Genomic DNA, 54,914 nt, shown 5'->3' on the forward strand with positions numbered 1-54,914 from the left:
AGGCCAAGAGTCAGGGATGGGATAGCAGTCTTTGCCACTTCAGAGTCTAGAGGTGGGGATTGTTCTAGAGCAGGTATAGTATTATTATTAATATTTTTTTGTTTCTGGTCATGGGGCCTGAGCTCTGGGCCTGGTACTGTCCCTCAGCTCTTCAGCTCAAGGTTAGTGCTCTACCACTTGAACTACAGCGCAACTTCCAGCTTCTTTTTTCTGCTTATGTGGTGCTGAGGAATCCAACCCAGGACCTCATTGGTGCTAGGCAAGTGCTCTACCAATGAGCCACCTTCCCAGCCCTTCTAGACCCGGTTTTAGAAATGTTTACAGGAAGCTTAACAAAAGGTGGCAATATAAGCAATTAGTAAAAGAACAATTAGAGCTGGTAACATTAAAATAATTAGTTCCTGTAGAAATATTAAGTAGTCCATTCCTAATGACAGAGGGTCTTGATCAAAATGAAGGTCAGGCCACCAGGTCGAAGGGACAGCTTCTCTTGTGGTGCTATTGATGGTTTCTGCATTGCCAGTCCTGATCCCTGCCCAGGTCACCAGTTAAGGTTGATGTGAATTCCATAGCCATTGCCAGGACTGGGAAGGTCAGGACAGCCATTAGCTGGAGTATCAGCATCTGCAATTGTTAGAGAACACAAGAGCTTCTCAAGGGCTGGTTGCCCTTGGGGATGGTTAGTTTATCCTTGGACATCCTCCTATATGGAGGAAATGGGTAAAAACTTAAGGTTCCTGGCAGGGATCCAAATGGGGGCTGTCTCCCCTGTGGGGAAAAAGCATCCAAATCCCCTGCCCATGGTAACTATGGGGTCAGGTCCTCTGCATTGTTGTGTCAGGGGGTCCTTCCACCTGACTTTTACTTAGGGCTTAGAGTTGAGTTGTCCCCAGTGCTTCTGAAATCTGGATTCAGTTGCCCCTTTTGAATAATTGAAAAGGTTAATAGTAAACAAAGATATCTGCAACTGTATATGGGGGCTAACTCCCCCTTTTTGTTGTAATAATCACTCCTTAAGACATTGGTGATTTCTTTCTATAATTGCTAGGCCTTGGGGATAATAAGGAATTCCTGTAGTATGATTAATGTGCCATTTGTCAAAAAACTCTCTTCTGCCTCTTTTGCACTGCCAGTGACCTCCTCTCTTCGGGCAGTACTCCTGGCTTCTGGCTTGGTCAGTTCAGCCTCCTGAGTAGCAGAATTGCAGGTATCAACAATCGATGCCTGATTTACTTGAAATTTTTTTTTTTTTGTCGGTCGTGGGGCTTGAACTCTGGGCCTGGGCGCTGTCCCTCAGCTCTTCAGCTCAAGGCGAGCGCTCTACCACTTGAGCTACAGCGCCACTTCCGGTTTTCTGGTGGTTTATTGGAGATAGGGGTCTCATGGTCTTTCTTGCCAGGGCTGGCTTTGAACCGTGATCCTCAGATCTCAGCGTCCTGAGTAGCTAGGATTACAGGCGTGAGCCACCAGCGCCCGGCTTACTTGAGATTTTTAACCACATACTTTCATAGACATTACCACCAAAGAAATGTTTCCCCTTGAAAAGGGAAGAGGGGATGATTGGAGAAGAGTGCTGAAGATCAGTGTCTGATCTCTGCTACAGGGTTGGTTACAGGCTCATTAGTTCATCCAAGGATGCTGGGTAAAATCTAAATTCAAATGATTGTGCTTGGAAAATCCACCAGGTGTTTCTGGGACACCACCTGAATTGACTCAGGGCCTCTTTGCCCCTTTACTTCTTGTGTTTCTCTCTCTCTTTTTAATTGTCAAGGTCATGCAGAGAAGGGTTAGTTTACTCAAGTAATTTATTAAGGGTATTTTGTCAAACTCGTTACACCTTCCCTCATCTTTCTCCTATTTTCTCTACCCTGAAAACCCCGCTGCCCCTTTCCTAAATGACTTGTTGTACCAGCTATCCTTTTGGATGTCCTGGATGGTAATTCTTGCTGTTGGATTCTCCACTAGGATTTTCTGAATCAGAGCCAGAGGAGCTGAATCAATTTTTTTCCAGGGCATGAGGTACGTTTTATTTTCTTTCCAATCACAATATTCCCGACAACTGTCACTGGGCTGTTCCCATGGTAAATCTCCAGCCAACATTGCAGTAAGAACTATGCCACAGGACCAAACATCAGCTGGTTCTGCATGACATTCTTCTCGCTTCAGAAGTTCTGGCGCCACATAAAGTAAGGTACCACACATGTTTGTCAATAAACGCTCACAATTCTTATGGCGAAATACTGTGGCCAAGCCAAAGTCACAGATTTTGAGGTTATCCCTTTCATCCAAGAGGAGATTTTCTGGCTTAATATCTCTATGAGCTATCCCAATACCATGCAGATAAAACACCCCTGCCATGAGTTGATGGAAGAACCTCTGAGCATCTTCTTCAGGCATGCCTATGTCTGGCTGTATTCTATCAAAAAGATCTCCACCACTACAGTATTCCAAGAACAGATATCGCATATTGCCTTCTCTCCTGTGACCATAGAATTTCAAAACATTCTCATGGTTTAACATTTGATTAATGCAGATTTCTTTCTTAATTTTTTCTGGAGAGTTCCTAGCCCACTTCATGTCTAACATCTTCACTGCAACTGCCTGTTCAGTTGCTCTATTCACAACAAGCTGAACTTCTCCGTAGGTACCTTTTCCCAGGGTTTTCACCACGTCCCAGTCTCCGCAAAAGGGTACTCTCATGACTTTACCTATCAGTCTGGCTGACTTGTCCTGGGCCAGCCACCTTGATGCACCTTTGTTTTCCGTGAAGAAACCTGCAAATGAAGCTGCCATGATTACAGATAAAGGTAATGTCTCCCGAAGGGAGTAAGAAAGTAACCTGGGTTAGATGGAGGCTTGCAGTATTGCTTACACCCGCCACTGAGAAGAGGCTGAATCCACCGGCCTGAGCCTTTATCACTGCCTGTGTTCCTGGGAGGTTTTCCTCTCTTGCTGGCTATGAGGTTTGCCCTAGGAGTCTTGATCACCTCAGCCTCTTCTGGAGCCTCTGTTTGTCGTCCTGTTTCTGCTCACTCTTCACCTCCTTCCTCCAGCAGCCTGGACCAAGCAAATGAAGTCCAGGCCATGCTGGTCTCCTTTATATGCAGGACATGATGAGCCCACCCTTCCCTTTCTGGGAGGGTTTGCCCTTGCAGCAGACTTCAGCAGCAGGGTGTGTCTCGTCTGGCCCCTGCCTTTAATCCTGGCTACTCCAGAGGCTGAAATCTGAGTATGTAAGTTCCAAGTCAGCTAGAGAAGGAAAGTCTGAGAGAACTTTTTCTTTAATTTATTACCAAAAACAAACAGGCAAAAAACCAGAAGTGAAGCTGAGATTCAAGTAGTAGAGAAGAAGCCTTGAGCACAAAAGCTTAGGACCCAGGACCAGAGTTGTAGCCCTAACGCTTGCACAAATTCTTCATGATTTTTTGTGCTTTCTTCAAGTTCTCAGCTTCGTCAATGTAGGTACATCTTGGTATGTTAGCATTGTAGCCTTTCTAGTCTTGGTAATTTTCTCAATATGAATGGCCTTCTCTGGGAGTTGATAAAATGAAATCATTACTTTTTTTTATTAATCAGTCGTGGATCTTGAACTCTAGGCCTGGGCATTGTCCTTCAGCTCTTTAGCTGAAGTCAAGTTGCCTACCACTGGAGTCACAGTGCCACTTCCGGTTTTCTGAGTGGTTTCTTGGAGGTAAGATCCTCACAGGCTTTCCTGCCTTGGTGGCTTGGAATCTCAATCTGCATATCTCAGCCTGTTGAGTAGATAGGATTACAGACCTGGGGCACTGGCGGGGGCAGAGTGTTCATCTTAAGCAGTTTTATGGAACACAGACAATGAAAATTTCACTTTAAGTCAGTATGGAGGAATAGCAAATCCTTATCAACAAATATGGAGCAGTTCCAGTAATCAAAGGTTGTGAAAGGTAGGCAAAGCACAGGTGAGTACACAACGGGATTCTATAGGCAATGTCCTATGGGGCTTACAGGGTGGGCATGAATGGCACTTCCTGAAAAGCTTCACCTGAGTCTGGCAGCTGGGCATCGGACTTTTGCCCTGACTTGGAAGAAGGGGCGCTTCCCTTGCTCACCCACAGGGAATGCATGATGGCTTAATGCACCCTCATGGCACACAAGACCTCAGATGGGGTTCATGTGAGTGGATGCCCCCAACACTCCATGGAGAAAGTATGAATTTTCTCATAGGAAACACATCTATAAGCATCTCAACACTCCACTTAAATTAGCACTCATTGATAGTAGCCTAGGTACTGAAGTAGACTAAGTTACCCCTCTTGATGAAGGGACTTTCCTGCATCCAGTTGCTGGAATGTTGTTTGGATGCAAACTAGGTGATACCATGTGAATTGCTAACAGGAGACCCACAAGGCACTATTTTAAATGATGCAGAAGGGGCAGTAAATGTATGTCTTGATTTCTGAACAACTACAAAGGTATTGCCCACCTCGCCAGATTTTGATGTCATCCAGTCTTGGATAAAACCCAAGGGTTCCTCTCTCTTAGGATCCCAGCTTTTTTCTGGCACTAGCCTGGTTCTTGGTTTTTGCTGGTCTATACTGCCACAACAGTATATCCTGTGTTTAAGCAGGTACCACAAAGCATCTGTTTTAAGTAAAGAATTAGTGCATGTGGTAGCCTCCTCCCAGCCTCAAAAAGTACAAAATCAACTTTTATGACTCAAGAGCTCAATTAGCTGAAAGTGTTTGTATATGTTGGAGCCTGTTTGGCTGAAAAACCAAAGGTTAGTAAGATTATCTGCTCAGAGATTTGTTCAAAAACAAAATATTCCTTGTCCACTAAGCTTAAAAACTATTTTTAAAAGGATCCCATAATTCCCCTTCCACCAGGATTACATTTCTTTACAATAATTTTTTTTGGGGGTCCCGTTGTAGGGCCTGAACTCTGGGCCTGGGCGCTGTCCCTCAGCTCTTTAGCTCAAGGGTAGCGCTCTACCACTTGAGCCACAGCACCACTTCCAGCTTTTTTCTTTTTGCTTATGTGGTGCTGAGGAATCGAACCCAGGGCCTGAGGCATGCAAAGCAAGCGCTCTACCACTGAGCCACCTTCCCAGCCCTCTTTACAATAATTTTTTGAAAGTTTAATTGTTATAAAGGTGATGGGCCAAGGGATTACCCTTACATAAATAAAGATTTCATTGTTTTGTGACAATATCTCTCCTTCCCTCACTCTCTCCCAGATTTTTTTTCTCCCTGTTGGCAGCAGTTCTCCAAGTACCATCTAAGGCCACAATTCTTCTGATATGTTGAAATCAGTAATAATTTCTAAAAACAAAACTGGCACTTGTTTTGTGCAAGAGAACTAATAAACAAATCTATGTCAGTGTTCTTAGCCTGATCAGCAATAAAGGAAAGGATTAAGGCAATACAAATTTTTACAGCATTTTTGAAGTCAATCACAAGTCTTTCAAGTAAGGAAATGGGTGCCAATTGAAGGAGTTCTTTCTTAGTTTGCTATCTGGCAGACACTGCTTCCCCTTACACATGGCCATCCTCTTCTCTCCTGTCTCAATCAGAAGTATACGATGATCCAGGGACTAAGATATTGTCTCTGCTACTGAAACCAACCCTAAGCACAGCCTTCTCCTTGATTTCATAGTATCTCAGTGTCTAAATGCACAAGTCATTCAAGACCCTTCCATTTCTTGACCTAAGGTCAATGATGTAGGGCTTCACCCTACAGCCAACTGTGCCATCAGCTGAGGTGAACTCCACAAACTGATATTGGAAGAAAGCATGTTGCTTTGATGCTTGGGATGATTGATGGGAATATTTGTGGTGCCCCAGTGTCCATTCCAAAATTAGGCACTCTGTTGATGGCTTACAGGACTGGAAGTACCTCATCGTTTTTAAAGGGGATCCATGTTTCTGGGGGCTCACTGTATTTAATGATTACACCCCAGAAGGTGTTAGTATGCTCAAGAAGCGCCTCAGAAATTGGAAGGTTGGTTTCTTTTACCAGGCACTTCTTTGTTGGCATTATTGTCCCATGGAGAAGGCACCATCTCTTTTGCCTCTTTGGCACTGCCAGTGACCTCCTCTCTTCTGGCAGTAGACGTGGCTTCTGGCTTGGTCACCTTAGGCTCTTGAGTAGCAGGATGGCAGGCATGAACAATTGATGCCTGATTTACTTGAGATTCTTACCCACATACTTTAATGGACATTACCATCAAAGAAAGGCTTCCCCTTGAAAAGGGAGGAAGGGAATGATTGGAGAAAAGTGCTGAAGATCAGTGTATGATCTCTGCTGCAGGGCTGGTTAGAGGCTTATGAGTTCACCCAAGGATGCTGGTGAAAGTCCAAATTAGAGTGAATGTGCTTAAAACATCTACTAGGTGTTTCTGGCAGACCACCTGAAGTGACTCAGGGCCTCTTTGCCCCTTTTCTTCTTGTTTTTTTTTCTCTCTTTTTAATTGTCCAGGTCATGTAGAGAGGAGTTAGTTTACTCAAGTAATTTAATAAGCACATTTTTTCAAACTTGTTACCTCTTCCCTCATCTTTCTCCTATTTTTCCTATCCTGACAATGCTCCTGTGCCTTTCTTAAGTGACTCGTTATACCATCTATCCTTTTGGATGTCTCGGATGGTAATTCTTGCTCTTGGATTCTCCACTAGGATTTTCTGAATCAGAGCCAGAGGAGCAGAATCGATTTTTTTTCCAGAGCTTGAGGTATGTTTTTTTTTTCTTTCCAATGACAATATTCTGGACAACTGTCAGTGGGCTGTTCCCATGGTAAATCTCCAGCCAACATTGCAGTAAGAACTATACCACACAAAACCTCCCATGCTCCTGGGTTGGAAAAATCAACATCGTGAAAATGGCAATACTTCCCAAGGTTATCTACAAATTCAATGTAACACCCATCAATATTCCAACCTCATTCTTCAAGGAAACAGACGAGTCAATCCAAAAATTCATATGGAACAATAAAAGACCCTGACTAGCATAAATGATCCTCAACAGAAAGAACACTACTATAAAGCCAGAGTAATCAAAACAGCTTGGTACTGGCACAAGAACAGACCTCAGGACCAATGGAATAGAATTGAAACCCAGAAATGAACTTATAGACCTATAGCCATCTAATCTTCAGTAAGGGAGCTGAAAAAATAGAATGGAAGAAAGACAACCTCTCCAGTAAATGGTGCTGGCAAAATTGGTTAACTACTTGTACAAAACTAAAGCTAGATACTTATATATCACCCTGCACCAGAATCAACTCCAAATGGATCAAAGACCTCAGAGTCAAAGCAGACACTCTGAAAACATTACAGGATGGAATAGGAGAAACCCTAGGTCTTGTTGGCACAGACCAAAATTTTCTTAATAGAGACCCAGAAACACAACAAATCAAAGAAATGTTGGACAAGTGGGATTGCATGAAATTGCAGAGCTTCTGCATGGCAAAGGACATAGCTAGCAAGATCAAAAGAAAGCGCACAAATTGGGAGAAGATCTTTACTAGCCATATAATGGACAAGGGTCTCATATCTAAAATATACCTGGAACTCAAAAAATTAAATCCCCCAACAACAAATCTTCAAAGAAACAACTGCCCAATAAATAAGTGGGCTAAAGACTTACAGAGAAACTTCTCTGAAGAGGAAAGAAGGATGGCCAATAGACACATGAAGAAAAGCTCAACCTCCCTAGCTATAAAAGAAATGCAAATCAAAACAACATTGAGATTCCACCTCACCCTAGTTAAAATGGCTAAAATCAAGAACTCTAATAATAACAGATGCTGGAGGGGATGTGGACAGAAGGGAACCTTACTGCATTGTTGATGGGAGTGTAAACTTGTTCAACCACTTTGGAAAGCAGTATGGAGGTTCCTCAAAAGACTCCACATAGAGCTCCCCTATGACCCAGCAATCCCACTTTTGGGCATTTACCCAAATGTTCATAAACAAGACCACACTAAAGCTACCAGCATGACTATGTTTATTGCAGCATTATTTACTATAGCTAAGATATGGAACCAACCCAGATACCCCTCAGTAGATGAATGGATCAAGAAAATGTGGTATATATACACAATGGAATTCTATGCCTCCATCAGAAAGAATGACATTGCCCCATTTGTTAGGAAATGGAAAGACTTGGAAAAAATTATATGAAGTGAAGTAAGCCAGGCCCAAAGAAACATAGGTCCCATGGTTTCCCTTATTTGCAATAACTAATATATGTCTGAGTCAAGCAGAAAAGGTCAGATAAGGTGATGTTAGGAAAATGAACCCTAAGATATGTATTCAAATGTTTTTTTTCTTTCATGCTATTGTTTCTAACACATTTATAAGATTATTTCTTTGTTGCTTTGTATGTCCCTCCACCGCTGTATAACCCCTGCTTTCACTGTATTTGATGTTGGTATAATTTGTGGAGGGGATGGGGAAAAACAAATCGTTTAAATAGGGATACAGGTGGACCCATTGCAACAATAAGATGTACAAGTTGTTATGTCGAAAACAAACTTTACAACTTTGGTGGGGGGGGAGAGTGGGGAGGATTGGGTGGGAGGGCGGGAGCAGGAGGAGGATGGGAAGGGATGGGAAGGGATGGGAAGGGGAAACAAAGAAGAGGCAACAATGCTTGATAAGAAATGTACTCATTATCTTGCCCATGTAATTGTAACCCCTCTGTACAGTATTTTCACAATAAAAATAATAATAAAAAAAGTTGGCCTGTGTCTTGAAAGTTTGGCATTTTTCTGTTCTCTATAGGCAGAAAGTTTTGCCCTTCCTGGTGAGGGCTGTAGGAGGAATTGAACTTACACACCAAACATAGTGAATATTTGGGGAAATTGAGTCTGTAGCCTCATCGAAATGAAGCCTCAGAAAGACCAGGAGCCTTCAACATGGGAAGACTTCTTCCATTTCCCACTACAAATAGCCCTCAACCCACAATGCAGGTGCTAGGCTTCGACTCTGTCAACGGAAGAGGACATTGGGAGGTGGAAAGATGCCCATGGGTTAGTAAATTGATCTTGAGTGAATAGCTAGGGTAGGAGAATGCCCATTTTTCCATGGGTGGCTTCATTTTTTAAATTTCTTTATTTTTTAAGCACTTGAGGAAAGACAGTGCATTTTGATCCACATTCTGCCCTGTACCTCCCCTACCCGCCCCTTCCCTCCCTCTTCTTCATTTCATAGGTTACACACTGAGTTCACACACTTCTCCTCTTCATTCCTCTACCTCCACTTCATTTGACCCCACCACACCTGTTTCAAGTCCCCACTTCCATTTGTTTACTTGGTTGAATTTTCATTCTTTCTAAGGAATTATACTCTTTGAGATGTCCCTTGAATCTACAGTACTTCCATAATATATGTGTGTGTTCACTTGCATGCCGCCCAGCATATCAAATAATTCATGCATACTCTGTATTATATGGTGCATACTATACCAGAACACCAATGTATTCCCTGTATGGCTCGAAAAAAAAATCCCTTTCTCAAAACAAACAAGAAGATCTGTATTTTCCCAGAGGACAATCTCAAATGCAAATGAGCATACTTCCAGAGATCTTCTCTTCAGTCCTTTCTAAACCCGGGAAAGTCTGATCAGCAACAGCATTGACATACATAATGAAGTCAATAAATAATGTAATATTTGCTTATGTGATACAGTAGTAATATAACATTTGTAATAAAAGATGCTGAGATCTGGCTGTTTATTTGTATTTTGGTCACAAATACACTGAGTGGTTGACAGGTGAGTGTTATGTGACATCCTTCAGAAATCAATAGGAAACAAGAACCAAGAGAGACAGACTTGGTCATTTGTTCTGGTGTTCACTTAACAAGGTCTTCCTAAGATCAGATAACAATTAGACTCATCTTAAGAAGATTTTTCTGGAAGGACTCCATTGGAGAGAGTTTGGGATGAAATTCACACAGAGGAAAGCCAGGGAAAGAAGTATTAAACTGAAACTCCTTCCATGTGAGATTCTAATCCTGTTGCTGGATAGATATCAAAAGTTGGACTGGGTGGATAGAGGAGGGAGGGATGAGAATGTTGGAAGGGTGACATTGATCAAAATGTATTCTATTCAAAAACTGTTTTTGGGCTGGGAAAGTGGCTCAGTGGTAGAGTGCTTGCCTTGCATGCATGAGGCCCTGGGTTCGATTCCTCAGCACCACATAAGCAAAAAGAAAAAAGCCAGAAGTGGCGCTGTGGCTCAAGTGGTAGAGTGCTAGCCTTGAGCTGAAGACCTGAGGGACAGCGCCCAGACCCAGAGTTCAGGCCCCACGACCGGACCCAAAAAAGAAAAAAACCCCAAAAAACAAAACTCCTTTTTTTTAAAAAAAAAATGCATCCTTCGTGAAACTACTTTATGATCATAAATATGTAGAAATACATGAAAAATAAAGCAATATGAAATAAGGAACTCCTCTGTGAGTCTTGATGCCTTTACTACAATTCTAGGGTGAGAGAGTTGGTAGGATTTGTGTTCCATCCTTACAGGCTTTGAAACTAGGGTGCTCTCTACTTGCATTAATTGCGTTGGTGAATAAAAAATACCGAACAATATGTTAGATGACCACATGCTGTTGGGGAAATGCAATAATTAATGTAGACACATATATATTTTTATTTATTTATTTATTTATATAGCTTTATATGTAGATATATGTAAAGGTTTTATATATATATTATCTTTATTCCAACAAGAACACAGGGAATTTTCATGGAAGGGTCAATCAGAAAATAGGATTAAGCCAGAAGGAAAAGGAAGTAGTTCAAGGCTGATGCTGACCTTATCTTGACTTCCAAGGATGCTGCCCTTTACCAAGGGTAACAAACATGTCCCAAAGACACCAGGAGTCTTTAGTGTGTCTGGCACACTTTAGGCATCCATCCAAAAAAATGGGAAAATGACTTATTCGGTGAGAATATCATAGCTAGATTGGCACTGAGTGAAAGATGACTTATTTTTGTGTTCAGAACCAAAGCATCTGAAAAACAAGCATAGGACTAACCTCAGAACAAAGTCATCATCTCATGAACATTTCAAAAAAAATGTCCATGCTTCTGTTTCTGAGAAGCTTATGGAGATCGAATATGCTTTATCTCCTGGCTACCAGTCCTCCAATGGGAATGATAGATATTTACAAATATCTATAAATGATAAATGGAGGGGCTGGGAAACTGGCTCAGTGGTAGAGTGCTGGCCTAGCATGCATGAAGCCCTGGGTTTGATTCCTCAGTACCACATACACAGAAAAAGCCAGAAGTGGTGCTGTGACTCAAGTGGTAAAGCCTTGAGCAAAAGAAGCTCAAGGACAGTGCCTAGGCCCTGAGTTCAAGCCCCAGGACTGGCAAAAAAAGATAAATATACTTGGCAATGGGTAGTACAACTATTTTCTTTAGTTTAGATATCAGAGATGTGAGAAGATAAGAAATACTGAGATAAATGGACCTTAGGCCACCAGATGTGTTCCACTCATCTATTGCATGAAGAAATTTGATGCAAAAAACCAAAAAACTTCTGATCAGTCAAGATGGAGAAATCAGACCACTGAATTCATACAGAAATCACTCCAGATCCGTTGTATAGCCATGACAGGCAACTTTCTGTCTTTTCTGAGAATGTTTTCTCCTGGTTTCCTTCCTCTCCACACGAACAACCATATTGGATGGATGAATAGCATGGGAAGAACACATCAATAGGACCATATTCCTGAATCAGGTTAAGAATTGCCATTTGTGCCTTTTTCCTGTGCTTTTTTTTTCTTCAGCAAGAAATGTAATCTGAGAAGAAGCATGGTAGACCTCCAATTTATGTTGGTGTTTATAGATGATTTGTTGATGATTGGATGTCATCCCATGGTTGGATTGAGGGGGGAGGCCGCTATCTTGGATTGCAGAGCAAGGTTCTATGGGTTCCACCAAGGTCATAGAGACAAGCTCCCCTGCCCCGCCCTTGCAAGGTGGAGATGGAGACCTGTGGATGTGGACGCCCAATCTCCCGACCTAACCAGGACAGAAGGACCAGGAAGAGCCATGCCTGACCTTGGAACCCCTGCCTCCCATTGTGCTCCTAAAACCACCATGAAGGTCACTGGGCTCCACTTTATTTTTCCTCCAAGCTAATCCAATTAGTCTGAGGATGCCAGACACTGCCCATCCACCACCTCCCCTCCCCCAACAAGGGACAGTCAGAGGACAATTTCAGGGGAACGAAGGGTCATTATGGATCAGGTCTGTGGAGCAATGGTATAAAAGGAGGGAATCTGTTCATATCCTCTCCACCACACCTGTCCTGCTTCGAGCTTCTGCAGGACAAGGACAACCAGCAGTACCTACATGATGAAGGCTCTGCTCTTTACCCTGCTGTTCGGTGTGGCCTGTGCTGGCCAAAGATCTCAGGTCCAGCCATCAGAGGTACCCCTGAATGGGCATGTTCATCTTGCATGGCCCGTGTGTGTGTGTGTGTGTGTCTGTGTGTGTGTGTGTGTATGTGTATGTGTGTGTGTATGAGCCAGTTGTGTGTGTATGTGCATTTGTGTGTGAGATAGAGAGTCTGTTTGATAGCACATGGATTCAATGTGTCTGCATAATCAGGGAAATGCCTTTGCACCTTTCAACTCCCTGTCGTGTGACAAAGGTGTCCTCTTCAATCCAAAAGCTAAGGCAACAGTATCGTAACTTACACTGGGTCACATGTGCCTATATGGAATCCCTAACTCACTCTCCACATGCAATGGTCCCCAAGCATGTCTCTCTGGGTCCTGGTGTCACCGTGTGGAACTCTACACAAATTGGCAAGGCCTGGCCTCCTCTTCTTCTCTTGCCCAGTCAGGAATGGCTTCTTTGGTGCTGGGATAGAGGGCGATGTGGTGAGGATGAGACGTGGGGAATCAGGAGAGTGCTGGCCTTTTGCCTTTGGGACCTGGGTCATTTAGGTGACTAGCAAGTGGCTATCTTGGCGGACAAGCCAGAGAAGATCCAGGAGGGCAGACCCTTGAGAGGCCTGCTCCGACACATTGAGGCTCCTGAAGGCGGTAAATCCATGACCGTTGACTTTTATAACAAGTAAGCAAAACCTTCTCTCTCATTACCCCCCTCCATACCTCTCCAGGATTGATTGACAGAGCCTGTGGCTTCTCACATGTCTGGGACATTTGATCCTTCATACAGACAGGGACATGTTTAGAAAAGGACATCATTGCTGGTTTCCATCCATGAATGGATGGTGTGAGCTCTGTGGAGACCACACTGTCTGGAAGAGTGTTCTAGAAGAATCCTCTTCCCTTGACACTAACAACTATGCAACTAACAGCCAAAGCCCTGGTGGCTCATGCCTGTAATCCCAGCTGCTCAGGAGGTGGAATCTGAGAGAGCGAGGTCTGAAACCAGCCCAGGCAGGAATATCCATTAGGAACTTAACTATCAAAAAGCAGAAAGTAGAGCTGTGGTTTGAGTGCTACACCACCAGCCTTGGGCAAAACACAAGCCCTGAGGATGAGCCTTCTTGTTTGGAGTTCAAGGCCCAAGACATGCACAAAAATGACAAAGAATGATGATGAAAAGAATCAGAACGAGCACCATGGGTTATTCAAAGCATTTCCCCAGGTTGATGTCCTCCTTGGCTACTCGAAAGGTCTGGAAGAAGTTCCTGGGATTTATGGATAAGAAATAAGGACTTGGTTGTTGTTCTGTTGTTGTTTTATTGTTATCTTACAGGCAAACTGGGGAGTGCCAAAAATACACTGTTGTGGGTGAGCTGAGGGAGGATGGGGTCTATGTAGGAGAGTGTGAATACAACACAGTATAGACAGAAAACTGGACTCAAAGCAGGGGTGTGCACATGGTTGGGAGATTCATGGAGGTCACTTCAGGTGTTCCATCAATAGCTTTGAATTCTAGAAACATCCAAGAGTAGGAGATGTTCTGAGATTAAGAAAATACGCTCAGCCCGGCACTGGTGGCTCACACCTATAATCCTAGCTACTCAGGAGGCTGAGATCTGAGGATCGCGGTTCAAAAGCCAGCCCAGGCAGGAGAGACAGAGAGACTCCTATCTCCAATAAACCACCAGAAAACCGGAAGTGGCGCTATAGCTCAAGTGATAGAGCGCTAGCCTTGAGCTGAAGAGCTGAGCGACAGCGCCCAGGCCCAGAGTTCAAGCCCCACGGCTGACCAAAAAAAAAAAAAAAAAAAAATATGCTTGACTTCCAATGTGCTCGGTTCTTCCTAGAAAATTTTATTATTTTTGTATTTTCATTTTATTTATTTTTAAAATATTTTTATCCATTCTATTTTATTATTTATTATTTTATTATTCCTTTTGGAAAATGACCTCTGAGTGGTTACACATGGGAGTCACTATTTATGAGAGCAGCAAATACATCGGATCTTGATAGGTGTCTCCACATTTGGGGGGGTATGGGGCCCGGGGATGTGGATAGCTTTGGCGGTGGGATACAATTCCCCATCATCTGGTTTTTTATCTTGTTTAATTTATTTACTTATTTTTTAAGTCATGCTGCATGTGTATTTTTTTTAAATTATCAGAAAACTGTATAAACAGGAGATACAGATGTGATCAGCCCCAGCTGCTGACTCTTAAGTTATCAGCACATGTATTGATTCATTGTAATAAGTTTTTCTTCTCTTTGTGTGGTGGTGAAAATCAATTCCCTTTCAACAGAGTGAGAGGGGGAGGAGGTTGATGAATTAGCATTGTAAGGAAATGTCTATGAATTAAATTTGGGGCGGGGGGAATGTGTCCAACAAATGCTTTAACCTAGTTGGTCAGGTGTGATTACATCTCATTGGAAAAAAAGTGATTTGATGTCCATATGTTCAACATTGATCAAGACTCACTGTGTTCATAAAACTGCTTTGTTGACCCCTCAGTACAGTCATTTAAGGATAATTAAAATATACTTCATAAGAAAGTCTATTAGAGGGGCTTGGAAAGTGGCTCAGTGGTAGAGCGCTTGCTTTGCAAGCCTGAGGCCCTGGGTTCGATTCCTCAGCACCATATAAGCAAAAAGAAAAAAAAGCCAGAAGTGGCGCTGTGGCTCAAGTGGCAGAGCGCTAGCCTTGAGCTGAAGAGCTGAGGGACAGTGCCCAGGCCCAGAGTTTAGGCCCACGACTGGACCCCCCCCCCAAAAAAAGAAAGTCTATTAGAGGTCTGATAGACCAATGATCGAAGGAAAAGTGCTCTAATTTACTGAAATCTCTGATATAAAAGTCAGAATGTTAATAGAAGGAGAGCATATGTGCACCTACTGAATTTTTATCAGTTTGACCTGTGACCCGTGGAAGCACAGATTCAGGGAGATTCAGCCTAGGATGGTGTTTTGGGGAGCATGGAGAATTCAGAAATTCATCTATGGGGCCTCTCTCCCCCCCAAAAAATCAAAGTATTTGAATTTCAAGGCAGTGCATGAGATGGATCAATTAGGTGCAAAGTTTTTGGTTATTGACCTCCAGCCTAATCCAGGAGGAGAGGAGAAAACAGCTATTCCACACAGGACCAGGGGGACATGAACTGTGGTGAAGGAACTCAAGTGGACTCACCCTGGGTTCTTTCTCTTCCATCGTAGACTCTGGTATGAACATCTTTGAGGCTGGGAAGCAAAGCAAAGACATCATCATCTTCTACAACGTGAATGTGGACAAGGAAGCGCAGATCGCACGCATGATCCTGGTGGCAGGTGGGTACAAGGGTGGGGGAAGATGTCTACCCACCTCAGGACCAGGAGGGGCTGGACTGGACTGGGATGGGGCAGAGTAGCCCATGGCTGATCACCTTAGCCCTGTGCTATTGAGTGGAGGAGGCAGAATGGTTTTCTCTACATCAGAAACGTATCTTTGGAAAGACCTGTCTCTGTCACATTTAGTCCATCCCATTCCCACAGCTCCCTGTGAAATAGCCTGGGCCACTCATGCAGGGATAATTGGGCTGTCAGCTAGGGACCTACATGGAATATTCTCATTTAATTTGACTGAAGCAGATTTGGTCCTTTCCTGGGGGAGGTGGGCTCATTTTCGTGTGGAACTTGCCTACCATGTTCTCAACAGAGTGAACCGGAATGTGAATTTCCTGGCAGGTGCACTCCAATGGAGCCCCTTAAATACGTTGTCAATCCCCACAATATCTTGAGTTCTGACCAAGCATTTGAGTTTTATACTGAGGTGTCCATTATACTCAGGGAGGGCATCATATTGAGCATCTGGCTGGTTGAATTATAAAGATGTGATTTCCAGTTTTGATTGATTTATTTTTTCAGCTGCAACAGGGCTAACATGGTTAAGTTCAAATCGTTTGGTTCACTCCTTTTGGGAGGCCAGGGCAAGAACACAGAAAACGTCGATGGTTATGCAGATGGGGATAAAAGGAAATTCTAGAGTATGGAGACCAGATAGAAATCTCAGCTGGACCTGGGTTACCGAGGGGCTCATGCCTGTCACCATAGTGACTCAGGATGTTGAGATCTCAGGATCATGGTTCAAAGCCAGCCTGGGGCAGGAGAGACCATGAGACTTTTTATCCCAATGAGCCACCAAAAAAAAAAGAGCCAAAACTGGAGCTGTGGCTCAAGTGATAGAAGACTAGCCTTGAACAACAACAATAACAAAAGCTCAGACCCCTAGATTAAACCCTAGGACTAGAACCAGAACATAAATAAAAATCACATATAAAATAATAAATAAGCATTAATTAAATTAATAATATAAATAAAAATAATTAAATTAAAAATAAAATAAAGGAAAACAACTCAGTTCCATTCTCACTTGATCACTGAGGCAGTGTTGAGAACACAGATGATTAGCTGTCCAGGTCCTTGTTCGAAGACTCGTTGCAAAAACCTGAGCAGTGGAGGGCTGGCTAAATGATTAACTTCCATCTACCTTGCCAATGTCACTGCTACAGGTGTGGGGGGACCAATTTGCTCTTCCTGGTGCTGCTGGGGACAGGGAGGAATATTGGAGGCCAATGAATGGAGACAGCCCAGTGGGAAGCATCATCATCTAGGATGCATTTTTTTTTTGTCTGTCGTGGGACTTGAACTCTGGGCCTGGGCACTGTCCCTCAGCTCTTCAGCTCAAGGCTAGTGCTCTACCACAGAACCACTTTTGACTTTTTCTGCTTATGTGGTGTGCTGAGGAATCAAACCCAGGGCCTCATGCATGTAAGGCAAGCCTCTCTACCACCGAGCCACCTTCCCAGCCCGTGTAGGCTGTGTTTTGACGCAAGCCCTTCCCTGACCTCCTTCCTATTGCTACCGCAGGGAAAGGGCAGAGCTTGACGAAGCAGCAGGAGAAGAAGCTGGCCAAGTTGGCCAAGAAGAGGAACATCCCGATTTCTAGTATCCAACATGTCCTGGAAACTGGTAAGACCCAGATACTGGTTTTCCCATGGCCTAACTGCGCCGTCCCCCTCCCAAAAAAAGAAATCATGGCATGAGATCACTCTAGAAGCTTCTAGCTTAGCATCATCTGGATGCACAATTGCATGTTACTTGAGAGTTAGTGATAAACTTGGTGATGTCTGACATCCATCCCTGATCCTGTGTTTTTTCTTTTCTTCCTTGCTCTTTGTCACAGATGATTGTCCTAAGTTGATTGTCCTGGGTAAGTTGACACTGACACCTGTGGCCCTCCACCCTCCCAACTGGGAGGCACTTTTTCTTTGGATGGTTTGGTTTGATATGGAAGAGATATGGTTCAGTTCAAAGGGAAGGCTTTAGACTCTGAGACCCTTGGGCAATGGTCTCCTTCTAGGACTGCTTGTGTTTTCCATGTGCAGTCTGCACTATGAAGCCATTCACAGGGTCTCAGGTGCATTTGATTACCATCTGCTCCCTCCCAACAGGTGGTAGCATCTTCAGGAACACATGCACATCCATCTTCCTCGTTCAAATGGAATCAGCTCTAGGATGAAAAGCCATCCTGAACTTTTAACCAACTTTCCCCTTTCCTGCAAAGCCATCATGCTGATGCACAGTTTTGTGTCTTCTTCTCCCCTTTCTCCTGAAATTTGTGCTATCATGACTTAAGTGATTCAATAAACCAATTCCCAAGCATCCAATTCTGACTGTAAAGACTCAAATCAATGTCTCCTGGCCCAGAATTGGCCACCCCAATTGAGAGATGGAAGACTAAGTCTATAAGAGAACAGAAGATTCTTTGTCTTAAAAAAAATTTCAGAATAAGCCAGGTGCTGGTGGCTCATGCCTGTCATCCCAGCTAACTCAAAAGGCTGAGCTCTGAAGGATCCTGGTTCAAAGCCAGCCTGGGCAGGAAAAGTCTGTGATACTCTTATCTCCAATGAACTACTAGAAAACCAGAAGTGGCAACATATGGGTGTGTGTGTGTGTGTGTATGTATCGTGTATGTATGTATGTATATATATACATACGTACATACATACACGATTCCAAGTGGTAGAGGGCTAGCCTATACATACATACACGATTCCAAGTGGTAGAGGGCTAGCCTTGAGCTGAAGAGCTCAGGGATAGCACCCATGCCTAGAGTTCAAGCCCCATGACTGACAAAAACATTTCAGAATATAACCAGACTCCTGCCGCGAATTCTAGCTACTCAGTATAGAAGGGTTTGAACTCAACCCCAGTCACCCAAAACCCAGAAGTAGTGCTGTGGTTTACATGGTAAGTGGTTCTAGCCTTCAACACAGAGCCTTAGGGAGAATTCCCAGGCCCTGAGTACAAGCTCAGGACTGGAAAAATCCACCGAAACAACAACAACAACAAAAAAAAAAAAAAAAAAAAAAAAAAAAACAAATCAAGGACAGAGTCCTTGAGTGTTTTAGCATTAGGACAAAAACAGGTAACCTTCAAAACTATAAGGATACCTTCATTTCTGTAGATTCCACATGAAATGTGAGGTCAGGTGGCTCTTTTTAAATTTTATTTTTAAATTTTCCTGTAACCACCATAAGATTTCCAGACCCATCGGATCTTACAGAAGTGGAGTATTGGGTGTATGACTTACTTGGTTTAACAGTTTTGGTGAAGTCATTCTCCAGCCCAGGGTGGGACTGGAATAGGAATTATTTCATATTAAAACACTCACACTCCTTATGCATATATACTGAGCTATGTCCTGTTAATTGTGGGTTGGGGGACGCTTAGAGGTAAACAGATGAAGACTCCCCACTGTGGAGTTGTATGTTCAAGGCTCCTGGTGTTCCTAAGGCCTTTTGTATGTCATTCAAGAGGCTCCAGCCTCTATATCCCTGGACTTACCCATGTCCATCCCTCCTATAGCCACCACCAGTATGGGAGAATATTTTTGCTTTTTGTCAGTCATGGGGGTCGAACTCTGGGCCTGGGCACTATGCCTGAGCTCTTCAGCTCAAGGCTAGAGCTCTAGTCACATATATGTCACCATTTCTGGTTTTCTGGTGGTTTCACTGGAGATCAGAGCCTCATGGACTTTCCTATCTGGGTTGGCTTTGAACCTGTGATCCTCCAGATCTCAGCCTCCTGAGTAGCTAGGATGACAGGCGTGAACCACTGGTGCCTGGCTGGCATTCTTTATCCTTGACACAGCTCAGTTCTGCTGAAAGGAAACCACCACATGGTTCAGGCAGAAGAGAGTTTATGGGGGCGGGGCAATCCAACCACTAGCCTGCACCAGATGTAAGCCATGCAGACAGGTGGAGCTAATGGAGGAGACAGACTCTCTGGGAAAGAGGAAGAGGAGGTGTGGCCACAACCAAATGTGGAAGTGATATGAGAAAGGAAGTAATCTCAGAGGAAGTGGAAGTAAGCCTAGAACCTGGAAATCCTTTGCTGGTTCATAGTCAGGTGACTGGTAGCTACTGATGATTACTGGGCAGGTGATTTCTGGTGAGCCTCCATTCTGTACGAAAACAAGTAGGGGAATAGGGAGGTTCTGTGGGCAGAACCAACAGCACCTTTATTTTGCCTTCCCATATCACAACCTGTGACTAAAGCTACATTCTTGGGAAATGTGGGGTACGCCATCAGTCATGATCTTCAAGATTATTTTCTTTCCTAATGTTGAAACACTCAAGGACTCTGTAGTTGTCTCTGTGTGTTTTCAGGTCCTGAGCTGGTACCCAGGGCCTGCACATCATCCCTCAGCTTCTGGGTTCAAGGCTAGCAATCTACTACTTCTGGGTTTGGGGATGATTCACTGGAGATGAGAATCTCATGGACTTTCCTGCCCCCTGGCTGACTTCAAACCATGATATTTAGATCTTAGCATTCTGGGTAGCTAGGACCAGAAGCATGAGTGAGCCTGGAGTTATTCTTAATAATAACAACAACAACAATAATAATAATAATAACTATAGTTCTCTTATTGACTTAGTTTTTCATGATTCAATTGGAGTGGTTAATTCTGAGCCAGGGGACATTGATTTGAGTCTTCACAGTCAGAGTTGGATTCTGGGGAACTGGTTTATTGGATCACTGAGTTAAGTCACAATAGCACAAATATCAGAAGAAAAGGAAGAAGACAATGAAAAACCTTGAATCCAGATGACAACTTCCCAGGAAAGAGGAAAAGATGTGTGAAAGTTCAGGATGGATTGTTGTCTTAGAGCTGATTCCATTTGAACGAGGAAGATGGATGCATCCATTCTTGAAGATGCTACCACCTCTTGGAAGGAAGCAGAGGACAATCAAATGCACCTGAGACCCTGTGAATGGCTTCATAGTGCAGATTGCACATGAAAAACACAAGCACCTACAGAAGGAGAATGTGAGGCCTGGATGGCTAAAGGGCAAATTTATTTCTTACAGGACCAAATCTGTGCCTGGGGCCTGGTCTTCCTAGGACAAAGAGATGGTTTCCTCAAACCTCTATCCAAGATGCATTTTTGGGTGGTAATGGCTGATGTCTAGTTTGTACTGGAAATTCTGTGTGTATCTTCCATGCCCAAATGATTTCTGATGATCTGCCCTATGGCTAAGAGAGTGTGTCAATATGACATCAACCACTCACTCTGAGAGTCCCCCAAAGTTCATCATCTTCCATGCTTTGGATCACACACCTCTGACTGTCTTTCTCCTCACAAGTTATGTGGAGGCCGAAGTCATCAGGGAAGATTTCCATGATTTAAAAAAAACATAAACTAAGTCAGGCACCAGGTGGCTCAGGCCTGTCATCCTAGCTACTCTGGAGGCGGAGATCTGAGGATCACATGTTCAAAGCCAGCTTAGGCAGGAAAGTCTATGAGACTCTTATTTCCAGTGAACCCCCAGAAAACCAAAAGTGGTGCCATGGCTCAAGTGGTAGACCACCAACCTTGAGTTGAGAGTGCCCAGGCCCAGAGTTCAAACCCCACGACCACCACCACCACCAACAACAACAAAAATCAGAACAAAAAAACAGAGACTACAACATTCTCCTTCAAGAGAGACTCTGTAGACCATGGAACTCCACTTATCCAAAGAAAAATATAGTAGAATTAGAGTACCAAATGGGTTGAGGGCCAGGTTTGTGTCTACTCACTCCAGGGAAGCTCAGTACTCCATGGGATAACCATCTGTGAAAAAGTGCAAGGAAGAAAAAAACACAAGATCAAGGGAGATGTTCAGTATGACAAAGTTTATACACTCATACTTAAGTACAGTGCAACTGTAGGTGAAGAACATACTGAGTCAGGATCTTAGTGATTTCATTTCATGCTTTTTTTTGGTATTCTATAGGAAATAGCCCTGGGCCTCACCTGGAAATGGGATAATTTGGATGCTGGAAAATAGGATGTTCTTCTCCTTGGCGAGCTCCTTCACCTTCTCTAACTACCCTGGTCTTAGGGCCTCTAATCTCCCTGCATGCAATCGAGAGGAAATCAGGAAGGGTGTGCACTGGAACATGGCCTAGATTTCCATGTGTCCCCTGAGCCACATTGGGCTCACCCACGGCCTGTCCCCAGCCAGCCCCCCGAGGACCAAGCTGGGTTCTCTATGGAGTGAAGGTGTGGTGACATTGATGGAAGTGAGCATTTTGGGGTACACAGACTTTTAGGGTCCTGACGATCACTCCTCCAGTTATGAGCTGACCATCTGATCATTTGCATTTTCAGTACTGCACCAATGACCAAGCTATGATGGAAGTGAGGGGTGTGTGTGTGTGTGTGTGTGTGTGTGTGTGTGTGTGTGTGTGTGGTGCCATTGCTGAACTGGGTACCCTCTGACCTTTTTCCTTTTTGTTCAAGGTGAGCATACTATCCACTTGATCTGCACAGCTCCATTTTTGGCTTTTTGGTGATTCACTGGAGATCAGAGGCTCATGCACTTTCCTGCCCTGGGCTGGCTTTGAACCATAATCCTCATATCTCAGCCTCCTGAGTAGCTGGGATGACAGGCATGAGCCACCGGTGTCCACCTGAAAGTTCTTATTTCCTCCATGCTCTGGAGTCCCTTTTACCCCATGTGCATTTCTGTGTTTTTGAGCCTCTCTCAAATGAAAGGATGAAATGATGTGAACTTTTCCTTAACCACATTATCCCCGGTTACTTATGAGAAAAACCCACATCAAAAATCTAAATCCCATCTTTGCAAATCGTCCAACCAAGGCTCAATATTCTACCAGCCCCCTGTGTATGACAGACACTCCATTATAAAACCCAGGAGCTTCGTGCTAGGTGTTCAGTCAGAGCTCATGTTATTTTCATGTTTGAGAACTTTACATGTGAGAGGCTCACATTCCCACCCATCTGTGAGGAAATTTAGATTTATTTTCATGTCTTGAGAACATGGTGGAAGAGTTCAACACGGAAGTGAGCTAACTCCACCATCATGGAAAGAAGTGAGTCTGCATAAATGAAATTTAATAAGAATTTACAATATGGGTTCCTAGCTGACAGCCGCAGTATCACTGTGTGAGTGGCATAGGCCACTGCCTAGGGAGCTGTAGCAATGGGTGGACTAAAAAAGTGTGCCACAGAGCCGGGTGTCTTGAAAAACACCCACAGAGGAGGTGTTTCTGGTCTACAGAAACCTGATCCTGCATCCATTGTGCACCCTGAGGTCTCCTGCATGCACAGAGTACTGGAAAGTGAGGCATTGGCTGCTCTTCTCCATCCCCAGCTCAGCCCCTGATCCACCTGCCACCAGGATTGTGAATGTGATATTTCCTTCCTCGTCCACGTTCTTGTTGTAGAAGACGATGACATTTTCCATTTGCAGCAGAACTTGGTAATAGTCCAAAGTCTGCCCTGGAAGAAGTAATCGTGGTCAGTGCACTAGAATTCCACCATCTCATTTCATAGTCCCCTGCCCAGGGTGGAGTGAACCATTCTCCTCTTCTTCTGAATGAATCCTGGATTAAGGTACCTGGTTCCTAATCAATTTCATGAACTTTCTTGCAGTTCAAACGTTTAGAGTTTGGGTGGAGAATTCCACCCTGCTCCAAAAAGAGCACAGAAAACCAATTCCTGAATTCTCCTCCATCGCCAAAGCATCATAGAAAAGTATTTCCACGAATCTGCATATCCATTTGGTCTAGGTCTAACTGAGTGCGTGTCAATATGTGAACATTTGCTCTTCTATTGATATTTTGTCTTCTATAGCTGAGGTTTCAGAAAATGAGACCAGTTTCCCTTGAAAGTTGAACTGTCAGTACAAATGTGCTCTTTAAAAAAACATACATTTTTATTATGGTTTTTCTTTTTCTCCCCCCCCCCACCAGTATAACCCCTGTTTTCACTGTATTTGATTCTGTGTCCTGCATCTTTTCCTCCTCAGTGAAGTTGCTGCCCTTCCGTCTTTCATGGATGGGAAGACAAGACAATAACCACATTTAGTGAGAACTACTGAGTTCCTCATGTGTCCTCTGGGGTCACTGGGTGCAGGTGGAGGTTGGTGACATTTCACTGTTAAAAGGAGCGACTTTCCCTAGGGTCCTCAACTGCGATCACAGGATTTCTCAGCTTTCCAAGTTTTGCATCTGAGGGGACATGAGCACCATTTTCCAAAGCTGGGGCTCTTGGTCCTTGGCTTTGAGGCCCTGACTCTTCAGGGAACAGTTGTTCCAGGTTCTGGGCCTGTTCCTAGATAGATTCTGGCTGCTATTTCTTTCTCCTGTTTCCTTTTCTAGCATTTGGTTTTGGTTTCGGTTGGACTTGAACTCAGGGCTTGGGTGTTGTTCCTGAAGGGTTGACAGTCTGCCCTCCACCATTGTCCCAGACACAAATAGGACCCCAGGCAGGACTCCAGATATGGGGGCCCATGCTGATGTGTAGGTGGGGAGACCCAGTTATACCCAGCTGTAAACATCCCTCTTTGGGCACTTCTGAGAAGGCCCAGCTGTCAGCCTAATGGCTTCTCCATTATTCTCTGACTCCCTGCCCAGACCTCAGGAAGCCCGGCTCCACATACACTCTCCCAGCTACTTTATCTCATTGAGGGTTTGAAATCATGCTAGTCTGATATTCATTGGCCATTATGCAAATATTTTAAATAAGGAGTATTAAGAGAGAGAGAGAGAAAACCTTGGACTCTCTGTTTAATGCCCATTATTTCAAGAAGCTGAATGAATCCCCTTTTGAGAGAAGTTGTTTGCTCTTTTGCAATCAGGGTGATTGCTTTCTCTTCTATGCAAGATATAGTTGACCAAAACAGGATAGAAAACTAGGTTCCAAGTGCCATACATAAAATCTGCACATTTCACAATGTAACCTATACTAATGAACAATATCGATGGGTGCAAATTCAGCACCTGCCATCCTGTGGTTACATTGTTTTAAGAGTTTTTCACAATTATACATATCTTCAGCTTTCTGTTCCTATAGATGTGATTGCTTTTTGAGGTATCTTAGGCTCAGGTTACAGTTTATGACTAAAAGTTTATTTCTATTTTCATAGTGGCTGTCAATGATTCCAGTAAGTTTCTCCAGAAGGGGTTGGATTGACATCAAACTTCTTACAAATCCTTCCTCTTCTCATGTTCTAGAAGTCCTCAGAATCTCTGATGGAAGAAGGTTGAGCAAAATGCAAAAGAAGTCATCTGTTCTAATCCTCTAAAACTCATACTCTGATTTCTCCTTCAAGGGACAACTTCCTGGAATGACCACAGTGACTAAGGCAAAACACTTTTGATCTGGGCTTTGGTGCAGAATCCCAGGCCAATTTCTCCAGTGGATGGAGGGGAAAAATGGCTCAGGATGACACCACCCTGTCTCCTCCTTCCTTCTTGCTTGTTCTTCTGATTTCCAAAACAGCAAAGGAGAAACTCAAACAACATGCATTTCCATGGGCAAAGTTATGATGAAGGGTACCGAAATAGCCAAGGCACTTAGTTCCTATTTAAAGTCCACAAATGTGCTAATTTCTAGAATCTTTGGATATAAAAATCCCTGAAATCAATTCAATATCTGTTGTAGTATAAAGACTCCATGATAGAGTTGTTGTTCATTTCTAAGAGGGTGAAAATACTTCTTTTTTTAACCATTACCTCTATCTTGTCTGCTTCATCATAACAGTTGAATACTACCACAGAGTCTTTATAACATGCAAAGCCTGAAATATGTATAATTTGGGGGATTCCCCCCCAGCATTTGTTAATTTATATTTCAGGACTTATTGATAAGGAGTTGTCATTAGACAAGGTAGTTTGGGAATACCAGGCATCTTGATCAAATTTTCACCCATCCTTCCCAGGTTTCCAGTTCCAGAATCTTCTGTCCCCAGTTCACAGAGAGATTTCACAGGCTATGTGATCATGGGAAATGGTTCTCACTCCAGCTTGAAAGGATTTCTATGGAAGATGCTCCTGGAAGTAGGGATACTGGGTGTGGCCAGCACCAAATTGGCCACATGCAGTTGGGTAGGGTCTGTTTTCTGTGTTTCTGGTGGGGGAATGGGGAAGTCCCGCCTCTCATGTGATGGGCAGGCCTGAATCCCTACAGGAAGGGAAGTCCCGCCCCCCCCAAGGGATGTGCTTGCTTGAATTCCTAGAGGAAAGAAAGTCCCGCCCCTAAGTGATGGGCATGCCTGAGTTCCTACAGGAAGGAAAATCCCACCCCCAGGTAATAGATATACCTGAATTCCTAGGGGAAGGAAATCACACCCCCTGATAATGGGCATGCCTGATATCCTATAGGAAGAGTCAGAGACTTAAACCAATAGTCCTGGACGTGCCAGGCTTGGGCCATGATCTCTTAAGCTCCCTGTGACCCTCCCTCCTCACCCTGACCCTTTTTAGGCCCTCCCCCAACCTCCTTAGCCACTATTCTGCTCCATCCTGGTGTCTACTGACTCCCCTCAGATCACCCTGGCCTCCCTCTCCAGCTGTCCATTAGAGCTGACCCAGGTTGTAGGTTTTTTTGTCTTTTTTTTTTGGTTGGAGACTGGGATCTGAGGATCATGGGCTCAAAGCCAGCTTGGGCAGGAAAGTCCATGAGGCTCTTCTCTCCAATTAACTACTCAGAAAAAAGTGGAAAATGGTGTTGTGTACAAAGAGGCTCAGGAACAGGGTCCAGGCCCTGAGTTCCATCCTCAGGACTGGCGGAGCCAAAAGGGAGGGGAATGAAGATATTGATCAGAAGATGCTGGAATTGAGTCTGAGAAGCAAACCACTGAGTCGAACTCTGGTTTCATATGGACTGGATGTGTTTCCATAGGAGACATTTCTTAGGAAGGTAACATCAAATTTGATGTTACCTTTCTTTCTCCCTTGTCTCTCTGTTTCTCTCTCTGTGTATATAATATATCAATCTCTCATGCAAAGAGCATATAAGAACTTACACAAAAATAAATGCATAATACAACATGGCTATATAATGTGTAGTATGCACGTACAACATATATACATATGTGTGTGTGTGTGTGTGTGTGTGTGTGTGTGTGTGTGTGTGTAATATAAGGTTTGGAGCACTGTCTTGGATAATGTAATGATTTTTTGCCCATGCAAGTCTATTGAGTCACACCAACATTCAGAAGGGTTCATCTTCACAAGTTTATTCTACCTAATCATGTGACTCTACTTTCCCAAATCAAAGTAATACCATTCACCCAGCCCTGGTGGGTCACACCAGCCATCCTGCAAACTCAGGAGGCTGAGATCTGGGGGGATGGAGGTTCAATCAGGAAAGGCTCCCAGACTCCTCTCTCCAACGAATCACCAAAAACCCAGATCAACACAAGGTGGAGCTGTGGGTCAAGTGTTAGTGCACCAGCCTTGATTGAATGAGCTCTGGGGCCGAAGTCACAATCCAAGGTAAAGCCTAGGACATGGAAGATAAACTCCTATGAAGCCACAATCCAGGTTCCAGTTTCAGTGATTTAAATGTAAGGTGCATGCCCAGTTAATTGGAGCTGATGGGTATGTATAAGAGAGATTTTCTGATTAATTACCAAAGGCAACTTAGATACTTCTGTTTCCATATATTCCCACAACTCTTGCTTCATTACAATCATCTGAGAAGAGAGAAAGAAGCAGAAGGGAAGGCCAGTGCACAGGCTCCATTTTGTGGCAGATGTCTCCTAACTCTGAGCAAAGAGAGGCCAGCAGACAGAACAACTGAATGACGAATGCTCTCCATTCACCTCTATTCCCATAGTGGGGAGAAAGGCAGTGATTTACCTTCCTCCTTCCAAATGTAGTGGATGTGGTCACTCTAGATGCCAGTTTCCAACACGATCCTTCTCAGCTCCATATCTTCCTCTTCAGTGACAAGGCTGCCTGGTTTTCCTGCATGGAAGAGAAGACAAGACAGTAGCCATATCCACCATCGTACAACCGGCTGTATACTGCATCCTCTGGGATCTCCTATGCTGTTTCCTGATGCAGAATCCCACCATGTCCCCTCAGCCTCCATCCAGGGACTCTGCCTGGCCCTCATCTACCCACCTCAGTCCAATGGCTCCTATAGCCCAGAAACTCATAGTGTCAAATGGGGAAGAGCTTTATTCAGTGGCTAAGCAAGCAGACAAAGCACACATAGCTAAGATGAAAGGGCCCAGCCCAACCTCACAGAGGGTGGACGACTTCTCACAGGGAGGGAGAGAGAAACACGTGCAGCTCCCTGGCTGTCAGGGGGTATTTCTAGGGTGAGTGGAGGGATCTGACCCCAAAGCTATGCAAAGCTGGGTGTTTTATTTTTGCTCTAAGCACTCCTGGTGTTATTCTTTCTGAGTTTCTGCCTGTTTGGGGCATTTATTCCAGGTAAGAAGCAGCCTGCCACAAAACAGATCCTTATCCTTGAGAAAAGGCTGGTGCCCTGTGATCTGCATTATGGACAGGAGGTGGCTTACATTGCAGGGGGGTGGGAGAGAATTTCTCAGGGAAGGCACAGATCCTGCCAGACAAATGTTCATTCTTGGGGTGAGAATTTCATTGCTCAGGAAAGAATGTCTCCTGTTGTCTTTTTTTGAAGCAAAGATGGTGCTTCTCTGTTTCTAAACACCATGTTGCTGAGTTGCCTTCACCAGGCCTCATTTTCCTCAATTTGTCCTGCCTCATTTTCCCCTCAATGACTCTGGTCCCTTGATCTTAGGGGTGCTAGATGGATGAATATCAGTTGTATTTGCTCCAAACTGACCACACCTCATTTTTCCCAGCCTATGCTGCTCCAATGTCACTTGTCAGCTGATCTAAGGACTTGAACTCAGGGCCTGCGTGTTGTTCCTGAACTTTTCCACTCAAGTCTAGCCCTGGAAAACTTGAGTCACAGTGCTAATTCCACCTTGTTGGTTGTTTTGTCAGAGATGAGAGTTTCAAGGATTTTCCTGCCTGGATTGGCTTTGAACCTTGGTTGTCAGATCTCAGCCTCCTGAGAAGCCAGCATGAGAAGCCACCAGCACCAGGCTGGCTTTGTTGTCTTGAGACCCAGATTCAGGGTCCTTGCCTTTTCTCCCAAGGAAGATCAAGGTCAGAGGGATAAACACACTTGAGCAAATGAATGCACCATCCCAGCTCTCCAAGCTCAGTGTAGAGGTGGCTGTGGTTTGCTTCTCTGCATAGGAAGAAGCTGCAGTACTTACCTGCCAATAAGATCGTGCTGGTTTTCCTTTCGTCTCTATTCACAGAGACCATTTTCAACGTGAGGAATTCATCTGAAATTTTCATATTTAGATATAGAAATTGTACTCTGGAAATTCAAAATAATGATGTCATAATGCAAGAAAATTGATGGTTCATTATGTGTGGTAATGTCTCTGGTGACACGAGAATTCAATCTCAAAAAACAAGAGAAGTCCCATCCTACAGGATGGAATGGGGAGTCTTTCTTGGAGAGCTGGCGATTGCAGGTGGAGTCCTGACTCAAACACCTGCAGCCCAGAAATTCATGTGCACCACGCTTATAAGGACAAGAACTTCATATTTGGGTTGCAGGCCCTAGTCTTACAAAAGCATACCACAGAGGTGAATACTCAGGGATGAGCAAAGCAAATAATGTGTAGGACTAATCAGGAATGAGCATTCTCTGTAGCCAAGCTTTCTTGGGGCTAAACAACATGACACATGCTATTCTAAGAATGGCCCATCTCATGTCTAGTCCTTCGGGAGCTGGAAGAAATGCTCCCACAACCCAGCAAGATATAAGGATGGCTGTGAACACAAGGAGAAGTTACTCAGACACCAGCATTTAAAAAAAAGATTAAGAGATCAAAATCCTTTTATGGGGAAAGGAACAAAGATAAGTTAGGGAAAGGGACTCATGCACAGGCACTCAGAAAAAAAGCAAGATATACAGAGCCAGAAGCTCCTTCTTCTTGGCTTGGAAAGGCAACCAAAGGATGACTTTGTCTATCTGAAGGATGAACATGTGAAGAGTGAGTTGCAGATAGAACCAGCGACGAGAAAGTGTAACACCAGCAACAATGAAGACCAAAGATTAACATCCATCTGTGCAGGACTCTAGGTGAGAACCTGTTATTATCACGTAAAGACCCCTGATGTGAAAGACCTCAGTATTTCTTACTTAGACAGCATGTAGCCTATGCTGGGCTGCACCACTGTCTTTCTGCTTACCTGCCTTCCCTGATTGATTGTTTTTTGATTTGTTCTTTGCTTTTTCAAAAAACCCCATTACAAACTCTGCATAAGTGAATATTTTTATGGAAGTCAGTATTTGGAATGTTGCTTCCTTTTTTGGCAAGATGAAAACCATTGGTGATTATTTCACATCACCATACACACACCTAGTAGATTAGGCCTCTACCTCTTGTAACTGAAGCATAAAGTCGGCTACCCTAGGAGATGAGCATCTGTGGTTGGATTATGGGGACTTTCCCGGTTATTGTGGAGGATCTGCTCCTTCAAGCAGGTCTCTAACTCTACTGAAGAGTCTGGTCGCCTTTCATGGCAGCTGCTCCTGTATTGATTGGGGGAAAAGCTTGCCCTGAAAGCATCATCCAGGTTTCCAGTTCCTTTCAACACCTGCTCATGTCACTGCAAAGCATCCCCAAATGTTATCCACAGCAACATGGAAGGCTTGGAAACAGGAGGAGGCGCAGGGAGGAGGACTGGGCCTGAGTCTTGCAAGGTTCAGGGTCTTGTTCATGTGGACTCGGTCCTTGTGGGCAGGAGGTGTCTACAAACCCCACCCCTCATCTGCACCTCCTATGTATGACCTAGAACCCAACAGTGCTGGGGACCCTAGCTGTACCTCAAATCTTCATATACTCACAGAGTGTTTTATAAACACCATTCTCTTGTTGTATTGCACAGTGCTTTACCATTTTACAGTAGGAATGAAAGCTTTGAAAGAACAACAACAAAAAGTACATATATAAATCATTATTTATCATCATAAATATTCTCACCAGTGATGGAATTCTGTGCAATCCATAAAGAATTTGAGAAAATTCAAATTTATACTGTCTGATAATTAATTTTATAGCTCTACTCTTTGGGTGCTCTGCTGATTGTATATCAGATTTCTGGCCTGAGCAGTTATCATGTTGGATGTCAGCTTACTCCTCCTTGGTTTAGGACCTTGATCTCAGAATCACTGACATGTAATTGTGTGGTATTTTTGCTTTTCATTTCCAGCTCCAACTAGAACAGATAATCTGCAGATCTGTCCATTCAGCCAGTGGTAGGGATGGAAATGAAGGACTCCAACCTGCAGGGAATGGAGAGCTGCTGTTCTGTTGCTCATATCTAAAGAACACCCTGTGGATTTCTTCCTCCTGGTCACTGTGAGTGATTCCACTCACAAAATCATTTGGACATCTTGCTCTTTCTTTCCATCCAAAAAGTATACAGACTGCTAGCCTGTCAACTTGTGCTAATGAATTGCAAGTATTCACTATAGAGCATGTTGTCTGGAATTGTCTGTGATCTTCACTTAAATCATGAAACATCCAGACATAACCTCAGACACACACAGACAATGACACACACATTATCTATCTATCTATCTATCTATCTGTCTATCTATCTATCTATCTATCTATCTATCTATCTATCTATCTATCTATCTGTCTGTCTGTCTGTCTGTCTGTCTGTCTGTCTGTCTGTCTGTCTGTCTATCTATCTATCTATCTGTCTGTCTGTCTGTCTTCTGTCTAACTGTCTACCTATCCATCTATTTATCTATATATATACTTATCTACACACACATACGAGCACACATATCTCCTTTTTTTCAGTGTTTTCTCCTTAAATGTGCTTCAAGTACTTGCATAACTGCGACTTTGTCATGAGGTGAATACCTGTATGACACTGAATCAGTCCTTACACCTCACCACTCAGAAAGTGTAAGCCATCATTTTAATATTTGTGAGGACTCACAACCACAACATAGAGTAAAAAATGCATGACACTTATTCCCATTTTAAAATTAAAGCCCTTTTCTTCCTAGTATTTTCTTTTTCTTTTTCTTTTTTTTTTTTGTCAGTTATGGGGCTTGAACTCTGGGCCTGGGCGCTGTCCCTCAGCTCTTCAGCTCAAGGCGAGCGCTCTACCACTTGAGCTACAGCGCCACTTCCGGTTTTCTGGTGGTTTATTGGAGATAGGAGTCTCACGGTCTCTCCTGCCCGGGCTGGCTTTGAACCATGATCCTCAGATCTCAGCCTCCTGAGTAGCTAGGATTACAGGCGTGAGCCACCAGCGCCCGGCCCTAGTATTTTCTATTCTTAGGTAATTCCCATCTGGCTGGTTAACCTGCAGACCAGGCATGCGTTTCCAAAAGGTATTTGGACATCATACATATAAAAAGATGGTTAAGTACAGGTCCTCAGATTCCCCACCAAATGCAAATACTTCCTTGAAAACTTAGCCATCAAGGACAAGCTAAGGCTCAGTGAGAGGGTGCCTGGAGGAAGCCCAGCTTACTTGATATAAGCGATCGTGCATATGACATCACGTTCTCTACTAGTGGAGACATAGAGCATTAAGTATCTCAGTCGTCCACCCTCCAGGATTTGCTCTTCATTATCAGCTGTGAGGGTGTAGGTGAACCAATATCCTGGCTGAATAAGAAACACCCATCAGGCATGGTAGAGCATGGATCTTCAGTTTTGCTACCCTAACACTCAGGGGTTCAAGTAACCTGCTTGCAATGACCTGGAGACTTCCCTCTCCAGATCTGAGCTACCAGGCTCTGCTTCTTTCAGAAGAGAATTCACTGGAAGTATTCAGAGTCTCTGATTCTTGCTGCATGGCATTAATAAATTGGAAGAGAGAGATAGAAAACTAGACAGGATGAGGATTTTCAGGGGGAGATTCTAGGCCTCTTTGGAGTGATCACAAGGAGACCCATTGGTGAAAGTAACACATGTACAAAATTATAAAAATTCAATACCTAAGCCTATATGAAATAACACTGCAAAAACCACAGATCATGCTGTTGACATGTTCTTTTTTTTCTTGGCCAGTCATGGGGCTTGAACTCTGGGCCAGGTGCTGTACCTCAGCTCTTCAGTTCAAGGCTAGCGCTCTACCACTTGTGACAAAGCATCACTTCCAGCTTTTTCTGTTTATATGGTGCAGAGGAATCGAACCCAGGGTCTCATGCATGCAAGGCAAGCATTCTACCACTGAGCCACCTTCCCAGCCCCTATCTACATGTTCTTAATGATCTTTTATATTTACTGCAGAATGGCAAAGGAAGAATTCAAAATGGAAGATGATTTGGATGAATATAGACATACAGAGCAACTTATTAATAAGATGTGATCGATGCACAGAAGCAATGTGAGACAGACACACTGACTTCCAGACAGACAATTTCCCCACACAGACACTAGTTCCCCACATCACCATATTCAGGTTACCTGGAAGGGTTCCAACTGAGGTTTGTGCTGAGTGTGAGTCCATGTGAGCAGAAGAGCCAGTAGCAGGATTCTCATGCTGTGGGGTTTTCTGTCTCCAGGTCCGTGGTTAGGGAGGATGGTGGCTCCTCCTGGTTTTTATGAGACTCTCCTGTGGGTCAGTCTCCTGGATGCAACAATCAGTGCTCACCATCCAGGGGTATTGACTCTTCCCCCCCTCCCCCCCAAAAAATCCTGCTTGGCACAGGTGGTCTGGAGGGAATTCCAGCTCACTAAGCAGATGAGCAGCAAGAACATGGTGAGCTGAGGACACTTGTGTTCACAGGGAGCAGTGAACTGATTAGCTCTTCCATGTACACAATTATTTATTGTCTCCGACTTGGCAGTTAGTGAAATGGATGGAAGGGCAACCGAGTCTCCATTCTGGCTGAAGGTGAAATGGCAAAGCTTCCTTGCAACTGAGGTTGATTTACCTATCAGGTGGAAGAAGTGAAGTCCTGGGGGCAGATAGCATCAGAATCAGTTGGAAGGTTCCAAACCAGCCCAGGCCATGTGAAAGTCCTGGAGTCCCTTTCCTACAGCTGACCACCCAAAGGACACAGGTACAGATGTGGCTCAAGTAGTAGGGTGTTGGCAGGGAGAAAAATAATAACTAAGACACAGCAGCCCAGCCCTGAGTCCAAGTCCCAGGACATGTTCTAAATAAAAAGAAAGCATTAACTCAATGTCTTTCTATGTCCTTTAGAGAAACAGTGACTTCTATAGATGTCTCACAGGACATTCTTTATTAGACGTTCCTATGGATTGACCACATCCCTCAAATAACAGTTGAAGGGAAATGCATCTGGGGACATTTAAGTTCTCACCATGGGATGAAGTTCACAGTCAACCCCAGGTAGCAGAGTCTGTAGCCAATATCTATGGATTTTATGGGCAGAAGCAGAGGCCCTGGCAGAGTGGATGTGTGCTATTGGCATGACAGGAAGAACAGCATGCACAGATGAGCTTTGCACATGATTTTCTGACTGAAGAGCCTCACACTGATATGATGGGAAGAAATAGAGTGGAGTCTTCAGATCTGTCACAGAAGGGAAACTCCTCTTCCTTTGCAGGAGGAATCCATCAACTACTGAGAAAAGACCAGAAGTGGTGTTCTGGCTCAAGGGATGGAGCACCAGCCTGGAGCACAAAGAGACTCAGGGATGAGTCCAGGCCTGAGTTCAAGTCCCAGGATTGGCCAAAAATAGTATTTGGGATGTGGGGATGGAATAGAGATGTTGGTAATGAGACTGCTGGATTGATTCACAGAAACAAGTCTATGGGGCCAAGTCTGGTCCTATAAAAGATTAGAGGAGCAGACTGGAGCAAAAAAGCAAGATCCACTCATGTGTTGTCCATATTAAACTCAAATCATAGAGTAATCAACACAAATCTGAGCAAAGGGATGGAAATGATTCTTCCAGGCAAATTCATCCTGTGAGAGGGCAGGAGTATCCACTTTGTCATCTGATAAAAGAGAGTTCCTATTAAAACCAGTTAGAAGAGACAAGATCATTACAGATAAATAAAGGGAGTGATGGATGAAGAAGCAATCACATGGGTTAATATATAGTCACCAAACACGAAGCACTTAAACATATGAAATGAATGTTCTCAGACTCACAGAAGATGACAGACCCCAACACTCAGGTTCAGGTTTTCCAATCTTATTTGCAGCTCTACTTCTTGACCTTCATTTTCATCTTAGGTTTATTTGTTGGATGAGGAGTGGAGAGATGATTATTTGGTGTGGGGAGGGGAAGAGTTTAATTCAAAATGAAATCATGAGATCCCCTCCTCCTGAGTCACTAAGATAATAACTAGGAGCCATCAATACCTAGACTCATGATCATAGTCTTCAGCAACTTGAGAACAGTCACCTAGGCAAAGGGTAGAGTAGAGTGAAATCTCCAGCCAGCCTTGGTCTCAACTCCTGCTGTGTGGAAAAATAGGGTGTGGTTTGAAGTGGTAAATGCAGGAAAATAGGAATCCCTCCACACATCCCTTTTCCCCTCAATTGACTGCGGAATGGAAATCCACAGTACATCAATCTGGAAAATTCCAAATACTATGACATCATGAAAACTAACCCCCAAAGAAAGGCTTGTGACATCTAAAGGTGAGTAAACCCCAAGTCCAGAATAAGAAATGTCAAATACTGGATTCCTCAGGGATGGAAACCATTTTGTTTTGTCATTGTTCAACTAATGGTAATATATTTTTTTGTCTGAGCCTCAATCTTATCCTCCAGGAGCATAATAATTTTATTTTTCAGGAGTGGTTAGGAAAAGAAAGAATTTTCTGGAAGGAATCAGTCTCAGGAACCTCAGTTGGTCCATTTGCCCACCATCCTCAAGTTCAAGTCTTGTGGGGGGCCGGGACGGGGGGGGGGGGAGGGTGGGCGATCTGTGTATGAATTCTAACCATCCATCCCTCCTGCTCACAGATGTCTCCTGGATAATTTCAGATCTGTCCTACAAGTCCCATCTGAGGGGTTCACAGCTCATGGCTTCCTCTGTGACCAAAGCTGGTCCAAGGAAATCCAAGACCACTTTTAGTACAAATTCTATTATTATTATATTATCTACATATTTAATAGCTATATCTATATATCTATTATCATTTTCCTTCAACTTTCTTTCTCTCTCTCTCTCTCTCTCTCTCTCTCTCTCTCTCTCTCTCTCTCTCTCTCTCTTTCTCTTTCTTTCAACAATTATGGCTGAGGGGAATCTGAATTGGTCTCAAAGTTGCTCTCCTGGTTCTCTGCCAGATGTGCCCCCCCACCCCGCCCACCCTCTGGCCTCATCTATGTTATATGGAAATTCATTCATGAGATCCAGAGTGGACATATTTTGAGAGGTCAGATCAGGAGTCTTTATCAGAGTGTTCATTATTAGTAACTGCAGGCAGATACGTGAGCTCAGAAAACTTGTAGCCTTGAATGCACTTCGTACCATCAGGAAACTGAGCCATGAGGATAATGAAGAACAGAAAAGCAATGTCAAAGAACCGGATCAACTCCAGTGAAGAGCCCAAGTGGGATGTCATAGTGATCTTAGGAGACGCAGGAAACATGAAACATGGTGCAAAATGGTGCATGCATTTGTTGGGCCCTAAATAGAGTCAGGGTCAGGGTCACAGGAAGCTCAAGAGTCAAGTTCAAGATACAAGACTGGGATGAAACTATTGTCCAAGTTCCTCTAGGAGCTCAGGCACGCCCATCACATGGGGGTGGGACTTCCTCTAGGAACTCAAGCATGCCCATCATCTGGGGGTGGGACTTCCCTTCCTCTGGGGATTCAAGCAGAGCCGTCACCTGGGGGTGGCCTCCACCTTCATCCAACAAGAAGACAAGATGGTGCCAGTTAGATCCAGTATCCTCATTTCACCTGTTCATGCAGGCCCTTCTGATTCTACATTACAAATCCCCATGCCTTATACCCTACTGTATTTAAACCCTGATCCTCCTGTTCCCCCTGACCCTTGTATCTCTGACTCTGTTCTGTGCTACTTGATGCCTCTCTCCAACAATGATTAACTCCTAACCCCATCTGTAGGAGGCATCTGCCTTCTTTCCTTTTGTCTCCTTGATCTTTCCTAACAAGGTAGGGCTAGCTATTTCTCTTGTTTACATTAATTTATTCCATTATTATTAGGAGGTGATGCCCAGAGCAATTCCCCTGACCTGAGTCAGGTAAGAACGCATCTCCTTTGTACAGTGTCTTCTCTTCCCTCACTCTCTCCCTGTCCCTCCCTCCCGTCTCCACCCGAGAGTTGCAGACTTCACCTACACCTGTGCAAAGTGTGCTCCACGACTGCACTTATTCACCATTTTCCCCTCGAGTTCTGTGCCCTCCCCCTACACACCGAAGGTTATCCACTGGATACACCATAAATGAGGAAAAGGAGGCAGAATCACTCAAAAATAAAAACATAAAAACTTGAAAAGAAAAAAAAGAAGAGAGGTCTCTTGTTTCCATATCTGAGAATTTGTTTATTTAGGTAGATAGGTAGGTAGGTAGGTAGGTAGATACATACATACATACATACATACATACATACATACATACATACACACAGATACATAGACACACAGATAGATTGATGGATAGATAGGTAGACAGCTAGATAGACAGACAGACAGACAGACAGACAGACAGACAGACAGACAGATGATAGATAGATAGATAGATAGATAGATAGATAGATAGATAGATAGATAGATAGATAGTTGGATGGATGGATAGATAGACAGGTAAATACATAGATAAAAAAGATACATAGATACATAGAAACATAGACAAATAGATACATAGACAGATAGATGATTAATTGATTGATTGATTGATGATAGGGAGAAGCATATAGGCACTGTGCCTTTGTCATTCTCTCCTAAGAATATCCTTTTGGGTCTCACTGTATGTGAGTATCTTGAATTCCATGTAAATTGCCATATTCCATTGAATTTTATATCTCACCTCTGCATTTGAGAGAAAACATGAGCCCTTGGTCCCTCTGAGCTCAGCTCACCTCACTTAACAAGACTTTTTATAGTTTCATCCATTTCCCTGTCAATGACATGACTTTGTTCTTTCTATTGATGGTGTAAAATTCCACTGTTTTGGGTCCACTTGTCTAGTGAGGGGTGTCTGGGACACTATCCATGGCCTCAGGAACAGATTCTCCCAAAGCAGAAATGCATGCACATGAAATTGGTTTATTAAATCATTCTGAGAAGTATTAAGATCAGAGGAAGGGATGAAGAAGGAAAGCCAGGGAGGAGTGTCCATGGCTTCACCTAAAGGAGGGAACACAGATTGGAGCGACCATGCGACTTTATCTTGGTGGAGGTGATTCTGACCCCACGGAGAGGCTGGCATCCCATGAGCTCCAGATCTCCACCGCACCTGTGAGGTTGTAAGAGAAGAAGAAGACAACACATCCGACCCAACATGCACTCCATGGCAGAGCCTCTGACATTGTCAGCATGAGTGGTATTTGTAATCCCAGCTGACCCAGGGACAAAGGACACACGATCCTGAGAATGTGTGTCCAAGTCAGCCATGATTTTATCTATGTGTCTTTCTATGTATGTATGTATGTTGTATGCATGCATGCATGTATGTATCCATCTATTTATCCATCCATCCATCCGTCTGTCTGTGTCTATCCCCGTCTATCTCTCTCTATATATATCTATTCATGTATATATCAGTATCTATCCATCAACCTGTATCTATTCATCACTCTCCATCTCTACCTCCATCACTATTTTCTATCTCTTTCTGTTGGCCTGTGTGCCTGTCTGTTTTCCTAACTATGTCTCTCTCTATCAGTTTGTCTGTCTGTCTGTCTGCCTGCCTGCTAGCTAGCCAGCCTCTCTGCCAGCTTGTCCTCCTGCCTATCTATCTACCTACCTACCTATCTACACAACTACTTACCTATCTGTCTGTCTGTCTGTCTATCTCTATTTTATCTATCTGCCTTCCTGTCTGTCTATCCATCTACCTATCAATATTCTCTCCACATCTGTCTTGTATATGCCTGTGTGTTTATCTAGCTATCTGTCTGTCTGTCTATCTATCTTGATAAGTAAATGAGCACTGGTCATATGCTTAAGGTGACAGGAAACTGCCTGGCACATGTTTAATCTCACATAACTCCAGAAATAGAATGAAAAACCCAATAAAGGAAAGAGAAATGTATTGATAAGAAGAACATAAAGGCAGAAGTGGTGTTATGGCTCAAGTGGTAGGGCACTAGCCATGAGCTAAAGAGCTGAGGGACAACACCTAGGCCCAGAGTCCAGGTCTCACAACCAACAAAAAATAACAACACTTGGATGGAGACATATTGATCAAGATTGTACAAGGAGGGGATGGTAGCAATGGGAGAGAATTCTGGAAGGGTGACATTGGTTGGGATGCATTGTGCACATTAACGTATTGAACAGACACTACTGTGCACAACTACTTAAGGATAGCAAAAATAAAATGAGTGCACCCCTCAAAAAGAGAAAAGTGATGAATATTGAAGCCTTCTTGAGAATTTTGAATCTCTATGTCATAATTTCTAGACATCACATAGAAAAATTATAGAAAAACATTGTGTAACGAATGTTTCTGAATGTTCTGCAGTAAAGTGGGTTTGGAATGCAAGTGAGCTCAGTCACAGTGGTAGCCACAAGGGTTTCTGTCTTCTTGCTTTTACATTTCAGAATTCCAAGCCTTCTGTATATAGTAAAGGACCCACTATTAACTCCTATAAAGTGGTATCTTTATGAGAGTGAAAATGTGATAAGGTAACTATTAATTTAATGCAATAACTAATCCTTTACTATAACTAATGCTCAAGCCCAGCCCTGGTGGCTCACATTTGTCATCCTAGCTACTCAGGAGGCTGAGATCTGAAGATCATGGTTCAAAGCCAGCCTGGGCAGGACAGTCCGAGAGATGCTTATATTCAGTGAATATAAGCAGAAAACTGGAAGTAGCACCATCTATATGGCTCAAGTGGTAGAGAGCCAGTCTTCAGCAGAAGTGCTGAGGAACAGCATCCAGGCCTGAGTTCAAGCCCCACCACCAGCAAACAAACCAACAAAACACCGACTGCACAATCAAGTCCCTGTTTACGACTAGTACTAAACTACTCCTTTGTAATAGTAAATTGTTACTCTTGGAGCAACTCTCATTGTCCTATAGTAACTCCTGCTTTACTATACCAACTGCTACTTGAGGAACTACCATTAAAATAGCTACAATGAACCCAAGGACCATGTCATCTTTTCAGGGATTTCAGTAAAAAACAAACAAACAAACTCCATGCTACGTCAACCAAACTGTTTGCCACTCTTCGAACAGGAATATTTGTCTCTGAATTTCTCAGGCCCTCCTGAGGGAAGAGATCATTGAAATGGCATGGGCTTTAAACATACCCATTTCTACTCACCGAGAAATTTCGCTAACGACAATCATCTGTGAAGAGAGAAATGAGGGGAAGGGAAGGTCAGGACACCTGTGCCATTTTGCTTTTGATGCCTCCTAACTCTGAGCAAAGAGAATATTGCTGATAGAACAACTCCATGAAGAATGCTCTCCATGAATCTCTATTCTAGTGAGTATTTTTGTATTTCTACAGTGGGGAGACTTACGTTTGCTCCTAATGTAGTGGATGTGGTCAGGTGGTATGCTGTTTTCCTCTACGATCTTTCTGAACTCCATGTCTTCCTTCTTAGTGAGAACGCTGTGTATCCTTCCTACATGGAGGAGAAGACAAGACAGCAGCCATATCCACCATTAACACAACCAGCTGACTACTGCGTCCTCTGGGAACCCCTGGGCTGTTTCTTGAGACCCAGATTCAGGGTCCTGGCCTCTCCTCCCAAAGAAGATCAAGGTCACAGGGATCAGCACAGTGGAGCCAATTAATACCCAATCCCAGCTCTCCAAGCTCATTGCAGATGTGGTTGGCTTTGCTGCACAGACCGAAGCTGCAGTACTCACCTGCCAACAAGATCACATTGGTTTTCTCTCCGTTTTGATGAACATGTACTATTTTCAACGTTATGAACTTCTCTGTACTTTTCAGTATTTGGATATGGATCTCATGGTCTGGAAATTCAAAATAACAATGTCAGAAGGTGAGGCAATTGATGGTTCATTGTGTTTGGTAGTGATGTCTCTAGTTATAAGTGAATTTATTCTCTAGAAACAAAGAAGCCCCATCTTCAGAGAATGAATTGGGAGACTTCTGTGGAGAGCCAGTGACTGCAGGTAGAGTCCTGACTCAAACACCTGCAGGCCAGAACTAGCATGCACCAAGCTCTTAAAGACAAAAGCTTCATGTTTGGAGTGGAGGTCCAAGGCTTACAAAGGCAAAGCACAGAGGTGAATACTCAGGGATGAACCAAGCAAACTGGGCAGGGAAATACTCAGGAACGACCATGTTTTGTACCCAAGCTTTCCTGAGGCTAAACACCATGACACCTGCGATTCCAAGAATGGCCCATCTTGTGTCCAGGCCTTCAGGAGCTGGATGAAAAGCCCACCACCCAGCAAGACACCAGGATGGCTGTGAGCACAAGGAGAAGTCACTCCGACCCAGTGTCCTCATGGCAACACCAGCATTAAAGAAAAAAAATGAAGAGAACAAAATCCTTTTAGGGGAAAGGAACAAAGATAAAAGAGAAAGAGACTCACGCACAGGTATTCATATTAAAAGCAAGATATTCAGAGCCAGAAACTCCCTCTTCTTGGCTTGTAAGGGGAAACCAAAGGATGGCTTTGCCTATCTGATGGATGACGTGTGTATGGTGGACAGATGCCTTCTTCATGCAAAGCAATGCCTAGCCATTGAAGAATGAGTCGCAGGAAGAACCAGCGAGGAGAAAATGTAACATCCAACTGTGCAGAATTCTAGGGGAGACCCTGTTATTATCATATAAACACCCCTGATATGAAAGACCTCAGTATTTCTTACTTAGACAGCATGTAGCCTCTGCTGGGCTGTGCCACTGTCTTTCTGCTTACCTGCCTTCCCTGTTTGATTGCTTTTTAATTTCTTCTTTCCTTTTTCAAAAAAAAAAACATATGAAATCCACCAGGCATAAGTGAGTACTTTTTTATGGAAGTCAGTATTAGTAGTGCTGCTTCTTTTTCTGGAAGGATGAAAACCATTTTTGCTTATGTCATATCACCCTACACACACCTAGTGGATTAGGCCTCTAGACCTCTTGTAGCTAAAGCGTAAAGTCAGCTACCCTAGGAGATGAGCATCTGTGGTTGGATTATGGGGACTTTCCTGATTGTTTTGGAGGACCTGCTCCTTCTAGCACATCTCCAACTCTACAGAAGAGTCTGGTCACCTTTTATGGCAGCTGCTCCTATTTTGATTAGAGAAAACCTCATCCTGAAAGCATGGTTCTGGTTTCCAGTCCTTTTCAACACCTGCTCGTGTCACTGCAAAGCATCCCTGAATGTTATCCATGGCAACACAGAAGCCTTGGAAACAGGGAGGAGGACTGGGCCTGAGTCTTTGCAAGGTTCAGGGTCTTGTCCACGTGGACTTGGTCCTTGGGGCAGTAGGTGGCCACCCCTCCTCTGGGCCTCTTATGTGTGACCTAGAACCCAACAGTGCCAGGAGCCCTAGGTGTACCCCAGATCAGCAGCAGATACTCACTGAATATTTTGTAAACACCATTCTCTTGTCTTTCTCCATAATAAATCACCTTGTAGCACAGGGAATGAATCCTTTGAAACAGAAACAGCAACAACAAACAAGAAAAAAAAGTGTTTTTTTAGAATGCTTATTTATCATCTCAAACATGTTCACCAGTTATGAGATTCTGTGCAACCCACATGAAATTTGAGAAAATCCAATTTTATATTATTTTATAATTAATTTCATATCTGTGCTGTTTGCATGTTCTGCTGATTGTACATCAGATGTCTGCTCTGGGGAGTTACCATCTTGGTCATTGGCTTACTCCTCTTTTGGGTTTAGGACCCGGATCTCAGAATCACTGACACGTAATTGTGTGGTAATTTTGTTTTTCATTTCCAGTTACAACAAGGATAATTTGCAGATCTGTCCATTCAGCCACTAGTAGGGATGGAAATGAAGGAATCCACCTGCAGGGGAGGGAGAGAGAACATCCCCTGGATTCCTTCCTCCAGGTCACTGTGAGTGTTTCCATTCACACAGTCATTTGGACACTTCCCTCATGTATTTTGTTCTTCCTGTCCATCCAAACGCACATACACTGTCTGCTAGCCTTTCACCTTGTGCTAATGAAAGTTTCACATGTTTACTATAGACATGAATATCATGAAACATCTGGACAAGACTTCAAACACACACAGACAATGACACATATGTTATCTATCTATGAATGTATTATGTATGTATGTCTGAATATATCTGTCTGTCTGTCTATCTACACACAACTACATGGACACACACCTCCTTTTTTTCAATGTTGCTATCTTTAAATGTGCTTCAAGTCCATGCAAAACTGAGACTTGTCACGAGGAGAATGTTGGCGAATAGTTCTGTGACATTGAATCGGTCCTTACGCCTCACCGCTCAGAAGGTGTTAGCCATCATCTTAACATTGGTTAAGACTCACAACAAGGCCATGGAGTAAAAATCAAATGACACACATTCCCATTGTACAATTAAAGCCCTTTTCTTCCTGATATTGTGGATATTATTAATTAGATAATTTCCATCTGGCTGGTTAACCTGCAGACCAGGCATGCACCTCCACCTGGCATAGCATGAATATTTGGACATATTAATAATATAGGTAAGTTCAGATCCTCAGATTTCCCCACCAAAAGCAAAGATTTTTCTTGGAAACTTGTCCATCAAGGTCAGGCCAGGCCTCAGTGCATGGGTGCCTGTATTGTCAAGGAAGCCCAGCTTACTTGATATAAGAGAACACACTTATGACATCACATTCGCTATTACAGGCGATATAGCGCAGTAAGTATCTCATTCGTCCATGCTCCAGGATTTGCTTTTCATTATCAGCTGCAATGACCATGGTGAACCAAAATCCTGTCTGAATGAGAAACACCCCATCAGGAAGGTTAGAGAATAGATCTTCAGTTTTGCTCCCCCAACACTCAGGGGTTCAAGTAACCTGCTTGCAATGACCTGGAGACTTCCCTCTCCAGACTCTGAGCTACCAGGTTCAGCTTCTTTCAGAAAACAATTTACTAGAAGTATTCACAGGGTCTGATTTTGCTACATAGCATTAATAAATTTGAAGAGAGAATAAAGAAGAAGGAGTATTTTCAGGAGGAGATTCTAGGCCTCTTAGGAATGATCACAAGGAGATCTGTTTGTGAAAGTAACACATGTACAAAATTATAAAGATTCAATGTCTAAACCTATATGAAGTAAAACTGCCAAAGTCACAAATCATGCTGTCCATGTGTTCTTGACTATGTTTTTTATTTACTGTCCAGTGACAAAGGAAGAATTCAAAATGGAAGGTATGTTGGATAAATATGGACATACAGAGCAACCCATGAATAAAATCTGATGAATGCACAAAAACAAATGTGAGACAGACACACTGACACAAATTGAGAGACAGACAGTTTCCCCACACAGGGACTAGTTCCCCACATCACCATATTCGGTTACCTTGAAAAGTATGAACTGAGGATTCTGCTGAGCCCGCATCCATGGGATCAGCAGAGCCAGCAACAGGACTCTCATGCTGTGAGCTTTCCGTCTCCAGCTCTGGGGTTGGGAGGGTGGCGTCTCCTCCTGTTTTTATGAGATGCTCCTGTGGGTCAGTCTCCCCCCTGCACCAATCAGTGCTCACCATTGAGTGGTGTTGACTTTCCCCCACAAAAAAATTCCTGCTTGGCACAGGTGGTCCGGAGGGAATATTCCAGCTCACCAAGCAGATGAGCAGCAAGGCCAACTTGACCTGAGGACATCGACGTTCAACAGGAGAGCAGAGATCTTATCACCGGTTCCACCAACAGAATTATTCATTTTCTCTGACATGGCAGTTGTTACTGAATTGTATGAAGTACAGAATCTTATACTGGAACCACACAAGCGAGACAGCCGATATAAATGACAACTTAGTTTGGAGATTGTAAATAAAACTGGAAAATCTATTTTACACTGCTGGCTTCCTGTCTAACAAGCAGAGGAGGGAGATGATGGGTTTGATAGTAGTCCAGTCAAACACACTCACAGCTCATCTCCACCATATTGAATAAAATACATAGGTAGCAAATGATTAAATCCATAAGTAGTAAACAGTGTATTGGGGGTCTGAAATCATGCTAGTCCTATATTCACTGGGCATTATGCAAACACTTTAAGAAGTATTAAGAGAGAGAGAAAACGTTGGGCTCTCTATTTAATGCCCATTATTTCAAGAAGCTGAATGAATCCCCTTTTGAGAGAAGTTTTGCAATCAGGATGATTGCTTTGTGTGCTATGTAAGACATATTATCCAAAACAGGATAGAAAATTAGGTTTTAAATGCCTGACTTGAAATCTGTACATTTCACAAAGTCACCTGAACTAATGAACAATATAGGTGGGTGCAAAATCAGTACCTGCCATCCCATGCCTACATTGTTTAACAGTTTTTCATAATTATATGCATCTGAACCTTTCTGTTCCTATGGATGTGGTTGCTTTTTGAGATGGCTTAGGCTCAGGGTACAGCTATGACTAGAAGTTTATTTGTATTTTCATGGTGGATGTTGATGATTCCAGTAAGTTTATCAAGAAGGGGTTGGATTGACATCCAACTTCTTACAAATTCTTCCTCTTCTCGTGTTCCAGAAGTTCTCAGAATCTCTGAAGAAGTTGAGCAAAATGCAAAACTAGTCATGTGTTATAATCTTCTAAAATGCAGATTCTGATTTCTCCTTCAGGGGACAACTTCCTGGAATGACTGCAGTGACTATGGCAAAGCATTTCTTATCTGGGCATTGGTGCAGAATCCCAGGCCAATTTCCCCTGTGGATGGAGGCAAAAAATGGCCTCAGAATGACACCACCACTGTCTCCTCCTTCCTTCTCGCTTGTCTTCTGATTTCCAGAGGAGAAACTCAAGTGACATGCATCTCTATTGGAAAATGATGGTGATGGGCACTGAACTAGCCAGGGCTCATATTTCCTGCTCAGTCCACCAATCTGTGTTAATTTCTAGAATCTTCAGGATCAGGTCGCTTTCCCTCCCAGCCTCCATCTCAGTCCACTGCTAATCTTCCTCCCCCCTCCAGGACTCCACATTTTCTTCCTAGTAGATAAGGAACCCAAGTTCTCAGGAAGCCACATCAATGAAGGAGATTTGCTTTCCTTCCCCAGGATTTCAGCCCCATGAAAACCTGTTGGTCAGTTGGATTTCACCTTGGTTCTCTCTTTTCTTCCTTCCTTCCAGCCAGGATAGAGAGAGAATCCTGGTGATGATGACACAATCCTGGACCCAGAGGCATGGTCAGGGGTAATAGTGGAACCTTTATTTGAGTTGAGGCGAGAGAGCAATCTTGAGGAGAGGTTTTCAAGATTTCCACAGCCTGTGTGTATCTGCAAGTCATGGCCTGGGTCTCAAGCTCTCTTCCAACCACTATGGGACAGAGTCCAGGCCCTGAGTTCAAAGCCCAGGACTGACCAAAAAAAAGTTGAGAAGTGGGGGATGGAACAGAGATGTTGATAATGAGACGGCTGGAGTGATTCAGATTTTCCAATCCTATTTGAAGCTCTACCCCGTGACCTTCACTTCTCATCTTAGGTTTATTTGTTCGATAAAGAAAGATGATGATTTTGGGGGGAGAGGCTAATTCACAATGTGATCATCAGATCCCCTCCTCCTGAGTCACTGAGATAATGACCAAGAGCCACCAATACCTAGCCTCATGAACACAGTCTTCAGCAACTTGAGAACAGTCACCCAGTCAAAGGGTAGAGTAGAGTGAAATCTCCAGCCAGCCTTGGTCTCAGCTCCTGCTGCATGGAAAGATAGGATGGTGGTTGGAAATGGTTAATCCAACAAAATAGGAACATACTCCATACACACCTCCCCACCCCCATTGACTGGGGAAGGGGAATCCTCAGTACATCAATCTGGAAAATTCCAAATACTATGACATCATGAAAACTAACCCCAAAAAAGGCTTGTGGCATCTAAAGGTGAGGACACAGGATCTTTTCAAATGAGTAAACCCCATGTCCAGAACAGGAAAAATGTCAGAAAATACTGGATTCCTCAGGGATGGGAACCATTTTTGTTTTATCATTGTTCAATTAATAGTATTTTTTTTCTCTCAGTTTCTGTCTTAGCCTCCAGGTGTAATCTAATTTTACTTTTCAGGAGTGGTTAGGAAAAGAAAGAGTTTTCTGGAAGGAATCAGTCTCAGGAACCTCAGTTGGTCCATTTCCATGTGATCCTCAAGTTCATGTCTTGGTGGGGTGTGGATCTGTATGAATTCTGCCCATCCATTGGGCGCTGGTAGTGCGTGTTTTGGATCCACTCGTGTACCGAGGGCATCTGGGATGTTAGTCATGGCCCCAGGAGCACAGATTTTCCCAAGACAGAAATGCATGCATGTGCAATCAGTTTATTAAGTCATTCTGAGAAGATCAGAAGAAGAAGGGATGAAGAAGGAAGTCCAGGGAGAAGCACCCATGGCTTCACCTACAGGGGGAAACACAGATCTAAGGGACCAGGCGACTGTACTTTGGTGGAGGAGATGCTGACCCTGTGGAGAGACTGGCATCCTGCATGCTCCCCATTTCCACCACACCTGTAAAGTTGTCAGGAAAGAAGACAATGCATCCAACCCAACACGCACTCCATGGCGGAGCCTCAGACCTGGTCAACACGAGTGGGAAATCCCTCACTGTCAGAGTGGTATTTGTGACCCCAGTGGACACAGGGACAGAGGACACATGATCCTGAGAGTGAGTGCAAGCCAGCCATGATTTTATCTATGTGTCTGTGTCTGTGTATGTAAATGTAGGTATGTGTGTGTGTATGTATGTATGTATGTATGTATGTATGTATGTATGTATCTATCTATCTATCTATCTATCTATCTATCTATCTCTCTATTATCCTTCTGTCTATCTGCCTGACAGCCTGCCGGCCGGCCTATCTTTCTTTCTTTCTTTTTCTTTCTTTCTATCATTTATTTTTATCTATCTTCCTACCTGTCTATCTACCTATCCATATTCTCTCTATATTCTCTCTACATCTGTCTTGTGTCTACCTGCATATCTATCTACCTATCTTGATATATAAGTAAATGAACACTGGTCCTAGGCTTCAAGTGCCAGAAAACTACCCTATATATGAAACACCCAATAAAGGAAAATGAAATGTATTGATAAGAAGATCAGTTGGAAAGCGTGACATTGATCAAGATCATAAATGGAGGGGATGGTAGTGATAGGGGAAGAATTCTGGAAGGGGTGACATTGGTTGGGTGAGGATGAGACAGCTCCAAGGTGTGTTTGTATGGAGATGTGAGCATACATTTGTTTTAATTGTCTTTAAATGGTTGTACAAAGAAGTTCCCATTCTACAAACAGTATATGAATACAAGGTGTCTAACACTCATCTGTATTTCTTAACCCATCCCTCTGTGAGCTTACATTTTACGAGTAACAGACACTAACACGAATCCTATGATAACAACCAGAAAAGCCAACTATCCCACAGATACACTTTTGTCTGACCTTTTGTCTAGTATGTTTCTTTAATTTTATTTGTAGATTTATGGTTTCTTGAGAATCATTCAGTTCCAGGTGACCCTTGTGCTTTAAAGTTTATTTTTGAGAGGGGGACTATCCTTTTATTTTCCTCTATTAACTTTGAGTAGGTTATAGTCTGAAAATAAAATATGTTTAAAAGTATTGACTTTTTTTGTGCATGAAATAAGGTTGAACTCAGTAGAAAGCCCAGTCAACTATGTAAAATCCATGTAAAATCAGGACTTGTGTGTATGTGTTGAGTGGAGAATTAGCTCAAAATTGACATAAGACATAGATGATCCATTCTGATTTCACATTTGCTGCCCAAACCCAGCCAGACTTCTTGGGGGTGATGACATCATGAAAACAGGGCATACCCGGTTTCTTTGTTTGATCTCAGTTCCTGACTGACTCTTCCAGAAAAAAATATCTTTATGATCATAAAAATACACAGACACCCCCCATTTGTTGTTCCATTTTTTATAACTTCTTGAAGTCAAGAAGAAATCAAAAAGGAAATCAAGAAGAATAGTAGGAGCCCTCTGATTTTCAGAACTACATGGGAGAAGAAAAAAAAAATCTAACCGGCTCAACTCAGCTCTGAAAATTATCTTTTTTTTTTTTTTTGGTCCGGTCATGGGGCCTGAACTCTGGGCCTGGGCGCTGTCCCTCAGCTCTTCAGCTCAAGGCTAGCACTCTACCACTTGAGCCACAGCGCCACTTCCGGCTTTTTTTTCTTTTTGCTTACGTGGTGATGAGGAATCAAACCCAGGGCCTTGAGCATGCAAGGCAAGCGCTCTACCACTGAGCCACCTTCCCAGCCCGTGAAAATTATCTTTTTAAAAAAATAATTATCTTTTTGTAAAGATGCTGTACAGAGGGGTGACAGTTACATGAGCAAGGTAATGAGTACATTTCTTGTCACGCATTGTCACCCCCCTCTTTAAAATGGAAAATTATCTTGGAAAAACAAAACAAAACAAAAAACAGAAGAAACAGATAAACAACTTTTTTCCTTTGTTATTTATTTATTCATTTATTTATTTGTAGTGTTCTTTTAAGTTTATTTTTAGTCTCGGTTGAGGAAAGTGCAATTAAAAGATATTTGGGGAGTTCCTGCTTGTAGATAGAAATGAGTGGAGGTGAACTTATTAATTCCATGTCAACAGAGGGCAAACAACCAGGATATGCATCCAAGGACATGTCCATTTGACAGTTGACCTTTCCAGACTCTTGGCTCCCAGATGGTGTCCTGAGGGCACTTCTCCACGCTGAGGAGCGAGCAACACTTCTCTCTCCTTTCCTTCCCCTACCTGTTGGTCTCCTGAAATGATTTCCTTGGGGTTGGAATATTTCTTTACATCTCATTCTGTCTATAAAACCTTTACCTGAAAAGCTTGAAAATATTAAGTTTCCTTGGTGGGTGATGTGTCTGTCTGTGAGCACACTCTATCAACCCTCTCATATTTGATACCAGCAGTGTGCACACGTGTAACCCCCAGTGGACACGAGTTTCACTCTATTGTCACTTTATCCTGTCTCCTTAGGGTCTTCCTGGGCTGAGATCTGTGGATTGTGGTCCAAGCCAGCCTGGGGGAAAAGCCATGAGACTCTGATTTCCAATGATGAACCACCAGAAAACTGGAAGTGGCACCATATATATATGGCTCAAAGTGGTAGAGCACCAGCCTTGAGTGGAAAAAGGTCAGGGACAGCACCTAGGGTCTGAGTTCAAAGGGATCAAGAAGCATTGTATTCATGATGTAAAGAGATCTTTGGAAATCCTCAAACTAAGGTTTTGAAAGAAGAGGTACCTGCCCTCAGAAAATGACCAGACAGAAAAGACAGAATGAAACAATAAGGTGGAAGGTCTCTGTGGCCAAACTGATGGAGTGGAAGACAGGGCCTCAGAGCAGGAAGAAAGAGCAGATCCAGTGTTAACGAACTTAATTCTCTGATTAAAAGATACAGACTGGGTACTTGGATCTAAATGAAAACCCATCCATCTGTTGTTGATAGGAGACAAATCTGGCCAAAAGGAGCAGATACATCATCGAAATGAAAGGTTGGAATACAACCTTTCAATACAATAGGCTGAAGCAGCAATCCTAAGATCAGATAGAATAGATTTTAGTTTTATGTAAAAGTTCCAGAGACTTCCATGATTTTTAAAAAATTACTTAGGTTTTTGTTTATTATATTGCTTTACTCCTTACCATTTCCTATAGATTTTAATTACCAATTTCAAATCACATATATAAATATATATGATTTATATATTATATAGTTTATATATAAACACTATATGATTTATTTATATATATACATATAATTTGTTTCCATTCTCTATACCTCTTGGTAGATCACCCAGGCAAAAATCTTAGCAAAGAGAGCTCAGGCCTACAAAGCTACAGGGGACAACTAGATTTAACCAACATCTACAGAAACTCTCTCACCCAACAGTTTCAGAACAGACGTTCTTCTCAGCACATTCTCCAAAATTGGTCATATGTTAGGTCACCAAGCCAATTTGTGAAATTTTTTTAGTTGAAATTATTTCTTGCATCCCATACCCGAATGAGCTGGAGAGAGAGAGAGGATATATTGATGGACAAATGGATAGATGGATGCATAGATAGATAGATAGACAGATGGATAGATGGATAGATAGATGCATAGATAGATAGATGATAGATAGATATACGGATGGTCAGACAGATAGAGATGATAGATAGATAGATAGATAGATAGATAGATAGATAGATAGATAGATAGATAGATAGATAGATAGATAGATAGATAGATAGATAGACAGACGGATAGACGGACAGACGGACAGACAGATGGACAGACAGACAGACAGACAGACGGACAGATGGACAGATGGATATGTAGACCCCATTTTCTTGATCCATTCATCCACAGAGTGGCTTCTGGGTTGGTTTCCTATCTTAGCTATGGCGAATGATTTTCTGAGGTTAGTGCTCTGTAAGACGGTTCTCCCTTCCTCTTTGTGGATGTGCACACACAACACTGGCAAACGTCCTCATCCCAAGTCAACTGAGCAAACATAACTCCCATATTGACCCAAGGATTTTTTTTAGTTTGGCCAGATTAAATAAAGAAAATCTGTTCATTTACTCTCTGATATTTTCAGAAAACCTGGCTATCAACACAGGGCACACAGTTTCATCAGCCTCTGGCCCTTTCTAGAAACAGGTCACTAACATGGTGAGGGTCTATCTGCCCTGTCCCCCTTTGACATTGAATTTCTTGAAATAAGCTACTCAAAAAAATCTGGAAGTGCACTATGGCTCAAGTGGTTGAGCGCCCAGCCTGAAGTTCAAAGAAGTTCAGGGAGCAGTGGCCTAAGCACTGAGTTCAAGACCCACAACCAATAAAAACAACAAAAACAAAAACAAACAACAATCTCTTGGAGTTCATTTCAATAAGCATCATTTTATCTGCTCATAGATACTGAATCCTTGTGATCCTACTCCTAAGAATCTCCTTTGGGCTCACTGGCTAACTGTTTAGTGTCTGTCCTTTTTAATTCATCATGTCCAATGGTAATTTTTTCCCAGTCTTTTACTATCCATTGGGTTTACTGGTAGATTTTTAGTCACACTCTAATGATCGCATATGAGGGAAACCATGCGGCCTGTATTTCTTCAGCTCTGGCTCAATTTTCTCCAAGTCTTTCTATGTTGTTATTAATGAGATAGCATCATTCTTTCTGATGGATAGATAGCATCCTCTTGTGTCTCCATACCACAATTTTCTTGATCCATGCATCTCCTGAGGGGCAGCTGGGTTAATGCTACATCTTTGCTATGATAAATGACACAGTGAACATGGTTGTGCTGGTAGCTTTGGCATGGCCTGGTTTGTGGTCATTTAGATAAATGCCCAGGAATGGGATGGCTGGTCATAAGCAAAGGTGTTTACTCTTGTATAATATTTTAAGGAACCATCTCTCTCTTTTTTTTGTCAGTCCTGGGGCTTGAACTCAGGGCCTGGGCACTGTTCTCTGAGCTTCTTTTTGCTCAAGAATGAGCCCTCTACCACTTGAGCCACATCTCCACTTCAAGCTTTTTTCTCTGTGCATGTGGTATAATGAGGAATTGAACTCAGGGCTTCATGCATGCTAGGTGAGCCCTCTACCACTAAGCCTCCTTCCTGGCCCAAGAATATCCATTCAATGCCCTGGGGAGACAGGATAAAGTGACAATAGAGTGAAACTCATGTCCACTATGGGTTGCACAATTGCTCACTAATGGTATCAAATATGAGAGGGTTGATAGAGTGTGCTCACAGATACATCACCCACTATGGATACTTTCCATTTTCAAGCTTTTCAGGTGAAGGTTTGATAGTCAGGCCGAATGAGATGTAAGCAACACTCAAACCCTAGGGAAATCATTTCAGGAGACCAACAGGTAGGGGAAGGAAAGGAGAGAGAAGTGTTGCTTGCTCCTCAGCGTGAAGAAGTGCCCTCAGGACACCATGTGGAGCCAAGAGTTTGAAAAGGTCAACTGTCAAATGGATGAGTCCTTGGATGGATATCCTGGTTGTTTACCCTCCGTTGACTTGGAATTAATATGTTCACCATACATTCGCTTCTATCTACAAGCAGGAGACAAAAGAAAAAAAATCTTTTAATAATACTTTCTTCAATCAAGAGTAGATGTTAAGAGAAATTAAAACTATAAATAAATAACAAAGGAAAAAAGTTGTTTGCTTCTTTTGTTCTTTTTTTTTTTTCAAGAAAATTTTTTGGGCTGAGATGAGCAGGCCAGATTTCTTCTCTTCCTATGCACTTCTGAGAAATCAGATTTCCTGGAGAAATGTAAACTTCAAGGATGACAAATAGTGAAGTTTAGACCATGATCAAGAAATTATAAAAAAACAATGGAGCAACAAATGGTGTGTGTGTGTGGGGGGGTGCCTTTGTGTGTTTTGGGGATTTTTTTTTTGTCGGTTGTGGGGCTTGAACTCTGGGCCTGGGCTCTGTCCCTCAGCTCTTCAGCTCAAGGCTAGCACTCTACCACTTGAGCTACAGCACCATTTCCAGTTTTCTTGTGGTTTATTGGAGATAAGAGTTTCACAGGCTCTCTTGCCTGGGCTGGCTTCGAACCTCGATCCTCAGCTCTCAGCCTTTTGAGTAGCTAGGATTACAGGTGTGAGCCAATGGTGTTTTTTTTTGGGGGGGGGGGTCCGGTCATGGCCTGAACTCTGGGCCTGGGCACTGTCCCTCAGCTCTTCAGCTCAAGGCTAGCACTCTACCACTTGAGCCACAGCGCCACTTCTGACTTTTTTCTGCTTATGTAGTGCTGAGGAATCGAACTCAGGACCTCATGCTTGCAAGGCAAGCACTTTACCAATGAGCCACCTTCCCAGCCTGATTGGCTTTTTAGATCATCAAAAGTATATTTTTTTTTCTGGAAGAGTCACTCAGGAACCCGGATTAAGGAAGGAAGCCGGATACGTGCTGTTTTCACCAGGTCATCAGCTCCCAACAAGTCTGGCTGGGTTTGGGCAGCAAATCTGAGATCATAATGTATCATCTAATTTGAGCTAATTCTCCACTGAACACACACACAGAAGATCTGATTTCACATGGAGTTCATCATGGGTGACTGGGCTTTCCTACTGAGTTCAATGTTATTTCTAATCATTGAATTAGAAATCACAGCAACCACAGGGGGTGTTAGCCGCACAACCACTAGGCTGGATAATTGCACAAAGGACAATCATTTTTGTACAACTGATCTTTTTCTTGATTCTAATCTGATTAATGAAGTAGAAGCTTAGACAGCATGCACAAGCCAAGCAGGATATTTGGGGGAAGGGATCCCCAACAGCTGGGAAAGCCATTGGTTCATTTCTGAATCTTGCCCACAACACAACCATATGAACAGAGAAATGGGTTCACATTCCCACCAGGGCTGACCTACTCTGGAGCAGTAGCAGCAGTAGGAGGGGGAGGAAGACCAGCACCTGGTGCAGGAGGAAGTTTCTGTTGCTTTCTTCTCTGTGGCCTGATTTATGCCAAGCCAAGGGATTTCTGAGCCAACCAGTTACCATGGATACCATGATCTGGGGGAAGGGGTGTGTGTGTGTGTGTGTGTGTGTGTGTGTGTGTGTGTGTGTGTGTGTGTGTGTGTGTGTGTGTGTGACTGTCAGAGCTTATGAACCAGTGAGTCCCTTCCTAAAAATATCACCCTTAACTATACCATTCTATCCCCATTGGACAATAAATGGTCAAGTAGCACAGACCAGGAAGACAGATGATTTGGGATTGGCATAGTATCTGTTGAAACAGAATGCTCTTGGATTTTTTTTTTGAAATTTGGTGTTGACCTTTTGTTTTCATTTTCTCTATCTGTCTATCTATCTATCTATCTATCTATCTATCTAT

The 54,914-nt window shown here is 43.2% G+C and overlaps 2 long non-coding RNA genes and 2 pseudogenes across 4 annotated transcripts; 1 reads left to right on the forward strand and 3 right to left on the reverse strand.

Annotated features, from left to right (window-relative positions):
- Nucleotides 1–1,863: 1,863 nt before the first annotated feature.
- On the reverse strand, nucleotides 1,864–2,700 carry LOC138827172 (serine/threonine-protein kinase Chk1 pseudogene; annotated as a pseudogene).
- Nucleotides 2,701–5,513: 2,813 nt separating this feature from the next.
- LOC138827173 (smad nuclear-interacting protein 1 pseudogene) lies at nucleotides 5,514–6,199 on the reverse strand (annotated as a pseudogene).
- A 9,308-nt stretch (nucleotides 6,200–15,507) lies between these two features.
- LOC138827142 (uncharacterized) lies at nucleotides 15,508–35,254 on the reverse strand. Of its 3 annotated transcripts, none has more exons than XR_011371990.1 (5): nucleotides 34,882–35,254; nucleotides 33,222–33,384; nucleotides 27,580–27,687; nucleotides 21,505–21,538; nucleotides 15,508–15,620 (listed from the first exon to the last, which is right to left on the reverse strand). It is a non-coding gene; the product is annotated as an uncharacterized lncRNA (long non-coding RNA). The 3 variants fall into 3 exon arrangements; XR_011371989.1 differs by lacking the exon at nucleotides 15,508–15,620 and adding an exon at nucleotides 20,445–20,647; XR_011371991.1 differs by lacking the exons at nucleotides 15,508–15,620; nucleotides 21,505–21,538 and adding an exon at nucleotides 27,151–27,220.
- Nucleotides 35,255–36,911: 1,657 nt separating this feature from the next.
- Nucleotides 36,912–44,843, forward strand: LOC138827143 (uncharacterized). Its single transcript, XR_011371992.1, has 3 exons — nucleotides 36,912–36,951; nucleotides 42,819–42,937; nucleotides 44,646–44,843. It is a non-coding gene; the product is annotated as an uncharacterized lncRNA (long non-coding RNA).
- Nucleotides 44,844–54,914: the final 10,071 nt, after the last annotated feature.

Source organism: Dipodomys merriami, unplaced genomic scaffold (genome assembly GCF_024711535.1).
Source record: "Dipodomys merriami isolate MVZ:Mamm:240054 unplaced genomic scaffold, mDipMer1.0.p SCAF_151, whole genome shotgun sequence".
Lineage (NCBI taxonomy): Eukaryota > Metazoa > Chordata > Mammalia > Rodentia > Heteromyidae > Dipodomys > Dipodomys merriami.